This window comes from Pleurodeles waltl, chromosome 1_1 (genome assembly GCF_031143425.1).
Source record: "Pleurodeles waltl isolate 20211129_DDA chromosome 1_1, aPleWal1.hap1.20221129, whole genome shotgun sequence".
Classification (NCBI taxonomy): Eukaryota; Metazoa; Chordata; class Amphibia; order Caudata; family Salamandridae; genus Pleurodeles; species Pleurodeles waltl.
Window position 1 is genome coordinate 251,980,121 of NC_090436.1, and position 72,089 is coordinate 252,052,209.

Sequence of the window (72,089 nt, forward strand, 5' to 3'; positions counted from 1 at the left end):
TAATTGCGTCCAGGAGAGCTAATTGTGCTATTCTGCAAGAGTTATTGAACCAAGGAGCATTGTATTTTTTTTTGAAGTTGTTGGCAGTCTCTTTTATAAAAAGTTGTTTTAAAGATTGGAACAGATCAGTATGGGCTGTGAGAAGGCTGACGTCCTCCTCAGACTCGTCTAACCGGGTCATACACTCCATATGCTTTGCAAGCAAGCTATAAATAGATGCCAGATGATTAGGGGAGGAGATAACAGATTCCCATTTAAGATTGCATCTATTATTAGTTAGGGCTAGATGGGAAGCATTAGACCTAGGGTGAGGTACTATGAGTGAAGGAAAAAGACCTCTGGTTGATAGAATCAGAGGATCGTGGTCGCTCACGGGCTGCTCCTCTACCCTCATATCTACCATGTATCGCCAAAGGCGGATATCAAGAAATATGTAGTCAATGCGACTGCTATATTCTCCGCGCCTAAAAGTGGGTCGCAAAATAGTATCCGAATGTGAGCGGCCATTACAGGCTCGGAGGCCATGGGCTAGTGCAATGTCAGCCAAAAAGCGCGCAGATTTGTTCAATCTTGGTTTTTTGTTGGAGACTAGTTGGGGGATGCCCCAATGGGCATCCTCTTCTTTACAAATTCCTTGGACTAAAGGATTGGGTTCAAAAGTAACATTAAAATCTCCTCCAATTAAGACAAAAAAGGAGGGATTGCTTTTAAGAAGATAGTCCAAATTCGACAGAACGTCAGGCTCAGAGTGGGGGCTCGCATTCCTGTTATAGATATTTATTAACAGGAGGGGTTTTTCTTCAGAAATCATTAACAATAAAGCTTGCAGGTCCGGGCAACCTGTATCTAATTCTTCTATCTTACATCTGAGAGAAGTGTTTAGCCACACAAGCAACCCTCCCGAAGGTCTCCCAGAGGATGACTTGCGGGCCGAAACCCAATAGCTTTTGAAACCGAGTCTATATTTGGGTTCTAATGCCCATGTTTCTTGAAAAAGACAGATCAAGTGATCATCAATAAGGTTACCCCAACCTGGGCTTTGTAATTTGCTTTCCAATCCAGCTATGTTCCAGCTGAGTACCTTATCGAGATCCTCTGAGCATGAGGACCCAACTTTATTCTGGGAATACAAAATACTAGGGGGGGGACTATTAAAGACCATGATGCTTCCCTCGGGTGGGTTAAGACCAAGAGATTTCTCGTTCTGTGTCTTTAGAACCACGCTAGATGTAACCCCAACACTGTTTGGATTTGGTGAAATGACCATACTGATGTGACCCAAGGTATAGGGAGCAATTGACAAATTAGAAATGCATTCCTCAGTTGCTTGACATGTTGAACTTGTGGGTGAACCCGGGACAACAAAATCTGCCAAGATGTTAAGGCCAATAGAGCAAATGGACTCAGCTTCACAGTTAGACAGTACCACATCCTGAAAGGCGTCTCCTAGTCAATCTGCCTCAGAGAGAGAAGATAGGGGACGTCTAGGACCAGTTACGGGGGTAGGCAGTGTATAAGTAACCGAACCAGCCCCGTATGATGGTGATGGTTGGGTGCTCCAGGACGACATGGAAGGTGGATAGAACACTTGTAACCTGCAAAGAGAAGTTTTGCCAGTTGTAGGATAAGGTCTGTTAGCAATTAAAGAAAGTCGTTGAACAAGATCGGGGGAATTAAAATTAATGACAATACAGTCCCCAGATCCAATCTTCGCTAGAGGACCTACCCACCCAACCCTTCTCACCATCAATATCGAAGGTGACATGGAAAAGGCAAACCCCGCATTCACATGCAACCAGTGAATAACCTTGTTTTTAAGTTCAAAAAAAGATTCAGAAAAATGAGGTTTGAGTTCGGGAACATTGGATATAATAAGAACATAAGGGCATGATTCAGGTGGTAAATGAAGCACTTTAGGTTCTTGAGAGTCCCTACTCTTATCCTTCTTCTGGTATGCTGGTTGTGAGAATTCCCTAATAGGGGTGCCGTCTCCCGACTTAGTTACTGGATTATTCCATGAGGCAGTTCCTTTTGGTAAGGGAGCTAAGGCCATGTGGGGCTTATTCGTCAGGATACTGGGAGTTTTAGCGGAACTAGGCCGGTCGTGAGTTAAAATAGGAGGAAAAATTTTGGGTATTTGGCCAGTGTGACTATTGGAAGCAAAAGAATCATGATTAGGTTGAATTTCTACAGGTAAAGAAATTATAGGTAGCTGCCTGCTCGTGAGACTTTCAAGTTTGTCCTCAATTATTTGAAGACGGTTAGAGATAGGAAGAAGTAATTTAGAGAGCTCATCTCTTATGAGATCCCTTATAGACTCATTTACATAGGGGTTAATGGTATTATGTAAGGAGATTGATGCCATATCATTAGTAGAAGGTTGGGCCAAGTTGGAGGGACTCAGGGTTCTGGAGCGTTTATTTTTGAGGACAGATTCCCTTCGCTTCCTTTTCCCTTTAGTATTGGATTCAGTTAAAGTAAGGGAACCTTCTGTTGAGGGACACTGGGCCAACAAGGTTGGTGCGACACCAATGGCAGGTGCATTTGGAGTTACATCTTGGATCTCTTGAGGAGTTTTAGACGGAGGAGGGGAAGGGATAAACGGTACCGACTGGAGCTCTAGTCGCGGGTGGAGCTGTGAAACTGGGCTATCATGGGCTAGACTTATGGATGCGGAAGGAGGGGCGGTAAGGCGTCGTTGCACTAATTCTATTTCTCTTTCAAGTTCCCCAACGGCCTTTTGTAAAAAGCCGTCCAGGGTTTTGTTAGAGTGCAGTTTCCCATCCAATCCCCCCCCACGTCGTCGGCCCATTTTGCCAAAAAACCAAGGGCCTTTAATGAGCTCCTGAATAATAGTGATGGTTGGGCCTTTTGGAACCCAACTTCTGCCCCAAGCAAGCGTTAAGTGGACTTCTCAAGTCCTGCTATTTGCGGATCTCAGGGACGAAACTACGGTCAAAGGCCCAGGTACATATATGTGTGTGTAGTTTGGCCCAATCCACTTTTCGTGAGCAGGCAGGCACAGGGCGGAAAATGAATGGAGAGTTCCAACCCCTGCGCCACGTTCCACCTACCAAAAAGACAAATTTACGGTTGGAAAATATATGGGGATTAGTGGGAGATTCAAGTAGGAGCACAACGGGGCGAACAAAGGCGGGTTTATATTGGTAATTAACCACGAGCTAGGTAGAGGCCTAGAGCTTTGAAGGAAAACTACCCCAACACTGTGTGAATAGGCTTGAGTATGTCCTTCAGGCAGTCAAATACAGAGTGGTTATCTGGGACCACAGTTAAAAATAAGTGTCAGAGGGGTGGCCCTGCCCTGCCTCTTCCTGGCAATGACGGGCAAGGACGGGCCCGCCCTTGGCCCGGGCTTCGCCCGGGCGCCGCCCGCGCTCGTTCCGCGGAGCGGGAGCGCACACGCAGTTTTAAAGGGCTCCTGCCCTGATCAAAAGGCAGCTCACAGCTGCTGCCCGTCACCTCCTCCGGCCCCTGCAAGTTTCGGCATTTCCCGCGGAGCGGGAGCGCACACGCAGTTTTAAAGGGCTCCTGCCCTGATCAAAAGGCAGCTCACAGCTGCTGCCCATCACCTCCTCCGGCCCCTGCAAGTTTCGGCGTTTCCCGCGGAGCGGGAGCGCACACGCAGTTTTAAAGGGCTCCTGCCCTGATCAAAAGGCAGCTCACAGCTGCTGCCCGTCACCTCCTCCGGCCCCTGCAAGTTTCGGCGTTTCCCGCGGAGCGGGAGCGCACACGCAGTTTTAAAGGGCTCCTGCCCTGATCAAAAGGCAGCTCACAGCTGCTGCCCGTCACCTCCTCCGGCCCCTGCAAGTTTCGGCGTTTCCCCAAATGGTTCACAGCTTTTGAGAGGGCTTGTGCAACCATCAAAGTAAACAGATCTCACTGGAGAGCTCTCCTTTTGGAAATGTTCACTGGAAAGTGTAGAGATAGACTCCTCACACTCTCTGGTAAAGATGCAGAATCCTATGACCTCATGAGGGCTACCCTGATTGAGGGCTTTGGATTCTCAACTGAGGAGTACAGGCTTAGGTTCAGGGAGGCTCAAAAATCCTCGAGCCAGACCTGGGTTGATTTTGTTGACTTCTCAGTCAAAACACTAGATATTTGGATAACTGTCAGTGGTGTAAATGATTATGATGGGCTGTATAACTTGTTTATGAAAGAACATCTGTTAAGTAATTGTTTCAATGACAAACTGCATCAACTTCTGGTAGACCTAGGTCCAATTTCTCCCCAAGAATTGGGAAACCAGGCAGACCATTGGGTCAAGACTAGGGTGACCAAGACTTCCACAGGGGGTGACCCAAAAAAAAGGGGTCACAAAGCCTCCCCAGGGGAAGAGTGGTGAGACATCCAAGGGAAAAAGTAAAGAGTCTTCTACAGGGCCCCAAAAACCTGCTCAGGAGAGTGGGCCCAGATCCTCTTCACAGTCCTCAAATGGGTATAAGGGTAAAAACCTTGATCCCAAGAAGGGCTGGTGTCGATCTGTACTCAGCATGGACATCAAACTGTAGACAACGCCTGTCCCAAGAAAAGTCTGACAACAAGTACTACTCCAGTTAGCACTGGAATAGCCAGACTTCAGGTGGGATTAACAGTGTGCCCAGAGGAAATCAGGGTTCACACTGAAGCTACATTAGTCTCTGAGGGTGGGGTGGACTTAGCCACACTTTCTGCCTGGCTGCCTAACATGCAAAAACACAGGCAGCAGTTCTTAATCAATGGGACTAGAGTAGAAGCCCTGATGGATACAGGTGCCAGTATCACAATGGTGACAGACAAACTGGTTTCCCCAGGACAGTACCTGGCTGGACAGACATATCAGTCACTAATGCTGACAATCAAGCTAAAGTCCATCCCATGGAAATGGTAACTTTACAATGGGGATGGGTCACTGGCCTGAAACAGGAGGTAGTCTCCTCTGCAATTCCAGTAGAATATCTGCTAGGAAATGATCTGGAACCCTCAGCATGGGCTGAGGTAGAGCTCAAGACCCATGCAGCCATGGTGGGTATCCCTGAACTGGTGTGTGTCAAGACAAGGACACAGTGCAGGGCTCAGTGTGAAAAAGAAGTGTTGGAGTCTAGGATTAATGGCCCAACCTTCCAAGAGAAAAGGAAAGAAGACTGGGGAACCAGCTTCCACACAGCAAAAGAAACCGAACCTCTCTTCCCAGGAAGATGTTCTATTCCCTGAGGGAACTGAGTCCATGGAGCTGGAGCCTTTCCAGGTTGAGCTCTTGGGCCCAGGGGGACCCTCAGGGGAACAGCTGTGTAAGGGGCAAGAAACGTGTCCCTCTCTTGAAGGCCTAAGACAGCAAACAGCTGAGCAAGAAAAAGGTAATGTCAGTGGAACCCACAGGGTTTATCGGGAAGATGAACACCTTTACACTGAGGCAAAGGATCCCAAACCTGGTGCCACTAGGAGAGTGATAGTGCCTCAGGAGTTTAAGGAGTTCATTCTGACCTTAGCCCATGACATTCCCCTTGGTGGGCATTTGGGACAACCCAAGACATGGGAGAGATTAGTCAACCATTTCTACTGGCCCAGTATGTCCCAGAAGGTAAAGGAGTTTTGCACCTTCTGTGTCACCTGTCAAGCCAGTGGTAAGACAGGTGGCCATCCAAAGGCCCCCCTCATTCCACTTCCAGTGGTGAGAGTCCCCTTTGAAAAGGTGGGAGTGGACATAGTGGGTCCACTGGAACCTCCCACAGCATCAGGGAACCAGTATATCCTAGTAGTAGTGGATCATGCTACTAGCTACCCTGAAGCAATTCCCCATAGGTCCACTACTGCCCCTGCAGTAGCCAAAGCACTCATTGGTATCTTTACCAGAGCGGCATTTCCTAGGGAGGTGGTTTCTGACAGAGGTACCAACTTCATGTCAGCTTACCTAAAACACATGAGGAATGAGTGTGGGGTGACTTATAAATTCACCACACCATACCATCCACAAACCAATGGTCTTGTTGAGAGGTTTAACAATACATTGAAGTGTATGATCATGGGGCTCCCTGAAAAACTCAAAAGGAGATGGGATGCCCTCTTGCCATGCCTGCTTCTGATGGATACAAACTACCTGTGGATTCCTCACCTTATCATTCCTCACCTTATGAATTCGTCCTTGCGCCAGCTTCTGACGGAAAGTCTTCTTCCCAGCTCTCCACGTCGATGAGGACGTCAAAATTGCACGGCTCTACGCAACTCCGTCTGACGTCGGCGTGCCAATAAGAGGTCCTCGCCGGCGTGCTGACGTCAGTTTACTTTTTTCCGTGCCTTCGACTCTAACGTTTTTTTTTCCTGGCTCATTGGATAGAGTTGCAGCTTTAGGAGTTACAATGTCTCCCCCAAGACAATCAGGTTTCAAGCCTTGTAATGAATGTGGCGGTCGGATGTCGGTCCCTGATCCTCACGGGGACTGCCTTTGGTGTCTTAGCTCTGAGCACAATGTCGAGGGGTGTAGATCGTGCCAGAGCATGAACCCTAAGGCACTAAAAGAAAGAGAGGCCAAGCTTTTCTTAGCGAAGGCTAAGAAAAAGGGCCATAAGAGGGCTTCATCTCATGCTTCGTCCAAGAGGCACAAGAATCAGTGTCAACATGACTCACAGTGACCTCATGACTCATGGCGCCGTTCGACACGGAGCCGATCGAGGTCTCCATCTGCTAGGCGTCAAAGCAATTGTGAGGTGAGCCCTACTGTGACTCCGCAGCCCCAGAGTCCAGAAATATCTCCGACGCTGTCAGTCTATGAGGTGGCTCCTCATAGCCCTCAGTTTTCACCGGCGCCCCAAGAGCCTGATGTGCAGCAGCAGGATCAAGACCAGAGATTTCCTGCCTTCCCGGCTCCGGGAGCGTATCCGGCTGCATTTCTAAATGCTATGTATGCTGTTTTCCACTCTATGGCCCCTGCTGGTGCACCGGGGTCATTAGCATTTTCACTGGGCTCCCCGGCTCCATATAAGATGAGGCCGTTTATGCCGTTTTGCCCGGTTGAGGCACCGATGACGTCTCCACGAGGTATGGTGTCACCATCTAGATCCGTGGTGCCGTTGTCATCACTGCGTCAGCCGACGCCGATGCTATCCCCTGGCCAGCCGGTTCCATTACCTGCGTGCCAGCCGACTCCGAAGAAGGCGCCGTTGGAGTTCGTGTTGGCACCGGGTCCGAGTGACTCTCAGATCCATCCATCCTCTGCTGTGCCCGGTCGGGATTCGGAAGCAGTGTCTTTGGCGTCGGTGGATTCGATGTCGGCGCCGAGGCTAGAATCCCGCTTGAGATCTCGAAGGAAGGCCTTGCGTCTCCTGGAAGAGGAAGAATACCGGCAGTTGGAAGAGGGTGAGCTTGTAGAGCCTTCGGATGAACACCAAGGATTGGGGTCAGCCAGTGGGCTGGATACTTCCCCGGAATGGGACATTTCATCTCCAGGGGAGTTTACAGAGGAGGCAGCGACATTTCATTCGGTCTTTAGAAAGGCAGCGGACTTTTTAGACCTGCCTTTATCTGCAGCAGAGGTGAAGACAAATCTGCTAACTGAGGTGCTGCATCCCTCTTTGTACTCGGTTGATCCTTTGCTGCCTTTCAACGAGGCATTGTTGGAGCCTATTATGGACTTGTGGAGGAAACCAGTTTCATCTCCGGCTGTGAATAGAGCTGTAGCAAGGAGGCATAGGGGAGCACCTGGGTTCCTTTCTCGTCATCCAACCGTGGAGAGTTTAGTGGTTCAAGCGTCTTGCTCCACAAAGTCTGCTCCTGGTTCATTCCCTTTAGTCCCGTCTGATAGAGAGTCCAATCAAATGGAACAGTCTTCAAAAAATATATTTTCGTCTTGCAGCAATGCGCTGAAGGCTGCAAACGCTACCTGTTTGTTGGGCAGGTATGTCCACGCCCTTATGGACTCAGCCAAGGCTATGGTCGGGGATCTGCCACAGGACGCACAGATGCCTTTTGGAACACTCTTTTCGGACGCACAGGCTGCGGCGCAGCAGATTATACAATCTGGCCTTAATACAACAGACTCAGTTGCCAGGGCAATAGGGACATCTGTTGCTTCAAGGAGGCACGCTTGGCTGAGGTCCTCCAAATTCTCCTCGGATGTACAGACCACCTTACTAGGCTTGCCCTTTGACTGTGAAAAGCTTTTTGGGGAGAAAGCAGACTCTGCCCTTGAACATTTTAAGGAGAGCCGGGCTACAGCAAATTCCTTAGGCTTACAGGTTACCCCTGCTGGCCCTTATAGGGCTTTTCACAGGTTCAGAGGGTTTGGTCGTGGGGCAGTTTTATGGAGGCCCCAGTACTCGGCTTAACAACCTGCCAATCCATCCTATCGATCCTTTAGAGGGCGAGAGAGGGTTGGAGCTAGAGTGGCAGCCCAGCAGCACCATTCATCTTCATCCTCTTCCTCTGGTGGACAACAGCAGGGGAAGCAGCCCTAGTTTTCCCCACTTTATCGACCATGCCTCTCCTGTAGGGGGAAGGCTTAGTCTTTTTCTCCGCGAGTGGGAGAACAACAGACTCTTGGGTGTTGAATATTGTGGAAAAAGGAGTTTTGAAACTCTTATTGGCACGGTGAAGACAGACGGAGTCACGTGGAACCGTGCAATTGTGAAGTCCTCGTCGACGTGGAGAGCTGGGAAGAAGACTTTCCGTCGGAAGCTGGCGCAAGGACAAATTCATAAGGTGAGGAGTGACAAGGTGAGGAATCCACAGGTAGCTATTGTATCCACCAGAAAAAGCGTTAGCGAAGGTAAGTAACTTGTTCTTTTCGCCTACAGAGAGGTGCCACAGAAGGGAGTAGTGTTTTCCCCCTTTGAGCTTCTGTTTGGCCATCCTGTTAGGGGACCACTAGCACTTGTAAAAGAAGGCTGGGAGAGACCTCTCCATGAGTCTAAACAAGATGTGGTGGACTATGTACTAGGCCTACGTTCAAGGATGGCAGAGTACATGGAAAAGGCAAGCAAAAACCTTGAGGCCAGCCAATAACTCCAGAAGTTTTGGTATGACCCAAAGGCTGCTATGGATGAGTTTCAGCCAGGGCAGAAAGTCTGGGTTCTGGAGCCTGTGGCTTCCAGGGCACTTCAGGACAGATGGAGTGGCCCTTACCCAGTGCTTGAGCAAAAGAGTCACTAGCAGGACCCCTAAGAGGGTGATCCATGTGAACCGCCTCAAACTCTTTCATGACAGGGCAGATGTAAACATGTTAGTGGTTACAGATGAGGACCAGGAAGCAGAGAGTGAACCTCTCCCTGATCTCCTATCCACTGACTCTAAAGATGGCTCAGTAGATGGAGTGATCTATTCAAACACCGTCTCCGGCCAACAGCAGGCTCACTGCAGGCAAGTCCTCCAGCAGTTTGCTGAGCTCTTTTCTTTGACCCCTGGTCAGACACACCTGTGTACCTGTGATGTGGACACAGGGGACAGTATGCCTGTTAAGAATAAAATATTCAGACAGTCTGACCAAGTTAAGGAAAGCATCAAAGTGGAAGTCCACAAGATGCTGGAGTTGGGAGTGGTTGAGCACTCTGACAGTCCCTGGGCTAGCCCAGTGGTCTTGGTCCCCAAACCTCACACAAAAGATGGCAAGAGAGAGATGAGGTTTTGTGTGGACTACAGAGGGCTCAACCCTGTCACCAAGACAGATGCTCACCCCATCCCAAGGGTATATGAGCTCACAGATAAATTAGCTGCTGCCAAATACTTAAGTACCTTTGACGTGACAGCAGGGTACTGGCAAATAAAAATGGCACCTGGAGCAAAAGAGAAAACTTCATTCTCTACATCTGATGGGCACTACCAGTTTACTGTGATGCCTTTTGACTTAAAGAATGCCCCTGCCACCTTCCAAATGTTGGTGAATCAAGTCCTTGGTGGCTTGGAGTCCTTAAGTGCAGCTTATCTTGATGATATTTCTGTCTTTAGCTCCAACTGGCAGGATCACCTGGTCCATCTAAAGAAGGTTTTGCAGGCCCTGCAAGCAGCAGGCCTCTCTATCAAGGCATCTAAATGTCAGATAGGGCAGGGTACTGTGGTTTACTTGGGTCACCTTGTAGGTGGAGGCCAAGTTCAGCCACTCCAACCCAAGATCCAGACTATTCTGGACTGTGTAGCTCCAAAAACCCAGACTCAAGTCAGGGCATTCCTTGGATTGACTGGGTACTATAGGAGGTTTGAGAAGGGATATGGATCAATAGTGACACCCCTCACAGAACTGACCTCCAAGAAAATGCCCAAGAAAGTGAACTGGACCGTGGAGCAAGCAATGTGTACAGCACCAGTTTTGAAATCTCCAGATTACTCTAAACAGTTAATTGTGCAGACAGATGCCTCAGAGCATGGGATAGGAGCAGTCCTGTCCCAAACAAATGATGATGGCCTTGACCAGCCTGTTGCTTTTATTAGCAGGAGGTTACTCCCCAGGGAGCAGCGTTGGAGTGCCATTGAGAGGGATGCCTTTGCTGTGGTTTGGTCCCTGAAGAAGTTGAGACCATACCTTTTTGGTACTCACTTCACAGTTCAAACTGACCACAGACCTCTCAGATGGCTGATGCAAATGAAAGGAGAAAACCGTAAACTGTTGAGGTGTTCCATATCCCTACAGGGAATGGACTTTGTAGTGGAACACAGACCTGGGACTGCCCATGCCATTGCTGATGGCCTTTCCAGGTTCTTCCACTTAGAAAATGACGACTCTCTTGGGAAAGGTTAGTCTCATCCTCTTTCGTTTGGTGTGGGGAAGTGGGGTTGTGTAAGGAAATGCCTCCTTGGCATGGTTACCCCCTGACCTTTTGCCTTTTTTTGATGCCAGTTATGATTGAAACTGTGCTGGGACCCTGCTAACCAGGCCCCAGCACCAGTGTTCTTTCCCTAAACTGTACTTTTGTTCCCACTATTGGCACAGCCCTGGCCCCCAGATAAGTCCCTTGTAAATGGTACCCCTGGTAACAAGGGCCCTGATGCCAGGGAAGGTCTCTAAGGGCTGCAGCATGTCTTATGCATGTCTTATACAACCCTGGGGACCCCTCACTCAGCACATGCACACTGCCTCACAGCTTGTGTATGCTGGTTGGGAGAAAATGACTAAGTCGACTTGGCACTCCCCCCAGAGTGCCATGCCCACCTCACACTGCCTGTGGCATAGGTAAGTCACCCCTCTACCAGGCCTCACAGCCCTAAGGCAGGGTGCACTATACCACAGGTGACGGCATTTGTGCATGAGCACTATGCCCCTACAGTGTCTAAGCAAAACCTTAGACATTGTAAGTGCAGGGTAGCCATAAAGAGTATATGGTCTGGGAGTTTGTCAAACACGAACTCCACAGTTCCATAATGGCTACACTGAAATCTGGGAAGTTTGGTATCACACTTCTCAGCACAATAAATGCACACTGATGCCAGTGTGGGATTTATTGTAAAATACACCATGAGGGCATTTTAGAGATACCCCCTGAATACCAGTCCGACTCCTAGTGCTAGGCTGACCAGTTTCTGCCAGCCTACCACAACCAGACAAGTTTCTGGCCACGTGGGGAGGGTGCCTTTGTTACTCTGTGGCCAGGAACAAAGCCTGTACTGGGTGGAGGTGCTTCTCAACTCGCACCTGCAGGAACTGTAACACCTAGCGGTGAGCCTCAAAGGCTCATGCCGTTTGTTACAGCACCCCAGGGCATCCCAGCTAGTGGAGATGCCCAACCCTCCAGCCACTGCCCCCACTTTTGGTGGCAAGGCTGGAGGAGATAATAAGAAAAACAAGGAGGAGTCACCCACCAGTCAGGACAGCCCCTAAGGTGTCCTGAGCTGAGGTGACCCCTGCCTTTAGGAATCCTCCATCTTGAGTTTGGAGGATTCCCCCACTAGGATTAGGGATGTGCCTCACTCCCCTCAGGGAGTAGGCACAAAGAGGGTGTAGCCACCCTCCAAGACAGTAGCCATTGGCTACTGCCCTCCTGACCTAAACACCCCCCCGAATTTAGTATTTAGGGGTGACCGAGAACCCAGGAAATCAGATTCCTGCAACCTACACAAAGAAGAAGGACTGCTGACCTGAAAGCCCTGCAGAGATGACTGAGACGACAACTGACTTGGCCCCAGCCCTGCCGGCCTATTTCCAGACTCAAAGACACAGCGACGCATCCAACAGGGACCAGCGACCTCAGAGGACTGCCCTGAACCCGAAGGATGAAAAAACTCCAGATAACAGCGGCACTGTTCAAAAGCAACAACAACTTTGCTACTTTTTCACAACTTCCAAATAACTCACTCTTCCCGCCGGAAGCGTGAGACTTCACACTCTGCACCTGACGCCCCTGGCTCGAGCTCCAGAGAACCAACACTGCAGAGAGGATTCCCAGGCAACTGCAACCTTGTGAGCCCCCTACACCCCCACAGCGATGCATGCAGAGAGGATCCAGAGGCTCCCCCTGACCGCGACTGCCTGGAACAAAGAACCCGACGCCTGGAACATGCACTGCACCCGCAGCCCCCAGGATCAAAAGGAACGGAACTCCAATCCAGGAGTGACCATCAGGCGACCCTCTGCCTAGCCCAGTCGGTGGCTGGTCCAAGAAGCACCCTGTGCCCTGCCTAAACCGCTATAGTGACCCCCGGGTCCCTCCATTGATTTCTACAGAAAACCCAACGGCTGCTAAGCACACTGCATCCGGACGCCCCGGTGCCGCTGAGGGTGTGTTTTGTGGGCCTGTTGGTGTCCTCCCCAGTGCTCTACAAAAACCCCCCTGGTCTGCCCTCCGTAGACGCAGGTACTTGGTAGACTGGAACCGGAGTACCCCTGTTCTCCATAGGCGCCTATGTGTTTTGGGCCCTCCTATGACCTCTGTACCTGACCGGCCCTGTGTTGCTGGTGAGGTGACTTTGGGGTCGCCTTGAACCCCCAACAGTGGGCTGCCTATGCCCAGGAAACTGAAAATTGTAAGTGCCTTACCTGAAAAACTAACCAATACTTACCTCCCCCAGGAACTGTGGATTTTTGCACTGTGTCCACTTGTAAAACAGCTTATTGCCATTTTAACCTATACAATGTATGTTACTGCTCTAATTCAAAGTTCCTTACTTACCTGTGTGGAGCACCTTGCATTTTATGTATTTACTTCAAATCTTGAATCTTGTGGTTCTAAAATAAATTAAGAAAATATATTTTTCTATATAAAAACTATTGGCTTGGAGTTAAGTCTCTGAGTGTGTGTTCCTCATTTATTGCTTGTGTGATTGTGTGTGTACAACAAATGCTACCCTCTGATAAGCCTACTGCTCGACCACAATACCACAAAATAGAGCATTAGAAAAATCTAATTTTGCCACTATCACCCTCTAAGGGGAACCCTTGGACTCTGTGCACACAATCTCTCACTTTGAGCTAGTGTATACAGAGCCAACTTCCTACACTAGTATTTAAAGCTTGATTTGTGTGCCATAAATCAGCATCAGCAGTTGCTAACCTTCAGACTTCTGGCTTCCGGGGAACCTGGCTTCAGCAATTTCTATGATTCGAAACTTAAAACAATACACAAAATACAGAAACAAGTATACATTAAACAAATGCAAAAATTATTAAATATTTTATTATATACACTGCAAGATAGCCGTTGGCTGATATCAGCGGACTTCCCTCCTCCCCCCGAAAGGTTACTAGGCTCAAGTGGCACCCAAAGCTTAGTGCCCACATTGCGCGATGCAAACGCACCAACAGAGGTCCTGCAGAGCAGATTAAATTGCAGGAGCAGAGCTACTGAGCGTCTGCCGAGGTTCACAAGATGACAGGGGATGCATAACGTCAGAGAGCCCCGAGCCTGTTTCCCGCATAGAATTGTGGGACTTAGACTCCACGCAAGGCTGCTCCACCTTTGGGGGAGAGCATCAGGGTTGAGAGGATAGCAGAATAGCAGGTCCGGGCCAGATCCAGGTCCTGCTTGGCAGCACCTGAGAACAGCAGAGGCCTGCTGGCCCCTGAGAGGTACAAACATGGCACCGTCGAGGGAGGCGTTCTGTGGGGGATGTGGGAGTGGGGCCCTCAAGCACCCTGAAGACTGAGCAAGGGATGCATTTTGCAGCTATGGAGGGCCAGGGGCCTGGATGGTGTGACCTCTCCGGAGCAGCCCTGGTGGACTGGCCCTCTCCAGCGCCTCCCTCCCTCATATCCTGGCAGGCGACTAAGACCATGTGGGCCTAACTAAGCTGTTGGGGCCAGGAGAGAGTGGAGCTGGGCCATGCTTGAAGGATGACCCTGCAGTGTCTACAGTTTGGTAAGAAATTGTTTTCTTCCTCCAGTCTCGCGTTTGGTCTGTGAACACCGCATGCCTTTTGGGCTGCTATACCCACTCTTTGTGGGAAAAGGTTGCGCAAGTCCTGCCGCAGATAGCGGAGGAGCCCCATGCTATCTTCTCCCAAGCTGAGAATGATGGGAGACATGTGGCAAAGTTCACAATCCGTTGTGGGCTGGACACAACCGACTCTCTGGGCAGATCGGTTGCTTCAGACGCCACATCTGGTTTCTTACTTCTGGTTTTTCTGGGGAAGTCCAACAGTCACTCATGGCCCCCGTCTCTTTGGAGACAAAGTGGACTCGGCCTTGGAGAGATTCAAGGATTCCCGGGCTACAGCTTGGTCTCTTGGTCTTTTCTCTGCCCCTCGTCCCCCACAGTCCACTTTTCGCCCCTTTCGTGGCCATTGAAGTGGCTCCCTGTTGCGTCTTCCACCCAGCCACCGTTCCATCCATTCTGTCCAGCCTCTGCGTGGCCGGGGACGTGGAATTCCACGTGGGCATGGGACAGAGAACCAGAGGTCTACCCAGTCCACCTCTGCCCCTGCTGTAGCCTCCAAACTCTCCTAGTCCGTCCCCTCACGCACATCCAGTTGGGGGCAGGATGCGCCATCACCTGCCCCACTGGGAATCCATCACTACGGAGAGGTGGGTTTTGCAGATCGTTCGAAAGGGCTACTCCCTCCCTTGGCAGCTCTCTTGGCCAAAGGAGCTATAGAAAAGTTCCCTGTGCCCGAAGTAGGTCGTGGTTGTTATTCCTGCTACTTTCTGGTGCTGAAAAAGGACAAGGGCTTACGTCCTATCCTAGACCTTCGGGACCTGAACTACTTCCTCAAGATGGAGAAATTCAAAATGCTCACCCGGGCTCAGGTTCTGTCTGCCTTGGACCCAGGAGACTGGATGGTAGCGTTGGAGTAGCAGGACGCTAATTTCCACATCCCCATTCTGCCTGCCCACAGACGTTACCTACGATTCGTGGTAGGTCACAAGCACTTTCAGTTTACCATGCTCCCCTTCGGCCTTACCAGCGCCCCTCGGGTGTTCACGAAAGCGATGGCGGTGGTTGCAGCTCATCTGCGCAGGTTAGGGGTGTCAGTCTTTCCCTAACTCGACGACTGGCTGTTGAAGGTGGACTCCCACCTTCAGACTATGTCGAACCTCCTGCACACACTGAGTTTCACAATAAACGTGACAAAGTCACACCTGACTCCCTCTCAGATGCTCCCCTTCATCAGAGCTGTTCTGGACACAGTGCAGTTTCGGGCTTATCCTCCTGAAAAGCGAGTCCAAGACATTCATGCTATGATTCCGATCCTACGGCCTCGGTCTTGGGTGTCGGTCTGACTAACTCTGAGGCTGCTGGGCCTCGTGGCATCCTGCATCCTGCTAGTAACACATGCCAGATGGCATATGCGGGCTCTGCAGTGGGACTTGAAGTTCCAGTGGGCACAGCATCAGGGGAATCTCTCCGACATGGTCCAGATCTCGGAGGGGACTGCAAAAGACCTACAGTGGTGGCTTTCGTATCCGCATTGGGTCCACGGCAGAGCCCTCTCTCCTTCCCTAACCAGATCTATCTATAGTGACAGATGCGTCACTTCTGGGTTGGGGCGGCCACATGGGAGAGGCGGAGATCAGAGGCCTCTGGTCTCCGGCGGAGTCTGGCCTCCATATCAATCTTCTGGAGCTGCAGGCGATCAGGTTTGCGTTGAAAGCATTTCTTCCCTCTCTCAAAGGGAAAGTAATGCAGGTGTTCAAGGACAATACTAGCGCCACATGGTACTGCAACAAACATGGCTGAGTAGGGTCCTGGACTCTTTGTCAGGAGGCACTACGCCTCTGGACATGGCTGGAACATCAGGGCATTACCCTGGTGGTTCAACATCTGGCGGGTTCTCTCAACGCCATAGCCGTTGATGCACAGCTGATCACAAATGGCATCTCCATCTGGCGCAAGGTCTCTTTCAGCAGTGGGGAGAGCCTCCGCAGAGAACGCGCAATGTCAGCTGTTTTGCGTGTTGGAGTTTCCAAGGGGGCACTCACTCTGAGATACTTTTCGTTTCGAGTGGAACTCCGACCTCCGTTACGCCTTTACGCCTATACCACTTCTGCCCAGAGTTCTCAAGAAGATCAGGAGCGACCGAGCCCAAGTCATCTTGTTGGCTCCAGACTGGGCACGGAGAGTGTGGTATCCAGAGCTATTAAGCATGTCAATCGATCCTCCATTCAGACTGCCTCTTCGGGCGGATCTGGTAGAGACATATTTTAGTTGCAGATTCCTTACCACCCACCCATCATCCCCGCTTGTGAACTGATTTCTAGGGACAGGGATTTCCCCCTTCAGGTCCTTAGCTCTGGTGCACGAATATCAGTGTTCTTTGTGGCTCTGCGCTTTGGCGTGGAAAGTCGTTAAAAGAAACCGACGTCACTGCGCGGAGGCGGCTTTGCTGCCTACCGACACCAAGGGTATTGGTCGAAAAAAAATCTCCGGATCCAGTCTTCTCCTGGGGGAAATTCAAAGGTAATGAATCTGCAACTAGAATATGTCTCTACTAGATATTTTGTTACCGAAAGTAAGTAACTTGTACATTAAGGTCTGTCTGTCCTGACGTTCCTCCATGAGCGAGGTGTCTCTTTTACCTGTGGGGACACCCATTTCAGATAATTTTCAGATGGTATGAGACTTGACACCAACTCCGATCCCTCAAGGCTACCTCTGATCTGCTGGGGGTTGAGCAAGACTCTTTGGATGGCCGCCTGACCCTGAGAACCAGAGGGCCAAGAAAAGGTCCAACTGGCAGAGGAGCCCAAATTCCCCCAGAGACTTCCAACTGGACCCAGACACTATGGCCCAGGAGAGAAAAGATTGAACAGGGACTCAGGCAACTGATCTTTAGAGGGTCACCTCTGAGCCGCTGCAAAAGCTAATTTTGGTGCTGGCGGGGGTGGGGTGGTAGGGGGGTGGGCCCAGATCAAGGAGAAGATGATGGCAATGGGAAAGATCTTGGCTGAGGTCCTCGTCACTCATGACACCACTAGGAAGCTTGCAGCTCCTTCGGGAGCTCTGGACCTACTAGGGACATTTAAGTTTTTTGTTATTGTTAATTTGGGGAGTAAATTGGGGGTGGTATTCAAATGTAAGGTAGCCACATTTTCTTAGGCTCAGACTGAACCTTGCTTGTACTCTTAGTATTAGGGTTGGCCTACAAAGTGATGAGTTACCCTTCTGCCCATTAGATGTCATACACTCTATCAGATAAACTACGCTTACTTTATTTGAATGTAAAGGGGCTGAATAATCCCATCAAGAGACAGGCCAGACTTTCATACCTAGATAAGTCCGGAACTGACAAGCGTCTCCTCCAGGAGACCCATTTGGTGTCAAGTGACTGGCACCATCTGTAGTGATATTTGTGTTTTGACTACTGACTTCGTGTCACACCACTTTGCACTTGGCTTAGCTGTCCACCATCATATTAGTGGTCACCAGTTACAGACTCCATTTTCTATTCAGCTTAGCCTTAGCTTCACTGCCACATTAAAGGTGCAAGTAGTTTTTTGTACAAAACTTGTTATGCAATGTGTTTTCTATTCTGCATGTTCTTTTCTCACCAACAAGGGGCTAGGAAATAACGTGGAGGAGTCAGTCAGCAAGATAAGGATGTACTAGAATGATGTTTATGGTACAGCAGGTACCCAAGGTGGTTTGGGGAAAGACACCTTGGGATTTTGGCCAAGTTCCAACGTGTTTCTTTCAAAGCTTACCTAAAATAGCCAGCATTTTTTATTACTTCTTGCGCAGCGGGAGGGTTTTTTCCAGAAAGCTCCTTCCTTGTTTGTTTAAGGTGTATAAGAGACCCAGGTCGACTGGGTGCTTCAGAGACCTCAATCAGGATTTCAATGTTGAATGCCTGATATATTTCCCCGAAGGGTAGAAATCTCTATTTCTCGTTGCGGTTGAACTGGGGTCATCGACTTGCTGGAAGGAGAAAGATGAAGCACCAGACAGGCCCAACGGTGATGCATTTTTATTGAGTATTTGCTTTGCATTCTGTATGAATATATATACATATATCAATATAGGTGTTTGTATCCTTTCATGTATGTATTTGCTGTTTATAGATGGAAGATTCTTTGTACATGGTCTTACCACGTTGTTGCACATTTTAAAAGTACACTTTTGGCTATACAGGCCTTCCTTCACGAGCCTTGCAAAAAGATATAATAAATGTCTTCTTCAGATTAAGGGGTGCATTCCAGAGAATCTTTTCGACTCCTCTCAGTGTGTGTATTTTGGCTCGGTCAGCAGTATAGCAAAACACCATCTTAAATCTAGATCCTTCCCACAACAGTATTTTAGTTCTGCAACCACAAAAACAGTGGGGTAGCCATTTTGTTCTCTTGCACGTTCCAAGGGAAAATTGGGGCCAAGGTAGCGAAAATTTCGCTATGCCTACTAGCCTATTGAGTACAGGTAGAAGATCATATGTTTGTACTGGGCACTATATATATTCCTCCAATGACGGCTAGGAACGCTTCCTCTGCAGATCCTCAGCAGACTGCACAAAATAAGTCAGTGCTGCCGGGGGTGACTTTAGCATAGCTTTCAGCAATATCTTAGATCTTTCAGCTCACAGACTGGGGGGCTCAGAGGAGCTATCCACCAAGACCAGGCAGTGGCTACAGGAGATGGAGCTGATGGACCTATGGAGAGGCTGTCATCCTAACACCAGTGATTATACATTTTACTCACACACACACAAACATACGCACTACTCAATCAATTTTAGGAAGCAAGGTGGCACGAGATCTAATTGCATCACTTGACATCGATTCACCATCACTCTCCACCATGCAGCGGTGATAGCAGATATAGCACTTGCCCGATAAAACGCACATACCACCCTTGCGATCTCGCACAACCCTTGTGCACAAAAGCAAAGTGATTCAGAAGATCAAGTTGGCTCTGCGTAACTTTTTAGATACAAATGATATAATTGATAATCACATTTCATTACTATGGGACACTTTGAAGGCAGTGATCAGGTTAGAATTCATCACCATATTGTCGGCAGACAACAAGGCACGCAGGGACCAATGGACGAAGTTGCAGTCAGGTCAGTGAATTGGAACGTATCCACCACCGCACCAGGGCCCCAAGGGTATGGAGACAGCTGGAAGCAGCTAAATGTGGCTGGCTTCTGGTCAGTAGGCTGCAAGCCCAACAGCAGGTAGCAAAAGTGGAGTCACTACTTGAGGAGAATGGGGAGGAGATTACAACTGACTGTGAATTAGCAGACTGTTTCCGACAATTCAATGCAGTCTTATATGCGTCCCAATCCCTTCTGCTAGATAACTCTGAACAATACCTTAGGGATGCAACACTCACACAGCTCACAGCAGACCAAGCATGTGAGATAGATACACCCATTTGGATGGAAGAGGTCATAGCTCCCATTGTGAGGCAGAAGCTACACAGGTCCCCGGGTCCAAACAGGTACCCAGCTTCATTTTGTAAGACCTTTTTATGATCCCGACCCCAATCGTGACTAGACTCTTCAACTCCTTTACAGACCTGGCTCCCATGCCACCTTCAATGTTGGAGGCATCTATCATTGTTATTCCTAAACCTGGGAAAGATATGAAGCAAAGTGGGTCCTCTTGTCCTATTGCCCTTCTTAATGCTGACACCAGTCTGTTTACGAACATACTAACCGCTCACCTGAACCCGCTTATGCTGGGCCTGGTGGCACCCTGACCAGGCAGGTTTTGTCCCACACAGGCAATGCAGTGATAATACTAAAAGACTTATCCACTTAATCAACAAAGCACACCTCTCTAAAAGGCAAAGAATGCTCCTATCAATGGAAAGTGAAAAAGCCTTCAACCGTGTACATTGGCCTTACTTGCCGGTGAAGCTGGCTTGATTTAGCTTAGGGGAGTGCTTCCGCTCCTGAATTCTGTGCAATTACAGACACCCAAGGGTGACGGCCCACATTAATGGAATGATGTCATCACCATTTTCCCTCAATAGAGGGACAAGGCAGGGCCGCCCCATGACGCTCTTCCTATTTGCGCTGCATATGGATCTCTTCGCACTAAGAGTGCAGGATAATTCTGCCATCACAGGGGTCCGCTTTGGAGGGGAGGAGCATACAATTAGCCTATATGGGGACAACATGATAGTGGCCCTTGACAACTCCCTTTCAGCCCTTCCGGCATTCCTGACAGAGGTTGACACCTTCAGAGCAGCAGCAGGTTTCCGTATAAATGCCCATAAGTCTCAAGCCCTAAACCTCATGGTCCCACCCGTAGTAGAGGTGTTTTCCATATAATGGGAGATGGACTCTATAGCGTATCGGGATATCCTGCTAATCACGTCAGCAGCGAACACTGCGGCTCTCAACTATGGGAAGCTATTACAATGGGTTACAAAAGACTTGGCTTGCAGGCGACTCTGACACCTTTTCTGGCTAGGCAGTGTGGCTGCTATAAAAATGGCATCCCTCCTGAGAATACTCTTTCTCTTCCAGACCCTTCCGATCGACCCACCCACTGGCATACTACACTTCTTACAGAGAACCTTACTCCATTTTGTAAGGGATGAAAAATGCACCCAAATGAACAGGGATAGGACCTACTGCCCGCCAGCCGAGGGGGGATTGGGAATCCTGCACTTTCAAAGCTACTAGCACGCTACACAGATCCACTACCTGGTGGAGTGGTCCCATACAGAGTTAGAGAAACATAGGCTGTTTATGGAGCACGCCATAGTGGGCACTGATCTGTGGAAGATCCTATTCTTAAGATGACCACAGCGATCTCAGTCATGAGATTGATGCTCAGGGTATGGGATTCTGTAGCCATGTGCAAGGGTCTGACGACGTTCCCTTCACCCCTGACACCCATTGTCCGAAACTCAGACTTTACCACAGGACTTGATCAACCTGCGTTTCGCCTCTGACAAAAGATGGCTTGTCGAATTATTGGTCATTTGATGGATGAGAATGGCCCTATCCCCTTTGACCAGTTGTAATACCAGTATGTGCTCCTAGAGTCAGAATGTCTGCACTACCTGCAGGTTAGACACTGGGTTAGGCACCACTCTGTCCGAGTAGGAGCGGGTCGCCTCCTGACAGCATTTGAGAAATGGCTCCTTATGAAAACAGACAACAAACAGTTGATCACTGATTTGTACAGCTGGCTCCTTCAGATTCCACCTCTCTGCAAAGCTCCCAGTCACAAGTGCTGGGAACTGGACTTGGACAGACAGCTTTCTACAAAGGTATGGAGCAAGGTATATTACAGGGCTCGTCACATGTCCTGTAACACAGTCGGCCTAGAGATGGCTGATACAATCGTAAGATACTGGTATCTCACATCCCCAAGACTACATACGGGCAACCCTACCCACTGCTCAAGTTGCTGTGACATTGTGGTACGCCAGGGACCTTACTTTACATTCTCTTGGACTGCCCAAAATCAACACTCTTCTGAGACGCTGTTCTAACAGTTATAGATGAATGCTTAGATATGGAACTCCCTTGATTCCCAAATTATCTGCTTCAAGGTCTTCCCAACACCTTCACTTACCCACTTAAGACTCGTAAATGCCACTAAATTGGCATAGCATTGGGGGCAGCACACCAGGCAATTCTCTCAAACTGGGGACTGATAAAAATCCCAACACACCTAGCCTGGCTACATCGACTATGGCTTGTCCTAGGGATGGAGAAGCTCACTTTAGTGCTGGATGAGCAAGGGGACACTTACAGAGAACTATGGCAACCGTTTATTGCTTTTTTTAATTAAAGGATTCAGAGAACTGACCTGTCCCAAATATTTGCGTGGACTCCGTCTTTCGGAGACGCCCCTGCAGGATGGTGAAATGACTGTTAGCAATACATAAGGAACATGTGCAATCTTGTGGCACTTTCTTGGAATTCCATACAGAGTACCCGGGGGGGTGGTGTAGGGAGGAGATGGAGGAGGGGTTGAGTTGAGGGCTACTGTTTTTCGTTATTTGATATCTGGATCTTACCACTGGCCTTTATAGCACCCTGCCGGCCTCTGGATATAGGCGGGTGCATGTGTACTTCTCTTAAAATACAGTAAAAAGAATTAAACCATAAAACCAAAGTGATATGCTATAATGTAGCATATCACTTTCCCCTTTTTGCTCCAAAATCATGCTCTATTTTTTTCAGGCCTACCAGTGCTTTAAATGAGACCTCCAACTATCCATTCTTAATTCTTTTTGTTGAACCCGTGCTGTTTTCGTGAATCAAGCTAAAGATACCATTTTCATTTTTAGCTTCCAGTTTCATATTTCTTTAATTTTACAGACCATTGTAACATTTTAATTTTTACATATATATTTGTTACATGTATATTGCTCTATTAATCTGCTAAAATTATTTAATTATTTAATTTTCTAAACATTCACAAACCTGCTGAATAATTACAGATCCCCAGGAGAAATAAACGTTATTCTGGCTTCAACTAAAGACAAAGGGCTGATTTTGAGTTAAGCAGACAGGTAACTTCATCACAAATGTGACGGATAGCTCGTCGCCATATTACGATATCCATAGGAAATAATAGAATCGATATGTAACAGAGTAACCCCATCCGCCAAACTCTAAATCAGGCCAATAGTAATTAGTTAATAGAGCAATTAATGTTTAGCTGATGGATCTAAATGTAAAAACACATACAAAATACCTGAAAGAGTGTTCCGGTTCTGAGAATGTCAAGATGAGATGCAAAGAAAAAAAGGTCTAAATTGGGAAGCAATGCCACAGAGTATACTCCTATGCTAAATATATGACCAACATGTGAGCAAGCAAGGCTCTGACCTTAAATTAAGTGCTATTATTAGTATCTCAGATATTTCCCTCAGTAGTGTGTCAGTGATACTGAATCATCAACAAGCTGTTTTTCCTCTCTTAACAAAGGATCTTTTTTGAGAGAAAATCAAAAGGATCTAAAAATTGCATAGAAACAGTTACCTAGCTCAAAAACAGTAAAAGGATAACACAAGATGAATCAAAGAGAAGGTTCCAAGAAATGCAAAAGAAGAATGAAGAAACAAAGAGAGAATGGGACCAATATCACAGAACCGTCAATATGTGGCAAAAATTGAAATTAGTATATAATCTATCTAATAGAGTATTATCCAAACTTATAATGGTGGTCTAAATAAAGATCCTAGTTCTGTGCATCTGAGCATGTTGATGTCTTCAATGTGAAAATTGATATACTAAAATTGATTAGTTCTCTCAAACTCAATAAAATCTTTGAGATTGCACCAAAGCATAACCAGTCTACATCCCTTAGAACAATTCTCCCAAACTATTCAGGATTTAATAGATGTTCAAACAATAATGTTGCTTGACAATGAGGATCCAATCATATTTCAAGACCTAGCAAGAGACCTGAATGTTGACGCTGGCTACACTGTAGGCAACTGACTAAAAATGAAATGTGTGTTTTTTCCAAATGAGGATGGTATTGATATCTTTCAGTGAGTGTTTTGTTCTAGGAGGTCTCATCCAATTAGGTTTAAACACAGTACCATAAAACCTGAATGAGGACCAAAAAGTGCTCATAAGTTACTAAGGGGTCATTATGAACACAGTGGTGTTTACCGCCGTGTTCATGCTGGCAGTCTTTCCAAAGACCGCCAGCCCCCTTGAGACCCAGCCGGCCGCATAAAGAACATTCTGCTGGGCCGGCAGGTGGAAAAATTGTTTCTGCCTGCCGGCCCAGCAGAATGTAGGGCCGGTACATTGCCGATGGCTCCACATGGAGCCGTCATCAGTGCCTCAGTGCGGCGGTTGCAGCAGCACCCGTCGCGCACAAGTGACCTGCGCAATGGGACACTGTACGGGGGCCCCTGCTCTGCCCGTGCCAAGTGAATGTGCATTGTAGGACCCCCAGAAGGGACTCGGAGCACCCCTTCTGCCAACCTTTCCCTGGCGGGGAAATCCACCAGGGAAAGGCTGGGGGATACGGGGTACATTATCCGGAGCCTGTCAGATAATGTCATCCGCCGTTGTCAGGCTGCCTGTCGGTGGTAGCCTGGTGGTTGCGGAGGGCTGCCACAGGCGGCCCTCCCTGTGTGTATTATATGGCGGTTCAGACCCTCATGCCTGTGGCAGTCTTTACTGCCGCCGCCGGCATGGTGGTCTGAACCGCCAGGGTTCATAGTGACCCCGTAAATCTGGATAGCAGTATGGTTATAAGAGCCACTGGTAAGGGAGGTAGCATTGTTGTTTGAAACTATGAGGACTACAGTACAGAAGCTCTCTAACAGCTCAAAGACATAAAGGGGGATTATGATCCTGGCAGTAAGTGATAATGTGGAGGTAGTAACGCCAACAGGCTGGCGGCGCATACCGCCACATTATGACATTGGCGGGTTGGCTGCAGCTAACCTGCCAATTTACCATTCCCACCCAGCCGGGCCGGAGATAACAATCTTCAGCCTGGCAGCCACTATAGGACCGCCGGCGGAAGTTTGAGCCAGCCTACCACCATGGTTTTCGTGGCATTAGCAATGCCACAAAAACCATGGTGGTAGGCCCTACCAGTGACAGGGGGCTCACCCACCCCCCAAACACTCCTCAAATGCCCCCCCTCCATCAATACTTCCCCCCTTCCAATTCCCCGCCCCCCCCATACATGCACACACTCGCAGACACGCATACACCCACTCACTCACACTGGCATACACGCATTTATTCAGGCATACATCCATTCATGCTTGCACACATCCGTACACACATTCACACTGATATGCAGACACACATTCACATTTCCATTCTTAGATGCATTCACACACATGCATACACCCACGCAAACAACACTACACACACAGACGCATACACGCACACACTCACACATTCATGCACACAACCCCTGTCGGAAGCCCAACTGACCTGCATCCAGGTGGTCTTCGGTCAGGGAACGGGACGGTGCGCTGCTACCGCCAGCAGCGCCTGCCAGCAGAACACCGCCAGGCGGTATCATGTGTCATGATAAGGCTGGTGGTAGCAGCGCCACCTTACCATTATCAGCCATTATGGCCACGGCCGGACTTCCGCCATTCTTCTGGCGGAAATCCAGCTGTGGTCATAATATGGTGGACGGATGGTAGCCGCGGTGACAGTCTTTTGGCGGCCGTCACTGCGGCGGCAGGCAGTTTATACCGCCATTGTCATAATGTGGGCCTAAGTGTTATGAACGAGCATCAAGATCTGACAAGAATCTGAAAAATAGCCTTACTAAGTGGAGAGATTCAGATGTATTCAATGATGATCAATTCCAATACCTTAACATCTTCTCTGTTAAAATACCTGTAATGGCCTTTTTGCTCAAAAATCAAAAAAACTTTAAATCCTATAGCCTAGAGAAATGACTCCCTTACTGAGAGAGTTTTAAAAGCAATTGATGCTTACCTTACGCCAGTATTAAGGCCCCTTCCATCCGACATGAAAGACAACTGATTTTCTAAAATGTATTTAGTGTGTCCTATGGAAGAAGAACATATTACTTTTGGCTATGGATTTAGAATTCCTTGATATATGTATTAGACATGTAGATGGTCTGCATTGTGTGAGACAATTTCTAAACACCAGACCGATTCCTCACTATCTAATGAAATGATGATCGACTTGCCTGAAATTGTTTTGGTAAATATTTTTCTTTTCCATCACATCCGCAGAACTACAGTGAGGTCCTACTTATTTCAGACTTATGCCTTCCTATTTATGGGGTGATTTGAAAGTGATTGAGGCCAGGGAATTTCGAGGACAATATATTACCTTAGTTGTGATTTATAGATGCTAACTTCAAAATGTTGAAAGTGGAGAAGCAGAATCTTATTGAATTTCAAAAGAAATTAAATCTCAGTGATATCAACATAGAACTTAAACTAGAGTTAAGCACTGTATTTGTTTCCTAGATTGTGAAATGTATATGTCGAACAATAAAATACAAAGGAAATTGTACAAGAAACGCACATCAGTAAACAGTGTCCCATCCAAGGCATCAGATCAATAAAATATCCCTTTAAGGAATTCTCAAGAGCCAAGAGACTGCTGGTCAACCTCTGCTTATGTAAAAGTCACGTTCTAGCAAGAGGTGACAAAAATGTCATAGAGAGGGCTTCAGCAAGAGCATTATCAGTATGCAGGAATGATTTGCTTTACAAAAAAAAACAAGCAGAAACGTAAATCCTTTGCGATTCATAAAGTGAGATTCATCACAAACTATAGTTGAAAGATATTTCAGTGTACACTTTTTTTAACAGACATTGGTACCTCTTAATTTTCTACACCAGTGGTAATTATATTTAACCTTTTCTCACGTGTAACAATGGCATTTTTGGACTTCTTCTATGGACAAAGAATGGTTGTCTTGGGATGTAAAATGAGAAAAAGAATATTTGATAAATTAATTTCTACATTGTAGTTCATCATTTTGCATGTACATGATCATTTGTCCTTGTGCCAAAATATATTTGGAATCCACAACAAGACCTGTCTAAGATAGGTGAAAAGAACACCTGAGGACTTTAAAAACTCACTTGATACTATGGCCCTCATTCTGACCCTGGCGGTCGGTGATAAAGCGGCGGCCAAGCCGCCAACAGGCCGGCGGTCTAAAATATGCAATTCTGACCCTGGCGGGAACCGCCAACACAGCCCGCCAACTTAACACTCCGACCGCCACAGCGGTACAAACAAACAGCGCGGCGGTTCCCGCCAACAGCCCGGCGGCAGACAAAGTACCGCCCACCCTATTACGACCCACCAATCTGCCACCTTTTCCGGGGCGGGAGCACCGCCGATAAGAACACGGCGGAAACAGACTACGAACGGGAAAACGCTCACCTCTACGCACTCCACGCGAGATTCCGGCAGTATGGAGCCAGAGTTACAGGTCATCCCCGCACTCCTATTCCTCCTCATATACCAGGAGCACGCCCGGCGGCGCGGAAGACATCGGTGAGTACTGCACCTACGACACAGGGGAGGGAAAAGATTACCGGCACACACCCACCCACCCACACCCACTACAACACACACATCAATGCATTCCCACAGATCACTGTCACAACCCACAAACCACCCCCCTCCGAAATAATGCAAAGACCAAAAGAAGAGATCATAAACGGGCAGATATATTGAAATATGTACGCCATTAATCCCAAAAAATAAATAAACTATGTACAAAATATATACAGCTACTAAATGTAGTCCAACCACTGTCCGTGGATCACAGGGGTCCTGTGCAAAGGGGCAAGGCCCAGTCCCACGACAAGAACTCCACGGAGAGAACACTGCAGGGGCATCAGAAAGAAAATAGGACAGGCACCTCAGGGGGAAGGGAAGGGGGGGCACCTCAGCCACTTGAGTACACGACGCCAGATCCACGAGGGGACTCCATGACCACTGGGCCATCCTGGGGAGAGCAAAGCCACAGTCCATACAGTCCATACAGTGGGTGGCCTGCCCACTGGGCCATCCTGGGGAGAGCAAAGCCACAGTCCATACAGTCCATACAGTGGGTGGCCTGCCCACTGGGCCATCCTGGGGAGAGCAAAGCCACAGTCCATACAGTCCATACAGTGGGTGGCCTGCCCACTGGGCCATCCTGGGGAGAGCAAAGCCACAGTCCAAACAGTCCATACAGTGGGTGGCCTGCCCACTGGGCCATCCTGGGGAGAGCAAAGCCACAGTCCATACAGTCCATACAGTGGGTGGCCTGCCCACTGGGCCATCCTGGGGAGAGCAAAGCCACAGTCCATACAGTCCATACAGTGGGTGGCCTGCCCACTGGGCCATCCTGGGGAGAGCAAAGCCACAGTCCAAACAGTCCATACAGTGGGTGGCCTGCCCACTGGGCCATCCTGGGGAGAGCAAAGCCACAGTCCATACAGTCCATAACAGACCCCACTGCCACTGGAGGAGGCAAGTTGGCCAGAGGACATCCTGCAGCCCTGCCCGAGATAGATCCTGCCCTGCCACGTCTGCCAAAGGGCCAGCGGTTCTTGCCCTGAAGGGCCCAGTTCAACGGTTCTTGAGACGGCGGGGCCCAGTTCAGCGGTTCTTGAGACGGCGGGGCCCAGTTCAGCGGTTCTTGCCTTGAAGGGCCCAGTTCAGCGGTTCTTGCCTTGAAGGGCCCAGTTCAGCGGTTCTTGAGACGGCGGGGCCCAGTTCAGCGGTTCTTGAGACGGCGGGGCCCAGTTCAGCGGTTCTTGCCTTGAAGGGCCCAGTTCAGCGGTTCTTGCCTTGAAGGGCCCAGTTCAGCGGTTCTTGAGACGGCGGGGCCCAGTTCAGCGGTTCTTGCCTTGAAGGGCCCAGTTCAGCGGTTCTTGCCTTGAAGGGCCCAGTTCAGCGGTTCTTGAGACGGCGGGGCCCAGTTCAGCGGTTCTTGCCTTGAAGGGCCCAGTTCAGCGGTTCTTGCCTTGAAGGGCCCAGTTCAGCGGTTCTTGAGACGGCGGGGCCCAGTTCAGCGGTTCTTGCCTTGAAGGGCCCAGTTCAGCGGTTCTTGCCTTGAAGGGCCCAGTTCAGCGGTTCTTGAGACGGCGGGGCCCAGTTCAGCGGTTCTTGAGACGGCGGGGCCCAGTTCAGCGGTTCTTGCCTTGAAGGGCCCAGTTCAGCGGTTCTTGAGACGGCGGGGCCCAGTTCAGCGGTTCTTGCCTTGAAGGGCCCAGTTCAGCGGTTCTTGCCTTGAAGGGCCCAGTTCAGCGGTTCTTGAGACGGCGGGGCCCAGTTCAGCGGTTCTTGCCTTGAAGGGCCCAGTTCAGCGGTTCTTGCCTTGAAGGGCCCAGTTCAGCGGTTCTTGAGACGGCGGACGGTCTATGGCCAACTGCTAAATGCCTGGTGGTGCCCTCCTGGGCAGCGGGGATGGTGCTCCTTCACTGCCCACCTGGGCTGTGGGTGGTGGGGCCCTCCTGGCCAGCTGGGCTGGGTCCTCCCTGGGCAGCGGCTATGGGGCTGGTGGGCTCTCCCGGGGCAGCTGTGCCGGTTCCTCCCGGGGCAGCGGCTATGGGGGTTGTGGGCTCCTCCTGGGCAGCAGGCCTGCTGCCTGACCTCTCCAACTTGCTGCCCTTGCCCTCCTTAGTCGTCGGCCTGTGGCCCTTTCCTCCCTTTGGAGCTGTGGCTGGTGACTGTCTCTGGGTGGTGTCCGGGGGGGATGTAGAAGGCGGGCTCCTGCGGCGCCCCTTCCGCCTTCTGCTCCTCTTCCCAGGGGGTGGGCTGGCTCTCCCCTTGCTGCTGGGCGAAGATCCAGACATGCGGGCTGGCGGGCTCCAATACCCCTGCACCCTTGTCAAGGGGGCTGCAGGGCTGGTGGTGGCTGAGGTGCTCTTCTTACCCCGACGAGAAGGAGGGGGGGGCTCAGGGTCAGGAAAGAAATTAGTAGTGGCGAGGAAGAGCTTCTTGGGACAATGGAGAGTGGTAGGTACAGTGGGAATGGGAGTGGAGGGAGAGGATGTGGTTGTAGGTGAGTCACGTTTGCTGTCTTTGGGTGCAGGTGCAGGAGGGATAGGCTGTCGTGAGGTGGATGGCTGTTGGGTGGGTGGGTGGCTGCGTTTGTGTGGTGTGGAAGAGGGGGTGACAGACACAGTGGGAGAGGACACAGGGGACGTGTAAATGGCAGTGGGGGTGGTGACTGCACGTGTGCGGACTGGAGTGGAGGGTGTGCTGGTGATGGAAACACTGGCTGATGGTGAGGTGAATGGAGGTGTGAGTGTAGACGTCACAGGGAGGGAGGAGGGAGACGAGGAGGTGGGGGTCACAGAGGTGGTAGTGACTGTTGGCATGTCTGCATCGGAATGTTGCGTGTGTGAATGTCTGCGTGATCTGTGGTGCTTATGTTTGGATGAGCTTCTCTTGGGTGTTGAGGTGTGTGCAGGCTGGTCTGATGGTGTGGGTGGGACAGGCAGAGGAACAGGAGACTGGGAGGAGGGAGTTAGTAGAGGCAGGCAGGAGACAGGGACAATGGCTGCCGTCAGTGCTGAGGCCAGAGCCTGGAACGATCGCTGATGGGCAGCCTGACCCGAATGAATGCCCTCCAGGTACGCATTGCTGCGATGAACCTCCCTCTCCACCCCCTGGATGGCATTCAAAAGGGTAGTCTGCCCAACAATGAGCGTTCGGAGGAGGTCAATGACCTCCTCACTGAGGGCAGCGGGGGTAACAGGGGCAGGGCCTGAGGTGCCTGGGGCGAAGGAGATGCCCGGCTTCCTGGCAGAGCGGGCACGGGGCGAACGCTGAGGGGCTGCTGGGAGGGCGGAGATGGTGCGCTGGGTGGCGGCTGTACCTGTAATGGCGGGGGGCACGGATGGTGCCACCCCCGCAAGGGAGCCCCCTTCCGAGGACGTGTCCGTGTCGCTGCAGGGTCCAGTCGTCCCCGTCGTGGAGCTCCCCTCGCCCTCCGTCTCACTGGTCCAGTCTGACTCTGTGGCATGGCCCTCCTGGGCCATGTGAGATGCATCTCCCTCCTGCCCCGATGCCACTTCTCCTCCGCCTGATGATGCTGATGCACACAAGCACAGAAAGACAAACAAAAAGGGGGGGGGAGAGAGAAATAAAGGGATATTGATTACATGGATCTCCGGTACAGTTAGCGGACATGACAGACACAGATGCCCCCTGCACTAAGTTGCGCACTTGGGGTCCGCTACGCATTCCGTGGAACATGCCCTACACGCCTAGAGTTGACAACTGCACCCATGGATGACACGGCCCAGGGATGGCTGTACTGACAAACTACTGAGGGTGGTGGCTGGGGACACAGGGGCTTACGGGGGTGCCCAGCCTACAGATATCGCCCTGGCCTAGGGGGACCCACAGCCCTCCTCCCCCACACAGACACCTCCACTGCGCGACAACAGAGTAGATAATGCTTGGACTCACCCCCTTGTGTCTGCTGTGCTGCCCTCACGCGCCCATCCAAATCAGGGTAGGCCACCGCCAGGATCCGGAACATCAGGGGGCTCAGTTGACGGCAGGCACCCCGCCTACGTTGGGAGGCCATCCCCAGCAGAGACTCGGCGGTCTTCTTGGTCCCGCAGCGGATGTCCTCCCACCTCTTGCGGCAGTGGGTGCCCCGTCGATGGTGGACCCCCAGGGCCCGGACTTCCTTGGCGATGGCACGCCAAATCCCGATCTTCTCATGGGCGCGGACCTATGTGACACGTACAGGGAGGGAGAAATACCACGTTCAAGTTACTCAGCATTTTCCTTTCCAGTGGCCCAACGCCCCCCATCCCCGCCAGGCCCCCCGCCAGGCCCCCCGCCATGCCCAACATGCCCCCCATCCCCGCCAGGCCCCCCGCCAGGCCCAACATGCCCCCCATCCCCGCCAGGCCCCCCGCCAGGCCCCCCGCCATGCCCAACATGCCCCCCATCCCCGCCAGGCCCCCCGCCAGCCCAACATGCCCCCCATCCCCGCCAGGCCCCCCGCCAGGCCCCCCGCCATGCCCAACATGCCCCCCATCCCCGCCAGGCCCCCCGCCAGGCCCAACATGCCCCCCATCCCCGCCAGGCCCCCCGCCAGGCCCCCCGCCAGCCCCAACATGCCCCCCATCCCCGCCAGGCCCCCAAGCCAGCCAGTGGCCCCAAATCCAGATTGAATTAAACTCACTTGTTGGTCTGGAGGACCGTAGAGTAGCGCATACTGGAGGAGGACCCCATCCACAAGTTTCTCCAACTCCTCTCCAGTGAAGGCAGGGGCCCTTTCCCCAGTCGCAGCAGCCATTGTCCCTTCCAGACCGAGGTCACAGCAACACTTGCAGTATAGGTCCTCTCCTGTGAAAGTTCAAGTCGCAAGTGGATAAGTAGATAGAAAATGGCGGTCACGTCCGCGGCGGTGCGTACCGCGGCGGTGCGTCCCGCCACCGCCGGCGCCCTTCGCCATTGGCTCCTGAAACCCATAGGCTTCAATGTTAACCAATGCGGCTTCGCGCCGCGGTCTTCGCCCGCCGCCCGCCGCGGTGTGCCACGCCAGCGCATTGACCTCACATCCCATTGTCACACTTCACAGGTCAGGCAGCCGCCATTTCCAGGGCCCACATGGCTCAATTTCAACTGCGTCACACAGGCCTAGGCCTTGCATAGCCACTCAGACACGCCATTCACTGCATAGAGAATCGTATACTGTGCTAGCTGTGAGTACGTACCTGTGGGTTGCCTGACTGTGTGCTCCATGTTGTCCTTCCTAGGCACCGTCCGCTGGGTTGGGCGAGGAGACGGATGAATCCTCCCGTGTACCGACCGCTGGTGGACCTGTCGACAATGGAAGAACGCCACATTATCCTGACCTACCGTCTTAACCGTGCCACTATCCATGAACTGTGTGCCCAGCTGGAGCCCGACCTGATGTCCCCCATCCGCCAACCCACAGGGATTCCCCCTCTGGTGCAGGTCATGTCAGTACTACATTTCTTGGCAAGTGGGTCATTTCAGACAACCGTGGGAATTGCTTCCGGGATGTCTCAGCCCATGTTTTCAAAGGTGTTATCCAGAGTGTTGTCTGCCCTGATGAAATCCGTGAGGAACTACATCATTTTCCCTGAGGTGGGCGAATTGGCTACAGTGAAGGGTGATTTCTACGCCCTTGGACATATTCCCAACGTAATTGGTGCCATTGATGGGACCCATGTGGCTTTGGTTCCCCCAAGAGACAGGGAGCAGGTGTACAGGAACAGAAAAAGTTACCATTCAATGAACATCCAGGTGGTGTGTTTGGCTGACCAGTACATCTCGCATGTAAATGCCAAATTCCCAGGGTCAGTGCATGACGCCTACATCCTGAGGAATAGCAGCATCCCTTACGTGATGGAACAGCTACAGAGACACCGTGTATGGCTAGTGGGGGACTCTGGGTACCCCAACCTGTCGTGGCTACTGACCCCAGTAAGGAATCCCCGGACCAGGGCAGAGGAACGGTACAATGAGGCCCATGGGCGTACTAGGAGGGTGATCGAACGCACCTTTGGCCTCCTAAAGGCCAGGTTTCGCTGCCTGCATATGACCGGTGGATCCCTAATGTACTCACCTAAGAAGGTGTGTCACATCATCGTGGCCTGCTGCATGCTTCACAACCTGGCTTTGCGCCGCCAGGTGCCTTTCCTGCAGGAGGATGGTCGAGACGGTGGTGTTGTGGCAGCGGTGGAACCTGAGGAGAGTGACGAGGAGGAAGACGACGGGGCTGAAACAGACAACAGGGACAGAATCATTGAACAGTACTTCCAATAGGACACAGGTAACATTTCAAAGATAATTTAGTAAATGTTAACTACTCTGCAGCATCTCTGCTGCCTGTCTATTTGCCCCAGTGTATGATGACTGAGTTTTGGCTTTTCCCTCCCTATTTCAGATCTGGGGTCCCCACTACGAGTCCTGTGCTTCGTTTCCCCATGGACTACAGCTTTGTGGCAGCTGTTTGTTGACTTCACCATGTACAAGGACATATTTGCACTGTCATGTCAATTACAATCTATTGAAATCACAGCCAGACTCCTGATATTTTGGTGCAAAATAGGTGTTTATTGAAGTGCTCAAAATGGGATGGGTGGTTTCAAGTGGGTGGGGGCTATGGTGAAGGAATGTCCATGGCAGAGTCCAGAGTAACAGTCACACAGGTGCATTGTCCAGAGGCCTGTGGAGAGATGGAGCATGGGCAGTTCGAGGATGGACAGGGTGACAATGTGGGACAGTGGGATGACATCAGGTGGTATCCATTGCTGGCGGGGGTCTTGACATCCTACTCTGTCTTGCGAGATCTCAGGGCCCTCTTGCGGGGTGGTTCTTCTCCTGCAGGAGGTGGGGGTCTGGTGGGCTGCTGCTGTGCGGGGGCCTCCTGTCCACTAGCGCCGGCGGAGGTGGATGGCTGTTCTTGGTCCAGGCTAGTGGCAGGGGCCCTTGGGTGTTGTTCAGTGTCCGCCCTGCTGTTTACGAGGTCCTGCAGCAGCCCTACCATGGTAACCAGGGTGGTGTTGATGGCTCTGATGTCCTCCCTGTACCCCCGATAGTGTTCCTCCTGCAGCACCTGGATCTCCTGGAACCGGGCCAGTACCGTCGCCATCGTCTCCTGGGAGCGGTTGTATGCTCCCATGATGGTGGTGAGGACCTCGTGGAGAGTGGGTTCCCTGGGCCTCTCCTCCCCCCCCTGTCGCACAGCTGCCCGCCGAGTTGCCCTGTTTCCCTGGGCCTCTGTCCCCTGGCCGGTGTGCCCACTACCACTGCCCCCAGGTCCCTGTTGTTGTTGGGGTGGTGGGTTATCCTGGGTGCCCTGTAGTGGTAGACACACCGCAGATTGACGCGCCCTGGAGACAGAGGCATGGGCCCGCTGGGTGGGAGCTGTGCTGGTGTTCCCAGAGGGGTTAGGGTCTATAGTGGCCTGTGCCTGTGTGAGGGGAACCGACTGTCCAGAGGTCCCCGATGGTCCGGGCTGGTCATCGGTGTCCAGATCGACAGAGCTGCTGTCATCGCTGACGGCCTCTTGGGTGGGGGGTGTGGATAATTCTGGCCCCTCCGCCGCGGTGTGTTGACGGTCGGGTCCTGCAGGGGTATAGAGGTATGGTTATAGTTTCAATGTGTGGCATATGGGTGTATCTGTGGGTTCCCGTGTCCCCAAGTGCTGGCATTCGTGTGTGGGGGCTTTGGTGAGGGTGGCTTGTGGGGGGGATGTGTATATGCATTGGGCATGCTTTGGTGATGGGTGTCCATGCTTAGTGGACGCATGCAGGCCTAGGTTTTGGGATGTGTGGGTTGTGATGGTGAGACATTGGCGGGGAATAGGTGTGCTGGGGGTGGGGGTGAGGATGGTGGTGGGGGTGAGGATGGTGGTGGGGGTGAGGGTGGGGGTGAGGATGGGGGTGGGGGTGAGGGTGGGGTTCGAGGATGGGGGTGAGGGTTGGGGTCTGATTTGGCATGCAGGTGGGGGGGAAGCAGTATTGAAGCTTCAACTTACCAGTATCCATTCCTCCGCCGACTCCTGCGAGGCCGTCAGGATGCAGGATGTTCAAGACTTCCTCCTCCCATGATGTGAATTGTGGGGGTTGAGGTGGGGGTCCTCCGGCAGTCTTCTGCACGGCGATGTTGTGCCTGGATACCATGGAACGCACCTTCCCCCGTAGGTCGTTCCATCGCTTCCTGATGTCTTCCCGATTTCTGGGGTGCTGTCCCACTGCGTTCACCCTGTCGACAATCCTCTGCCATAGCTCCGTCCTCCGGGCAATGCTGGTGTATTGTATCTGTGTGCCGAACAGCTGGGGCTCTACACGAACGATTTCCTCCACCATAACCCTGAGTTCTTCGTCTGTGAAGCGGGGTTGTCTTTGGGGTGCCATGGGGTGGTGTGTATGATGTGTGGGGTGGAGTATGTGTATTTAAGTGAGTTGAGTGTGGTGGTGTGTGTTGTTTTGTGTGTGGATAGTGTGTGGGTGATGGTGTTGAGTGGCTGTGGCTGTTATGTTTTGGATGCTGGTGTCTCGCTCTTGTCTTCTTTACGAATTTTTAAGCGTAGGGGTTTGTGGGTGATGTGGGTGGGTGTTTTATATTGTATTGTGTGTGTGGGAGTGGTGTGTGTATGTGTATCAGGTGTGTGGGATTCAAATCGTCCAATGTGGGTGAGTTTTGTTCGTTTGTGTGTATTCTGACCGCGCCGGTGTGTCCCGCCAATGGAATACCGCGTTTGAATGACCGCCGCGTGGATTCGTGGGTCGTAATGGCATGGGCGTATTTCTGTTGGCGTGGCGGTGGAGGTTTGGTCACCTCCACCTTTCCGCCGACCGCTGGTCTGGCGGTCTGTTGTGGCGGTCGGATTTTCGGAGGTTTGCCTTCTGCGGGTCAGAATGACCGTGGCGGGTTTCCGCGACCGAGGCGGGATTATGGAGGATTTCTGACCGGCGGTAGGCGCCTTTTACCGCCGAGGTCAGAATGACCACCTATATGTTTCATGTCCAATAATAAACATGAAACTGACTGCAAGTACAAAAACATAAAAAAGACATCAGATTCCTAGTGATTAGAAGCATTTAATTTAAAAGAATGGAAAGGAAAACTGTAGGAAGCTTGCCTTTTATGTGGTGTTTAAATGCCGTATAAAGGGTCAAGGGGTTCCCCAGTTAGTGGACAGGGCTTGCTGTGCAATCCCAAAGTGCTCTATTTAGGCCTTAGACTTAACAGAGAGGAGTGCACGACATCTACAAGTACACACAATAGTCAATATATGAGACATACGACTCAAGGAGATCCACGCCAATTTATGAAAATAGCAAGTAGGCATGAGAGGAAAATTGTTCAGGTAAGTACATTTTTAAATAGGAATTCCTTTTACTTTAAAGAGTGGACACAGTGACATTTTTGAGGACTGCAATGCTGTATTATGGAAGGTAAAACAAGTTCTGCAAACAGATAGAGTACAGCGACTTATAAGACCAATCTCCTGGGGTTAATGTGAGTAGTGGGCAAGATCCAAGGCAGCAACCACAGTACACCCTCAGTGGCACAGGGGCAGCCAGGTGTAGAGTGCAAAATATCATTGGGTGCCCAATGCTTTCCTATGAAGATAGGTCACTGCGGAAAGAGGCTGCAGGCTTTAGTCAGGAGGCCAGTTGGGCTGAACAAACGAACAGCGGGGCTCAGGCCTCACGTTGCTCAGACACAGGTAGGCACCTTTGGTCCTCTTTTCCACTGCTCAGGGGCGATGAGGTGTCCTTGGGTGTTTGATTTTTCTGACAGGAGCAGTCACGGTAGAGGAGGGCCGTGTGCAGAGGCTGCAGCTGTTGTCGAGGAGTCCAGGAAGGGTGAAAACACGGTGGACTCGGGCTTTGGAGGGCTGGGGAACCTTGTTCTCACCAGTGGTCCACTTCAACTCAGGTCAGAGACAGCATGTGCAGTGATGACTTCCTGTGTAGGAATTTGGTGATAACAGAGGCTTCAGAGTCCCTTCTTTTGGAGTTTGTTAGAGAACAGGTCCGCTGTTCAATGGAGGTCTTGAATCTTTTTCGAAGGCAGGCAGTCCTCCCAGGTTTCTGAAGTCACAGCTGCAGTCAAGTCGACTTTGGTGCTGATTTTCATTAAGGGATGCACACAGGCTGGCGGCGTTGGTACCAGGTTAGCTGCTTCTTTTCTCCTCTTCTGCTGTTGCGGCTCTTCGGTGTCCTTAGTCTTCTTAGGTCATCAGGATCTGCTTCTGTGGTACCAGGGTCTCCCCTAAATACTGAATTTAGGGGTGATAGAGTTGTGTAGGGTAGTAGCCAATGGACTACTAACCCTTGGGGTCACTACGCCCCTTATATGAGCACTTCCTGTGGGGAATGGGCATAACACTGTCCCAGAATTCCTAGGTATGCCACCTCAAAGATGGCTACCTCTGAAAAGTCATGTCCACCTTGCAGTAGCCGCCTGAGTGATTATACTAGCCTGGAGACTAGCTTATTTTCCTGCCTGTCCAGGTGCCAAATGGGCTCTGGACAGTGGGATGGTGGCTTCCTCTCCTGTGGGGGGAGCCAGATTTTACATTTCTAACATGGCAGTCCTTTGAGGCTTGCCGCCTTAGGCTTTTGTTCTGGGCATCCTGAGAGCTGAAGGTTCTCACCCTTTTGGTCCAGAACATTGTCTCCGGTGGCAGGCTGGTAGAAACCAGTCCATGAGCACACCAGAGGCTGGTTGAGTTTATGGAAGTACCTCTACGGTGCCCTCTGGGTGCAAGTATTGCTAACTTCAACACTGGCATCAGTGTGGGTTCACCAATACGAGATGTTTGCTACTAAACATCCCTATCTAACTCCAACACTGGCATCAGTGTGGGTTCCCCAATACGAGATGTTTGATACCAAAAATCCCTATCTTCAGTGAAGCCATCATGTAGCTGGGGAACTCGTATTGACCAGTGTCCAGCACATGCACTTAAAATGGCTTCCCTGGTCACTTACTATGTCTGAGAATTGTCCAAGACATAGCAGGGGCATATCTGCTTGTGCAGCTATGCCCTCACATGTAATATAATGCACTCTGCTTTAGGGATGTAAGGCTTGCTAAAGGGGTGATTTACATATATTGCACACGTGTTAGGGGACATGGCAGACATGCTATGTGCTATGTTGTGTTTTCGCTTTTGTCTGCACCCATACACGCAGCCTGCAATCACAGCTTGTCATGTGCTTGGTGAGGGGTCCATTAGGGTGGCACAATCCGTGCTGCAGTCCTTGTGGACCCTCTTTAGTATCCTGTGCCATAGGTACTAGAGGTACCATTTAACAGGGACTAACAGAGGATGCTAAAGGTTTTGCCCATTTGGGGAAATAACTGTGCTGTTTTGGAAAAGAGCTCTGGCACTGGGGACCTGGTTAGCAGGAACCCAGTGCATTTTCAGTCTAAATCACATTATGTACCGGGCAAAAAGTGGGGGAGTAACAGTGTCAAAAAGAGGCATTTTCCTACAAAAACCGAGTACAAATTTTGTGACAAAAGGAAAGTTTTAGATTTATAAATTAAAAACATATATAGGGAGTCATTACAACCCTGGCGGATGGCGGAGAACCGGCGTTAAGACCGCCAACAGGCTGGCGGTCTTACCGTGGGGAATTATGACCATGGCGGTTACCGCCATGCTCATCCGCCGGTTCTCCTTTCCGCCCGCCAGGGCAGCCGTCAGTATACCACTGGCGGTATTTGGACCCGGCTTACCACCGTGGATTTCCAGTGGTTTCAACCGCCATGAAATCCATGGCAGTAAGCACTATCAGTGCCAGGGAATTCCTTCCCTGGCACAGATAGGGGTCACCCCCACCCCGACTCCCTCCCCTACACCCCCCACCACCACACCCCTGCCACCCCCAAAGGTGGCAGGGCCCCCCTCCCCACCCTGACCCCCAACATAACATAACTCACACACACCCGACACGCATGCAGGCACCACCAACACACACACGCACACACCCCGACATACATGCCTACATCCACACACATAGTCAGACACGCACACCCACATTCAAACATACAAGCACACATCCATACAGACATACCCACAGCCATACACGCACTCATTCCCATACACACAACACCCCTGCAAGCATACACGCACTCACACACCCCCTCTACATACACACACGCGCAACCCCATGCACCCACACAACACACAACGCCCCCCCTCCCCTAACGGACGATCGATTTACCTGGTCCGTCGATCCTCCGGGAGGGGACGGGAGCCATGGGGGCAGCTCCGCCGACACCACACCGCCAACAGAACACTGCCACGGCGAATCACAGGATGTGATTCGCTGGCCGGTGTTCTGTTGGCGTGGCGATGGAGGTGGAGCAACCTCCACTTCCCCGCTGCCCGCAAGTATGGCTGTTGGCGGCTCTCCGTCGAAATAACGACAGAGAGCAGCCAACAGTCATAATACGCCGAGCGGTAAACCGCCTGCATAGGCGGTCTTCCGCACGGCGGTCCCTCAGCGGTCTTGCAAAAAGACCGCCAGGGTCGTAATGACCCCCATAGATTCTTGATGAAAAACCACATATCTTCCTAAGGTTATTGTTTTTATAAAACAAGTTTATTGAGTTTAGTAAGAAAACATTACACCACATACGGCAAATTCATTTGAACAGTTTTCTCAATGTCCACTGCTTTGTCCACAGTACATGTATTAGGATAAAACAGAACATTCCCACCATTCCTCCATATCTTTACATGGTTCCGGGAGCAGTCCTAGGTTCCTCAGATTTTGCACAGCAGTCAATAGCATGCTCCCACTGTTGATAGTGGGTGACTGTCTCGAATTCTAGTGTTTGGCAATGCCCCTTTTGGCAAGTAGGGTACCCATTTCCACTAAAGTACTGTCATCCCTGGTGCCCCCGGCCCCCCAAGTTCATCCAGAAGTCCCAACAAAGTAATGCGTGGTGAGAAGTCAACGAGTTGCTGGAGTACCCGCGAGCCTACAACCCGTATCCACTGATAACTAAACACTCCCATACCATGTGAAAGAAACTCCCCTTCAGTTCAATACAGCGGAAGCATTCTAACGTGGGAGGTTGCATGCATGCCAGAGCCTTTGGGGTGTCGTGTAGGTGGTATGTAAGACGTTGAGGTGGATCAGGGAGAGGCAGGAGTAAATGGCCAGTTCCCAAGGGGCTATTGGATCCTCACTCCAGTCATCATCGTCTAGTGGGCCCATCCTTGCACTCCATTTCTCTCTAAGTTGCACAAAGGTGGATGGAGAGTGTGACACCATTGGTTAGTAGATCCATGATATCCACCCCTTTGTCATTGGTCCCAGGAGAATTCTGGCTTCGAGGAAGCTAAACTTGGGCATGTCCTCCACTGTGTCTTGATGCTGGGCTATTGCATGTCTTAGTTCTAAATATTTATAAAACTGGTTCTGGTGCAGTTTGTATTCCAGCTACACATCGACAAAAGACTTTGAGCCAAATTTACAAGGTCCTGTCGCCACCGGAGTGTCACTTTTAGTGATGCTTCGGTAGAACTTTTCACTTTTGTGGCATAACGCCACTTTGTAAATACAGCCCCTTCACGTGCAGCACTTTACGTGGAAGGGGCGTGCAGTGGATGTTGCTGTGACTGTGGCACAGCAACACCCATTGCATTTTGCCACTGCCCCAGATTTATGAGTTTTTGTAAACCTGAGGCAGCGCCAAAATGTAACGTCGTCATTTCTCCACGTTTTTTGCTCTTTCTATGTGTGCTGCATTTTGCAGCACACATAGAAAGAGCAAAGGACCGTTGAAGATTGTTTTTTTGCAGGAAGGTGACCCTTCCTACACAAAAACAATCTCCCTCACAGCACAGCCATCCTTGCACCATGGCGCAAGGGTGGCTACGTTGGTGCTCAAAAAGCAGTTTTAGTGCTGGGGTAACACACGGTGTGCTGTATTCTATTAAATACAGTGCATCCCTGCGTTTTGAAAATGACAGAGCGCAATGCTGCCATAATTTGGCACAGCTTCGCACTCTGTCATTTTCCCGTAAATCTGGGCCTTTGTTCCTTGCCCGATGCCTTGCGTGATGCCAATTAGGTCCCAGTTATAGAATCCCTACATCTGTGCACAGTGGTGCAATCATCATCCATGCCACAAGGGTGTTTCCAGTGTTATAATTTTCTCCCATCCGTCCACTTCAGTGCAGCCCGCCCTGCCAGCAGAGCCACTTTAGAGGCTTCTGGGGAAGATCAGTGCAACATAGACCATTGCCTAGGATCTTGTCCCTGTCCATCAGGGTTATTTCTAGGTGAAAGACAGGGTCCGACCACCCTTTGCACAGGGGTAGTTGTTCTAGTGTGCGGATGTGGGTTTCTGGTTTAGCAATTTAAGCATGTTTACCTTTGTCCCATCTTTTCAAATAGGATTGTGTGCTTTTTCGCAGAGTGGCCTTTCCAGCTGCCCCATTACACCAGGTGAGTTTACAGAGTCTTTATTGATACTCAGATAACACGTCAGCTCGCCCACCATGAAATGGATGAGTTGTTTGTCCAGTAGGTGCCATGCGTTAAGCTGCCGGATCAGGCAGTGGGGTCAGAATTGTGTACTACTACATGGTCAGAAATGCCTTGCTGTAGCATATACACAGCTGGTGTTTGCGCAACATCAACTGCCTGCAGCAAATCTGTTTGGGACATGATTTTGTGACCTACTTATAGGTGTGTATTGACACATGATCTTGAATTCCATATTTCCAGGCGTCGCCTAGGCCATCTGCTCAGTTCATCAAGATCCTCCGATTGTCCTGGTCCCCAAATCCCAGTTGAGTCAATATTTAGTTGGTTTAACATTGTTGAAGTCTCCCCTATTAATCGTTGCCTCAAGATCAAGGATAATCGTTTGTAGGTGTTCAGTGTGGATTTGGCCAGAAGCTGGGAAACATACACAGAGGCCAAATTGATGTGCCAGCCTTCAAATGATCTGTTAGACCTGACAACCTTAGGGTAGTCTTCCCCCCAAATGTTTGCCTGCTTGCCTCCAATTTTTCTGTATTTATTTTTGTTGGCCTTAGGACTCGGTGCACTTTACTACTGCTAACCAATGCTAAAGTGCTTATGCTTTCTCCCTAAGACACAGTTTGATTGGTATATACCTGAGTAGCATATTTCATTTAATTAAATGTCCCTAGTAAAGTGAATTTTATGTGCCCAGGGCCTGTAAATTAAGTACTGCTAGCGGATCTGCAGCACTGCTTGTATATCTCAATTAAGTATTAAAATGTGTACCAGGCCTACCATTGCAGCCTGATTTCTTATGCTTTTATTTATATAGGTTTATTGATTTTTCATAATAAACTTAACATGGCATGGGTCATAAGAGCATCTTAAAGAGCTTCAATTGACATGACTGATTTTTTCTAACCAGAAATAGCTAGGATGTTAGACCCAGTGACAAGTAAGATACACTGAACAAAGACAGAGAGAAAGAGAAAAGTAACATTACATAGATTGTAGTACAATTTCTGACAAAATTAAACATAGCCATCGGTGGCACGCCTGTTATCCTAACAGGTAGAATATTATGAGAGCAATTAATTACATCCTTAATTATAGTCCAGTGAGGTAGTCTAGTATCCATCGCGTTGTCGCAGACTGTTGTAGTTGTACCAAGTATCCCAAGGCACTTCTGAGCCTTACTGTAAGTATGTATCCGTCAATGAAACATTAAGTCTACACTCCCCAAGAACCGGATTTGGGGGAGGGGGGAGTTCATCGTTCTTGGCCTCCACTTTCAGCACAAAAGTATCCCAACAGTCCCATCCCTTAACTAGTATACCTTGCAGTTTCATTTCCAAATAGCCATTGCAGCCTGATTGTAGTGGTACAATGCCAAATTGACTTGGCATTTAAACCCTTCCCCTGTCCACCATTAAAATTCTCTTTTATTACATATATCACCACTAGGATAGACCCTAGGTAGCCCATAGGGCAGGGTGCTTTGTAATTGAAAGGCAGGACATATACTTTTAAGTGTTACTTGTCCTGGGGCGTGGCCTGCCAGCAAGATGGCCGTCACGGAGTGAGGCTCTGCTGGGCTTAGGGCCTATTTACTTCAATTCTCCTTCCTTTGCAGCAGTTTCCTGGATTCCACGCCTCGGGTGCAACCCCAAGATCGCTGTGCGTCTTCTGGCCCCGGGGTCTGGATTCCAGAGGCCATAGGCGTTGAGTTACCACCTGCCAGGATGGGCCTGGCTGGCGGACTGCGGCCCTCAGCGCTTGTTGGTGCGGCCCCTGGGACTCCTCCTGTTGCGCGGGGTGCGCTGCGGGCACGCAAGTCTTCCTTTTTGTGAACCGGGGGCCGGGAGGGGAGCGGTTGCTTTCTTCCCGGGGGGGGCGACCGGCGGTTGGGTCGGACCTCGGACTCTTTGCCCCTGGGCTCGAGGGGCCTGCTCGGTCATGGTTGCGGCTGTCGACTGAGGCGGGCGGGGGAGGGGCGCTTGGGCCTGCCTCTCCTGCGGGTTGCCTCCCCTTGGGGGCGCTTTGCGGCCGCCGGGACCCCTGGCTGAGGCCCCTGACGGGCGCTGCTGGTGGCTTGCTGGCTGAGTAAGGAGGTGAGGGGCCGACGGCGCAAATTGTTCCTCCTGTACGCGGCTGGTGGTGCGCATTGGAGTTCTGGGGTTCCCGGGGCCGCTCTGGGTGGCTGGTCCCTTCGCCGGTCTGTTCGGGCCGAGGGACGGCTGCTGCATTCCCGGGGCAGTGGGGAGCCCCATTGGTTGCTGTTGTCGGGCTGGCCCGGTGGCAGCCCTCACGTTGGAGCTGTGTAGGAGTCTGCTTACTGTTGGATTGGGGCCTTGTTTGGCCTAGCTGGAGTAGACACAGTGCTTTCTGTGAGGACTGGAGTGCTTTCCCTTTCTGGGCCAGGCTGTACCCCTTGGTTCCCCCAGCTGCCTGTCTCTGCTCTCATTATAGGGTCTTGGGAGGCAGCGGCTCTGGTGTGACTGTTAGGAGTTCTTCTGTCGACACTCTTGCGGCTGTGAGAATGGACAAGGCGGAGCAGAGGCAGGCAAAATTATCCTTTGATGGTGGGAAGAAGCAGGGAGGTGATTCTGCCTCTCAGGTGGCGGATGCTCTGGCGGAGGGCGGGAGCCCGGACGCCTCGGTCAAAGCCATGTTCTTGGACCTTAAGAGCGGCCTCGCTGGAATAGATGCCAAGCTTGATCATCTGACTGCGCAGCTAGACAGAATAAAGACCAGGATGGATGATCACGACTCCCGACATGATCAGCTGGAACTGCGCACTTCGGAGGTGGAGGATCGATGGATGGAGGAGCGGGACCAATTGCTGCGCATGGAGCGCGTGCTGAAGGTCATATGTGCTAAAAATTAGGATTTGGAGGCACGGTCTTGGCGCAATAACATCAGACTCATTGGGCTTCCGGAGTCCACGGACATGGGCAGGATGGAGGACTTTGTCGAGCACATGCTTTCTGAGCTCTTCCCCGGTGAGCTGTCCCGGATGTTGGTGGTGGAGAGAGCTCATAGATCTCTGGGACCCCGGCCCCTGCCTGGTACTGCGCCGCACTCCATCATTGTCCGGCTGCTGAATTATCGCAATAGAGATACTGTTCTCCGGTTGGCTAGAGAGAGGCGTCCAGTATCTTATAAGAACACTGAACTGAACTTTTTCCCGGATTATACCCCTGGAGTGCAGGCGGCCGTAAGGCCTTTCTGCCGATTAAACGGGTACTTACTCAGACGGATGCACGTTTCTCCCTCATTTATCCCGCAAAACTGAGAGAGGCGCCCAGTATCTTATAAGAACACTGAACTGAACTTTTTCCTGGACTATACCCCTGGAGTGCAGGTGGCCCGTAAGGCCTTTCTGCCGATTAAACGGTTACTTACTCAGACGGATGCACGTTTCTCCCTCATTTCTCCCGCAAAACTGAGAGTGCAGCATGGCGACAAGCTGCATTTCTTTACCGATCCGAAACTGGCAGCTAAATTTGTCAAGGCTATCCCCAGGAGGTCTGCTGCTGCTGACTCTGGGTCCCCGGTTGCTGACCGGGCGGCATTAAGCGATACTGATTGACTTGCCCGGGGTGTCGTTGGGCTGAGTTGCTTCTACACACGCGGCTGGATGCTCCATTAATGCGTTACCTCTACATGTGGCCGCTCTGAAGTTTACTTGCAATGTGGCCCTTAGCCCTTTCCTCCCCTGTCCCATCAGGGTGGTGGGTTGGATGGCCTGGCATTCGCCCCTTGGATGTGTCCTACTCTCATTCTGTTTGATACAGGGGGGGTTATCTTGGTTTTGGTGGGTGGGGTTCTTGCTTTGACTCGTTTGGGGGGGCAGCGTGGAATGGGGGTGAGTTTATTCTTGTTCTGGCCTGATCCTCTCCCTTTTTTTTTTCCAATTTTTCTGCTTGAATGCGGGCAATGGGCTTGGTGGGATGCTGTGGTTGTGCGGTGCCTTGGCTTGGATGATTAGCTGGTGCTGGGGGGGATGACATTGGTTCGGTGTCTTACCTGGAACGTACGTGGCTTGAATGATGGGCGAAAGATGCAGCTTATGTCTCCTTATGCAAAGCGCCAGGAAATTGATATCTGCATACTTCAGGAAACTCACTGGGTTGCAGCTACTTTGCACAGGTTGAAAGCTGGTTGGATTGGCGAGGCACATGGGTCGGTGTTCTCGAGCTACGCTAGAGAGGTGGTGATTTTGCTGCGCAAGGGGCTGCTCTGGTGCACTCATAAGACGATAATAGATCCGAATGGTAGATATGTCCTGTTGGGTGGTACACTCTTAGATATACCTTGTAGACTTGTCTCTGTTTATGGCCCCAATAATGATGACCCTGAATTCTTTTGTGAAGTGTGGCGCTTGGTTGAGTCTTTGGGAGGCGGAGCAGTGATAGGGGGCGGTGATTTCAATGTGATTCTGTACCCGGTGGCGGACCGTGAGAGTATGGCCAGGATGCAGAACATTGCTGCGGCGAGGGCTCTGTCGACTGTGATGGCTGAGGGCGCTCTAGTAGATCTATGGAGGATGAAGCATGGACCTACAAGAGAGTGCACCTGTGTTAACTAGGTACACAACAGTTGGTCTCGCATTGACCGTTGGCTGGGTACTTGGGATGTGGAGCTTTGGACTCAGTCAGTGGAACGCATGGCCCGCACACTGTCAAACCACTCGCCGGTCAAGCTGGTGCTGGCTGTTCCTGGTGGTCCTGGACATGTGTTTATGTGGCGCCTGCCTCACGGGGCGCTTCGAGATGAGGCATTTCGCGGGGAGGTTCGTGAGGCCATTTCCAACTACTTCGCTGAAAATAGCGGGTCTGTGAGTTCGGCTGGAACGTTGTGGGAGGCATTTAAAGCGGTCATTCGCGGGGTGTGTCTTTTGAAACAGCATGGTGTCTTACGAATGCTGCGGCGAGAGCTGGCGGATTTAGAGGCTCAGATAGCGGATCTGAAGAGGAGTCTGCTGTTGGATTGGTCCGGCGCTACGCTTGCCGCTCTTCGTAGTGATGTTTCTCAATATGAGGAGGCCTCCCAGAGAGAGATTTGCTTCCTGGGGAGGTTTGCTAGGGCACGCCGATATGTGGAAGGTGAGAGGGCTGGACGCATGCTGGCAAATTTGTTGCGCAAACCTTAGGCCAGTAACTATATTACTGAAATTGACTGCTCAGAGGTAGAGCGGGTGACGGGGACTGATGGTGTCATGCAGGTTTTTACTGAATTTTTTGCAGACTTATATGCGGAGCCTTCCGAGATGGACGACAAGGTGATTCGGGCTTACTTCTCAGAGATCAGCTTACTCTGGTTTGATGATGCTCACCGTGCTTATTTTGATGTTCTCTTCTCGGTTGAAGAGGTCAAATCAGCGATTCGTAGCCTGCCGGGAGAGAAGTCCCCAGGCTTGGATGGGCTGACGCCTGAATTTTCCAAGGAATACTCTGATATTCTTGCTCCTCAGCTTTTGGAGTTATATGCGGAGGCTATGGATACTGGAATCCTGCCTGCCTCCCTGCGCAAGGCCTTGATTGTTACGGTTCTCAAGCCTGGTAAGGACCCCCATTGCTGTGATTCGTATCACCCTCTTTCAATGATTAATATAGACAACAAAATACTGGCCAAGATGATCACCGCGCGATTGCAGCCTTTGTTGCCGAAGTTGGTGCTCCTGTATCAGTGTGGGTTTGTACCGGGCCGTTCTACCTCTCATAATCTGCGTACATACTTTGCGGTAGCGGGCTCGCTTGGACCTGAGGAGGATGCGGTTGCGGTGTTCCTTGATGCTACTAAAGCTTTTGATTCGCTGGCATGGAAGTATATGTTTGCGCTACTCGCGAGGGTTGGCTTGATCCCGCATTTTGTGCAATTAATACGTCTGTTATATACCGAACCCATAGCTAGACTGAGACTCAATGGTAGCATTTCGAGCCCTTTTCTAGTGGCACGTGGGACTCGTCAGGGATGTCCTTAATCTCTGTTGCTTTTTGCAATTGCGATGGAGCCGCTGTCGACGTATCTGAGACAACACCATAACCTCCGTTGACTGCTGTTCCGACAGCAGACCATTTTGATTTCCATGTATGCAGATGACATTGCACTGTATTTACGCGAGCTGCTAAAATCTTGATGTCTTACTTGATGAGGTTGTGCGCTTCGGCGCTTTTTCTGGCATTGTTATTAACTGGTCCAAGTCAGTTGTGATGCCTCTCGCTGATGGCTCTGGGAGGTTCCCCTCTTGGTACCCGATTGGGTGGGCAGACGGTCCGGTACGTTATTTATGTGTGTGGCTGAGTCGAGACGTGGAAACCCTCTTGAGGGCTAACTATGGAAGAGCTATTTTGTGGCTGGAAGACAGGGTCAAAGTGTGGCATTCGTTGCCGCTATCTCTTGTGGGACACACTGCTATTGCTAAGGTGGTAGTGCTGCCTAAATTCCTGTACCTGTTTGTGAACATTCCTCTTGTGCTAACTGCGAGCTTTCTGCAGCACCTGCACTCTGCCTTAATAAGATTGGTCTGGGCGGGCCGGCAACCTAGAATAGCCTGGGAGAAGTTAACATTACCCTTTGAGCTGAGTGGGCTTGCTGCTCCTGACTTGGAGCTTTATTACTATTGTGCCGGCCCACTGTGCGTACTATTGGCTTTGCCTGGTTCGTTATTTACCACATCTGGCACCAGACAGTGATGCGGTGTGGCCAGACAGTCTGTTGCATGTTCTCGGGGGCCTTGTTGGCCCAAGCCACGGGGTGTGAATACTGTGGCTTGCACTGCTAGAGCCTGGACTGTTCTCCTGCACTGGGATACTGCGCGTGAGCCCTTTGCCCCCTCGATGCCGGTGCTGGCTGTCACGGACGAGAGGATGCATTGTGATACTCGGCTGCCCGATTTCTTTCGTAGCTTGAATTTGACTATACTGGGTGATTGATTTGTGGAGGGAAGGTTGATTTCCCCGGAGGCAGCTCTGGGTGATAGCCGTGATGACCCACTGTGCTGGCTGTATGTGCAATGCTCTGTGCGTGTTTCTCCGGTCTCCCTGCGACTCCCTTGACCTGTCAGGTCCTGGAGGTTATATGTAGCGCGCAGTCGCAGTGCAAACTTATTACTAAGCTGTATACCTGCTTGCAGGATCAGCGGGGAGGTGTTGCGGTATCTGCAAAAACTAAATGGGAAGCTGACATTGGTGAGACTATTTCTGAAGAGGCGTGGACGAAATGCTGTCCGCATATGCCTGCTTTGTCCCCGAATTACAGGTTGAGGCTTATTCATTTCACATTTCTGCATCGGTTATATTACACCCCTCGAGGTTTACATGCCATGGGTCTGCATGCGGATTTGCACTGTGAAAGGTGTCGAGCTCCTGGTGCAGACTTTTTGCACCTTGCGTGGTATTGTGGAGAGGTCAACTCCTTTTGGGCGGAGGTAATGCATATGATCGAGGAAATGACGGGTCTGGTCCTGCCTTTTTCCCCAAAATTGGCGCTCCTTGGTCTGGTCGATGCCGTTCCGTCGGCTCATAGAAGACTAGTGGGCCTGTTGCTGCTGCTTGCGAAGCGCAGAGTTGCGATGTGCTGGGGACGTGGCAGGGCCCCCGTGGATCTGACTGGCTGCAAGACGTCTCTTTTTGTCAAGAACAATTAATGATTTTCTGGGAACTGGTCCCAGAGGGCTCCCGGCCCGAGACATCTGGGCTCCCCTGCGCCGCTTTTTAGAGTCCCTCTCTTGAGGCTTCGGCTACGATTTACCTCAGCCACTCAATTGGTAGTTCTGATTTTGGCTTTCCCCGCGCGCCATGGTTGAAATGTCTGACTGGATGGTTGCACCGCACCCACTGCGTCTCTCACTTGCCCGTCTTTCTCTGTTCTTACTCTGTTGGTCACTCATTCTCTTGGAGCCGGAATAGTGAATTATTCTTCAGCTGGTTTCCAGCCTTGTATTTATCCATGTTCCATGCTCCCAACGTTGAGGATACACTCAGATATGTCTTAATTGTGAAGGGACACTCCCTCTGGGATCACGAACGGTGGCTGTGATGCCTTGGAGTTGCATTCTGTACGAACCGGCTTTATATTCACTCTGTAATTCTGTTTATGGGGTTCTTGTTACTAAATACAAAATACATTTTAAAAAAACAAAAAAAAGTGTTACTTGTCCTGGTAGTGAAAAACTCTCAAATTCAGTTTTCACTACTGGAAGGCCTACCCCTGTCATAGAATAACGTTGGAGATTCCTTATTACATTTAATAATAAGCTATAATTCCTAATTGGAAAGGGGTAGATCTGTCATGTTTAGTACAGCTGGAATTGTAATGATAAATCCTTTTTATTGGTAAAGTCGGATTTATTGTTGCAATTTTGAAAATGCCACTTTTACAAAGTTGGCATCTTTCTGCTCTTAGCCCTGTGTGCTTGCAGCCTCTCTCCAATATACGTCTGATGTAAGTGACATTTCTGCCTTGTGCATTTCCTCTACACAGCCACACACAAAGGGAGCTTAGGTATGACTCAAGGGTCATCCACATCCTAATGGGTCACTCTGTGCAGGATGGGAGAGAGGAGCTGACCACAGCCCCACACATACACCTGAATAGGCTGTACTACCCCACCCCCCCCAGCACTCATGGCAGGAAAGGAGGACCTCTATGCACTTCAGAGTCCTTCTTTAAAGTCTCCCCCACTTCAAAGGTGCCACTGGGTATAAGAACAGGGCTACTGACCCTACCAACTCAGTACACTTCTGGACCTGTAGATACTCTGCCAGGTAGAAGGATTGCTGTGCTGCTGGAGAACTACCATTCAGTTGACTAGCTGCTCTGGAAGAACTGCTTTCTTGCTGTGCTGACCTTGCTGCCCTCAGTGGCTGGATGAGAAGGACTGGACCCAGGTCACTTGAACCCAACACCCAGAGTGACTCGAAAGAACAGCTGACTGGAATCCTGTTTTCTGAAGTCTCAGGGGCACAAAAGACTTCCAGCATGCCTGCTATAGCACCTGGACTCTGCCAGCTGTGAGCCTTGCCCGGCCAAGTGGTGCCAATCCAGTCTTGGAAGTGGGTATAAAGTGCTGCTCCAATCAAAACCAAAGCATCAAAATTTGCGCCACTCGGAACCGGTGCATCTCCATCGATGCCGATGAATTGCTGCTGCTGCAGGATTGAGGACATCTCATCACCGATGGTGCAGCTCATCGCCTCCATTTCTGACTCAACTCTGACTTTGCGCACCTCAAAGCTGGTGCATCCTAAGAATCGAGGACGATGTATCACCTCCCCTGCTCCCTGCACCTCCCTCGATGTTGACACAAACAAGGTACTTTTGCGGTGGGCCAAAACTGGCCCTTGTATTCGATCTGTCCTTGGTCTAAACGTTCAGATGTGACCTGGTCTAGTGTGACCATATAGCCCTGGTTGGCGCTTTATGGCTTTTAGCACTACAATTCAGTTTATTCTTTAAAAATTAATACCACTGGTTCTACGGATTGGATGCTTAGTGTTTAGATCTTGTTTTGTTAAAAAAATTAAGCCCTATTTAGGTATCTTTTTTTGTGTGGAGTGGTCACTGTTTTACTGTTTAAAGTGTTGCACAGATACTTTACACATTGCCTCCTAAGTTAAGCCTGACTGCTCTGTGCCAAGCTAACAGGGGATGCACACAAGTTAATTTAGGGGATGTTGTGACTTACCCTGACTAGGATTGTGGTGCCTGCATGGACAGGGTGCATACCTCTACCAACCAGAAACCCAGTTTCTTACAGGATCCTGCAACAATTTTATAGCTACCAGTGGGATCACATATTGACTGAGAGACCACCATGGGGATGGACTCTTGCAAACAGAATTGCCATGCCACTAAAGCCACTGGTGTGTCCTGCTTGGTATGTCCTGTAGTATCCAGATCTGGCCAGCATAGGACATTTGTCACCCAGTAAATGGGTTTCTTGAAGCGGTAGGGCTGCTAGGCCTTGTCGCTCCATGTAGCGGAGGACCACTCCATGTCTAATACAATAATTTAGTCCTTTGGCATTCCAATTTCTTAAACTTAAACTTGTACATTGGGGGCATGGATCCAAGTTAGTGAGGGTGCTGTCAGTCTGTAGAACGAGTGTACAGATACAACTTGTAATGTACATGGATTTTGTGGGCCTTCTAATGTGGGAGATTCATTCACTGTGTGGCCGGATATGTGACATAGAGAGGTGCACTGTGGAAAGAAACAGAAAAGGAAACACAACGATAGACTCAGAACCCCAACACCCCTGCAGCCCACACTTCCACTCCACAAGCATCTGCTGCCCTCCCTCAATTAGCAAGATGTAACTAGGTGTACACCCACTCCATCCCCTCCATCTCCACGTCCCTCCTGCAAGCAAAGATCATGTGTCTAGGATACTTTGTTGCTGGTTCTGTAGAAAAACAGAGAACATTATGTGTGGAGAGGGATCTTGTGCACCTGCCAGTCTGCTTTGCTCTTGTTGCTGCTCACCAGGTTTCTGCTCCAATACAGTGCCCTACCCAGAGTTCGGGCTGCGTCGAAGTGAAGGCTTGGGTCACCCCCTTTTGAACTGGATGAGTCTGGTGAGTTCCTTGGTGAGCCCCCTCTACTGCGTGCTTTTCCATGGCTGTGGGGTTTAGAGGACTGGCCTCTATGTGTGTTTTGGGTTCACCTTTAATTTTGGGGGCTAGAGAAGCATGTATTAAAAATTCATGCTTCTCAGCTTTTGCTTGATTACCCCGTAAGAGTGCTGTTGTTTCTGAAATCAAATAGTTGGGTTCGATCATGACACGTTGATTTGAATGGTAGATCCCCTGTCACTCCAGTGCTTCGAATGATAGTATCTCTGGGCCTGATTTAGAGTTTGGCAGACAGGTTACTCTGTCACAGTCATGACAGATAGCCCGTCTGCTGCATTATGATCCCATAATAGCATATGGAGATCGTAATACGGCGAATGGGCTATGCATCATGCTTGTGAAGAAGTAACCCGTCTGCCAAACTCTAAATCAGGCCGTCTGACTTCAAACTTTAGTATTTTAATTATCATGGGGGCAGAGAGTTGCCCGGTGGGTTTGGGAGCTAGTATGCAATGGGCCCGACCCAGCCAAGCACAGATTATTGCATCTTGCACTGTTTTGTATGTCTTTTACTCTGTCCATCAACATTTTGGATGTCTTGCTGTTGACTTTATTTTGTTAACTTTATCCTCAAGCTCAGATATGTGGACATCAGCCTCTGATACCCCTGCCACGTTGCAGAGATATTGGCGGAGCAAGGTGACCTCCATGCCAACTTTCCAATTCTGGATTCTAGAATGGACTGGGAAGTGTGGATAGCTTGCAGGATCGCCTCCGCATTGAAGGGTTCAGGATGTCAGTATGGATGCCCATCATCCCTCTCTTCTCGGACACAGGGGCCATGAGTTTGTCAATTTTTGACTGAGCTTGTGATGAGTTGAGTTTGCCCCTTGTGTACAAGTTTGGCATTGTGCTGCATTTTTTGCTAGGGCAATCCTCATGCAAGCCATTCTTGTTGCCTAGGACGTTGCCAAATTAACTATTCTGTGTAGTTTAGATACCACAGACTTCATAGGTAGAGTGACGGGCTCCATAGTGGCTCTTACGTACCATGCTTTTTGCTACTGTCAATGGGCTTTCCAGGGGATGTCTTATGGGCATGCCCTTTGATGGCTGTCACCTGTCCAGTGATAACGCGAATGCAACATTGGAGCACTTTAAAGGCAAGCATGGTCACAGCTCACTCCCTGTGGTTATTTGTCTCACCCATTTCAACTACATTACTTTAGCCCCATCCATAACTACAGGAGAGGGTTCCAGAGCTGACAGTACTGTCCATTCACACAAGTCCAGCAAGCTTCCCAGGCTTTACATGGTCAAGGTAGAAGTTCCCATAGAAAACAGTTAGTGGCTAAAGAATACAGTGTTACCAATAGACAGCAATGAAAACAGTGGCAGAAAAAGTGACTGTGCAAATAAACACTAACGTTAGTAATTAAAGAAAATTGGCAAAATATAGGCAAAAGAAAGAACAATCAGCTGAGGCGAGCAATACGCAGCAGCGAGGGGGAGCTGGCATGAGGACCACATGACATTTGTAGTCCTCTATTGGAATGGCCTCCTGCTGCATATATGATACATGAGGGTGTGTGGATTGAATAAATATTATTCCCTTAGCCACCATAGGTGGCTTTTTGTTTGACACTTTTAAGAGGCACATATAACGTTTGCATTCTTGGTAGTGTCGTTCGGTTTATCCTATTTTCTTTTTTTAGAATAATTTGCAGATTGACCTAATGAGTGAATCTCGAAATAAGAATTACTTCCACATACTGAGTAGGTTACTCTTTGGTTAAATGGGCCTCTTGTTGTTTTCTCTTTTTCTCTTTGGTGCTCACAATATTGGGATGACTTATCCTGATGAGGCACTATAAATGCCTTTAGGGTTGATCATCAACACAAAGATCCCTTGGTCGATAGCTGAGTTGATATATAGGGAATAACTGCTAATTGTAACAGGGTTTAAAAAGCTCGTTGTAAAGACCTACGATTGTAGAAAAAGTTGTTGTTTTACCTGTATGTAGTCACTTTTTGCAACTTGTACACACTGCACCATCTGCACTATTGTCACTAAGAAACAGTTTTGTGTTCTGCACCTATGTGATGGCATAAAATGAAAGTGTGAATACAGACAACTAATCCTCAATGAGGAAGGCCAATATTTAGTGTTAATTGTGTTCATTGAATTGTTTTATTGATTCAGGATACCACTGATACACAAATAATGGTCTCTGCATAAAAGAGTCCCATGGGACAGCTGTTTCACAAATATACAGACCCATGTCTTTGTTCTGAATTTACATAACTTCAGTTTGGGAACAGCTAGAACCAAGACTCAAGGACTCCTTTGAATAGTAGTTTCAAACCAACATAGTATTGCTGTTTTAACAATAACGCTTCTAGACAGTTGACATTCCTCTTCCTAAGCAAAATGTGCCTTTCTGCCTCTGTCACCTGACTGTTATTAGCTCTCCTGTCATGTTTTGTGTAGTGCTTGTAGACAGTGGACAAAAGGCTTAGAGGTGGAGAGATGCTTTCTTCCTTGGGCAGGAAGACCCGAGGATTGTCCTAGCCCTTTCTGGAGCTTCAGCGAATCCCTGTTCTGTCACTGGCAGATGTAGCTCAGACTTCGCCTGCCCCCCTTTGTCTTTCTAGTCAGCCTAGCTCAAAATCCGGTGGGAGGTTGGAGCTGCCCAAGAACTGGTTTTGAGTGCCAGCCCCCTTGAGACTCCACCGGCCTAATAAATAACATTCTGCTGGGCCGGGACATTGCCAACAGCTCCACATGGAGCCGTCGTCAGTGCAGCAGCACCCGTCGCACAGATCACTGCCCGTAAATCTGGGAGTGACCTGCGCAACAGGGCACTGCACTGGGGCCCCAGAGCTCCCCTTCCGCCAGCCTTTTTCTGGCGGGTGAACCCGCCAGGGAGTGGCTGGTGGTACAAGGGTTCTTTATCGGCGCTGCCCTGTTGGATGAAGTATGCCGCCATCGTCAGGCTGCCTGTTGGCAGTAGCCTGGCGGTGGTGGAAGGGCACCTGTGGCAGTCCCCATTGTCTCCATTATGTGGCGGTTGAGACCGCTATGCCAGTGGCGGAAATTTCCACTGCCACCGGCATGGCGGTCTCAACTGCCAAGTTCATAATGAGGGCCAAAGTGTTGCAAAGGTGGGTAGGGTAGCCTCTGGGAACTTTTACCCCATTGGATAGAGAGTTGTCAGGAGTTTCCTCCACCCATGGACTGGCACTGGGCATAAATGTGGCAGCCCCAGTACCCTCCTCTGATCACTTCTAAACCCATGGATGAACAGCCTGTTGTCTGTGACCTGAGAGAGCCTCGATGACTTGACCTACTCTCTCTCTCTTGTATACACGGCAAAAGTGAAGCCCAAGGATCAGGTCCTCCTGTTTGAGCTAGAGAGACACAATAAAGTCACAAGGCCTTCTCCCTGCATTCCCAGCTGACCAGTTCAACTGGACCTACTCAAGATCATGCAGATGGCCTCTGCCTGAGCGAGTCGTGACCCCCAAGGGCTCTCCTCAGGTTCCTGGATTTTTGGCTGCTGTCAAAGTGTTCTGAAGTTTCCTTGAACCTGGGACTTAGAAACATTTTGGCCTGAGAAACAACAGCGGACTGGGAAAAGTCTGCCAAAGCAGTCCCACAAAGGTGATTCATCACTGGGCAGTAAATCCAATTCAGCTGGACTTTGCAAAGAAAACGTCTGACCTTTTGGTGCTCTCTTTGGCTGCAGCCTGCAGCCTTGTCCCTCTAGTAAAATACAAACTCCCCATAAAGGTGCTAAATCCTAGGGTAGAACTCTAGGTGAAGGCTCAAAAAGTATCTGGTCGGAAAAGGACCTTCTCTGGGTGCGAAATTTAAAATTTCTTATGTTCTGAGCTTTCCTGCCAAATGTCAAGAGCTTCACTGAGACTTTGGCCAGTGGCTACCCAATGACACGGAACCCTCTTCGGTCAGAGGCTGCTGCCTAACCCTGCTGAGATGTTTTGACTTTTATTCCAGAGACCAAGTCCAAAGATAAAAATTATCACAGAGACAAACCTGGTCCCTCCACCTGACCCACAATTCATTGCAGATGGCCTGAACTTTTGACTTTGTCTGGGTCAAGGGCATCCAGATGATCACAGCTGGCATTTAATGCATTAAATCAAAATGAATAACTCCGGCTCTACTGACTGGATTTTTGCCATTTTGGTGTTATTTTTAAAATAATGTACTCAATTTTCCCAAATTTGTTTGGGATTTGAGCTGTGCTTTCACTTGATAACTGTTTGAGTATTGCATAAATACTTTACACATTGCCTGTAAGTTAAGATTGATTGCTTTGTGCCAAGCTAGCAGAGGGTTAAGCATTATTTAATTTGGTTAATTTTTTGGTTCATTCTGACAAGGACTGTACTTATTAATTGAGGTTGGTTCTCACCCTTCCCCCCAAATAATGCCTTAGTCTCTTACAAGGAGGATGCAAGTCCTAACCAAATAATAAGTCCCAAATCCTGCAAAGCCAAACACTGTTTCATTAATTGAAACCTGTGCTCAACAACTGGTAGCTATAGCACAGAGCAGACAGGCTTATCTTAAGAAACTGTGCAAAGTATTTAGCAACAAATAACGGGGTAAACAAAACTTAATGCAATAAAAATCTTGCAATCATTTTCTAAAAGTTGAGAACAATTTAATGGGAAACATTACACTAAAATACCTAAAATCTAAAACTTGAATGATTTTTTAAAATGATTAAGACAAAATCCACCAAGAAAATGTTAAGTGCCAATCAGAAATCACTGTCTGGGTTTGACTTTGACCTAGGCACGATTTCAGGCGATTTTATTTATTGGAGGTTGAAATTCTCCATCAGGGCATGGTTGCAGGGTGGGTCCAAATAAGTCAGCTTTAATCTGGAAAGTCGCAGGCCTCTGTCCCACCGAAGCTATTGGTCTTGGGAAAAACTTTAGGTGGGAAAATTCCGCTATCTGACGGAGACTATTAGCTGCAGATTCCTTACTTTGGAATATTCCCTAGGTGTCATACTGGATCCAGAGGTTTTTGAGCAATATTCCTGAGCACTGGTAGTTGGCAAACTTAGGCTCCATGTCAGCATCGTCCATGCCAGAAATGACGGGTGTAATACCTTTACAGGCACCACCCTTGCACGCTGACATCAGTACTTTCCCCAGATAGTGCTGATCCAGTCATACCTACCCTCAGTCGTTTTTTTGACTGGATTTTTTCTCGACTTTTGTCAAGCCCTTTTTTGAGAGACTGTCTATTGTGTTGTGACAGGATGTCCCCAAATAAACTGGCTGGTTTTAACCATGTGGTGCCAGTCACAGTCAGATGTCTGTGACAGACACACACTTGGGCGGTCATTACAAGATTGGCAGTAAAAGCCGCTTACCGCCGTGCAGAAGACCGCCAACATACCGCCGCGGCTGTGGAATTCCGCCACAGCTATTATGACCCACATATCGGAATCCGACAAAATTCAGACACCCACACAAATCCGCCACACCAAAGGTCAGTGATAAACTGGCGAAAACAAATCCTCCACCGTCATGCCAACAGAAATACGCCCACACTATCACGACCCTCGAATCCACGAGGCGGTCTTTCAACCGCGGTATTCCATTGGCGGTACACACCGCCGCGCTCAAAATACACACACACATACAAAACACTGCCACATTGGACAATTCGAAATACACACACCTGATACACATACACACACCACTCCCACACACCCAATACAATATAAAACACACACCCACATCACCCACAAACCCCCATGACAAAAATTCCGAAAGAAGGCCAGAGAGAGACACCACCATCCACAAACTAACAGCCACAGGCACTCAACACCATCACCCACACAACTTACACGCACAAAACAACACACACCACTACATATCACCACACTTATCACCACACACACCACCCCACACATCACCTACAACACCCCATAGCACGGCAAAGACACCCCAGGTTCTCGGAGGAGGAGCTCAGGGTCATGGTGGAGGAAATCGTCCGGGTAGAGCCACAGCTTTTTGGAGCACAGGTGCAGTACACCTCAGTTGCAAGGAAGATGGAGCTATGGAGAAGAATAGTCGACAGGGTCAACACAGTGGGACAACACCCAAGAAATCGGGACGACATCAGGAAGAGGTGGAACGACCTACGGGGGAAGGTGCGTTCCGTGGTCTCAAGACACCACCTGGCAGTTCAACGGACTGGCGGCGGACCCCCACCTCCTCCCCCACAACTAACAACATGGGAGGAGCAGGTCTTGGCGATTCTGCATCCTGAGGATGAGTCGGTGGAGGAATGGACTCTGGTAAGTCAAAGCTTTACTAATATATCCCCTACCCTTCCTGCATGCCATCACACACTCCTACCCGTACCCTCACCCTCAGCACTCCACCAACTCACATATACCCCACTATCACAAACCACCCATCCCAACACCAAGCCCTGCAAGCAACCCTAATGCTTGGACACCCATCACTAAAGCATGCCCACTGCACATATCCATACAACCCCCTAAACCATCATCACACAAGTCCCCACATAGGAATGCAAGCACTGGGGTACACCGGACACTCACCCATTGCCCACCATGACACACACAGATGCAATAATTAAGCTTTTACACCCCTGCAGGACCACTACCTAACGTCACCAGACAGGAGGGTCCAGACATCTCCACCCCACCCACAGAAGAGTTCCACAGTGATGACAGCAGCTCTGTCCAACTGGATCCAGATGACCAGCCTGGACCATCGTGGGCCTCGGGACAGTCAGTTCCCCTCGCACAGGCACAGGCCACCACAGACCTTCCACTCTCTGGTAACACCAGCACAGCACCCACCCAGCGGGCCCTTACCTCCGTCCCCAGGACACGTCAATCAGCTGTGTGTCCACCACTACAGGGAACCCAGGATAACCCACCACCCCAACTACAACAGGGACCTGGGGGCAGTGGCAGTGGGCACACGGTCCAGGGGACGGAGGCCCAGGAACACAGGGGAACTGGGAGGGCTGCAGTGCGACAGGGGGCGGACAGGCCAAGGGAGCCCACTCTCCACGAGGCCCTCTCTTCCATCATGGGAGCATACCACCACTCCCAGGAAACTATGGCAACGGTCCTGGCCAAGTTTCAGGAGACCCAGCGCATGCAGGAGGAACAGTATATGGGCTTCAGGGAGGAACTCAGAACCATCAGCTCCGACCTGGGCACCATCGTAGGGGTGCTGAAGGAAATACTAAACACCAGGAGGGACACTGTGGCACTCCAAGGGGCCCCTGACACTAGCATGGACGATGAACTGCCCACCACCTCCTGCCGGCGCTAGTGGACAGGAGGCAACGCCACAGGACCACAACACCAGCACCCACCCACTGCAGATGGAGAACCACCTCGCAAGTGGTCCCTGAGATCCAGGAACAAGACAGAGCACGATGCCAAGACCCCCGCCACGAAATGAGACCACCCTGATTGTCAACCCACTGTCCCACTTTGTCACCGTGTCCATATTGGAACTGCCCCAGCTCCACTTCCTATGCCCATATGGGCAATGCACCTATGAGACAAATAGACTGGACTCTGCCATGGACACTCCTCCGCCATCACCCCTCACCATTTAACTTCCCCCTCCAATATTTTGCTTTTAAATAAACACACCTAAAGCACCAAGATCTGGTGTCTGTCTGTGATTTTGAAATAATGTATTAGCAATTACAGTGACAAAATTTCCAGGAATTAGTAATGTCAACATACTTATGTCACACAGCTCTAGTCCATGAGGAATGTAAGCAGATGACACACGTTGGGACCCACACCTGTGAAACCGTAAGGGAACGTGACAACTCAGTGACCATACTCTGGGTGAAATCGACAGACAGGAGAGAGGTAGTAGTGTCAAAGTACATGTAGTAGGCAGGAATGTATTCTCACCTGTGTTTCACTGGAAATATTGCTGGATGACTGAGTCCCTGTTGTCAATGTCTTCTTCCTCTGCTTCCTCCTCATCACTGTCCACAGGCTCCACACCTGCCACAACACTGCCATCTGGACCATCCTCCTGCAGAAAAGGCACCTGTCGTCGCAAAGCCAAATTATGAAGCATACAGCAGGCCACGATGATCTGACACACCTTCTTTGGTGAGTAGAATAGGGATCCACCTGTCATATGGAGGCACCTGAACCTGGCCTTCAGGAGGCCGAAGGTGAGTTCGATCACCCTCCTAGTCTGCCCATGGGCCTCATTGTAGCGTTCCTCTGGCCTGGTCCTGGGATTCCTCACTGGGGTCAGTAGCCATGACAGGTTGGGGTAACCAGAGTCACCTAATAGCCACACCCGGTGCCTCTGTAGTAGACCCATCACATAAGGGATGCTGCTATTCCGCCGGATGTAGGCGTCATGCACTGAGCCAGGGAACATGGCATTCACATGGGAGATATACTGGTCTGCCAAACATACCATCTGTACATTCATGGAATGATAACTCTTCCGGTTTCTGTACACCTGTTCACTCCTGTGGGGGGGGACCAAAGCCACATGGGTCCCATCAATGGCACCTATGATGTTGGGGATATGTCCAAGGGCATAAAAGTCACCTTTCACTGTAGGCAAATCCTCCACCTGAGGGAAAACAATGTAGCTCCGCATATGTTTCAGAAGGGCAGACAACACTCTGGACAACACGTTGGAAAACATAGGCTGGGACATCCCTGATGCTATGACCACTGTTGTTTGAAAAGACCCACTTGCAAGGAAATGGAGCACTGATAGAACCTGCACTTGATGGGGGTTTCCTGTGGGATGGCGGATCGCTGACATCAGGTCTTGCTCCAACTGGCTACACAGTTCCTGGATTGTGGCACTGTCAAATCTGTAGGTGATGATCAAATGTCTTTCCTCCATTGTCGACAGGTCCACCAGCGGTCGGTACACCGGAGGATTCCGCCATCTCCTCACATGAGCCAGCGGACGGTGCCTATGAAGGACAACAGCGACCACAGAGTCAAACAACTCAGAGGTATGTACCCAGAGTCTACACAGAACACCAATCATACACAAAATGTGGCCTGTATATGTGTTGAGAATAGGCCTAGGTATGTGTGACGCAGTTGGTAACTAGGCCATGTGGGCCCCTGAAATGGCGGCTGTCTGACCTCTAAAGTGGTACAATGGGATGTGAGGTAACTGCGCTGGCGTTGTACACCGTCGCGGTAGGCGGTCGAAGACTGCGGCGCAATGCTACATTGGTTAACATCGGACCCTATGGGTCCCAGGAGCCAATGACGTTGTACGCCGGCGGTTATGGTACGCACCGCCGCGGACGTGACCGCCATTTTCTAACTGTTTAATCACTCAATACCTGATCTTCGACAGGAGAGGACCTACACTGCAAGTGCTGCTGTGACCTCGGTCTGGAAGAGACAATGGCTCGTGCATCTGGGGAAAGGGCCACTGCCTTCACTGCAGAGGAGTTGGAGAAGCTCGTCGAGGGGGTCCTCCCCCAGTACACGCTACTCTACGGTCCTCCAGACCAGCAGGTAAGTACACAGGGAGCATGTTGTATGGGCTATGCCTGCGTGGAGAGGGCTGGTTGTAAGAAGGAAGGGGGCAGAGTTCTGAGTGCATAAAAGACGGTGAATGCATGTGCCACATGGCAAGGGTAGGGATGGGGGCCACTCACTTTGACGGTGCAGTTGGTAATGACTTCTCTTCTTCCCCTGTGCATTTCATGTAGGTCAGCCCCCACCAGAAGAAGAATATTTGGTGTGCCATCGGCAAGGACTTCCGGACCCTGGGGGTCCACCACAGACGGAGCACCCACTGCCGGAAGAGATGGAAGGATATTCGCCGCTGGAGCAAGAAGACGGCAGAGGCTCAGCTGGGGATGGCCTCCCAATGTGGGAGGGGTGCCCGTCGAACCATGACCCCCCTGATGTTCTGGATCCTGGCAGTGGCCTACCCTGAGTTGGATGGGCGCTTGAGGGCAACACAGCAGTTACAAGCGGGTGAGTACACTATCATTCAGCTGACTTTGTGCGCAGTGAAGGTGTCTGGGTGGGGGGGGAGGGCTGTGGTTTCCCCTAGGCCAGGGCGAGTTCCGTAGGCTAGGCCAATTCATAAGGCATGGCCCTGTGGCCCCCCACCCCACCTCTGTAGAGTGCCAAGTACTGCTATTCATGCCCCAGGGTCATCTATGTGTGTAGATGTCGTCCGTAGCCTTGAAGACCATTTCGCAGGAATTGCACTGTAGAGGCCAACAGTGCGACACAGTGCAGGAGGCTGCTGTGTCTGTATTGTCCGCCAACGGTAGCGGTAAGCCATGCGCTCAACCTGTCTTTCTACTGCCCCCCCCCCCCTTTTTTTGCCGTCTCCCTGTTCTTGTGTGCATTAGCATCATCAGGCGGAGGTCGAGTGGCACTGGAGCACGAGGGAACTGCATCCCACATGGGCACAGAGGCCTACACTACGGACTCAGAATACACCAGTGGGATGGAGGGTGAGGGGAGCACCACGGCGGTCACAGGAACTGCAACCAGCGACACGGACTCGTCCTCTGATGGGAGCTCCCTTGTGGTGGCGACAACATCTGTGCCCCCCACTACTACAGGTACAGCCGCCACCCCCCCTACCAGCGCCGCCCTCACAGCAGCCCCTCAGCCTTCGCCCCGTACCCGCTCACCCAGGAGGGTGGGCATCACCTTCACCCCAGGCACCTCAAGCCCTGCCCCAGTCACCTCTGCTGTCCTCAGTGAAGAGGCCATTGACCTCCTCAGGTCCCTCACTGTTGGGCAGTCTACCATTTTGAATGCCATCCAGGGTGTAGAAAGGGAGTTGCAACACACAAATGCATTCCTGGAGGGCATTCATTCTGGTCAGGCTGCCCTTCATCGAACCCTTCAAACTGTGGCCTCAGCACTGATGGCAGCCATTGTCCCTGTATCTAGCCTCCCCCCTCCAACTTCCTCCACCCAGACCCAATCCCCTGTACCCCAGCCTATCCCAAGCACACCATCAGACCAGCCTGCACATACCTCACCACACAAGGGAAGCTCAGGCAAACATAACCACCACACATCCCACAGGCACTCACGCAAGCATCACACACATACAGACACACCAACATCCACTGCCTCCACTGTGTCCCCCTTCTCCTCGTCTCCCTCTTCCCTCCCTCCCTCCCTCCCAGTCACGACTACACACACACCTGCATGCACTACCACTACAGCCACTACGTCCCGCACCAGCACACCCACAACCACACCCCGCTCACGTGCACTCACCACCCCCACTACCATTTACACATCCCCTGTGTCCTCTCCCAGTGTGTCTGTGACGCCCCCTCCGAAGATACACAAATGCAGGCACACACCCACCCAACAGCCATCCACATCACGACAGCCTCCAGCGCATGCACCTGCACCCAAATCCACCAAACTTACACCTCCTACAACCACCACCTCTTCCTCCACTCCCAAACCCCCTCCAGCTACCCGTCCCAGTGTGTCCCAAAAACTTTTCCTGTCCAACTTTGACCTATTTCCCACCACCCCCCCCTCCAACTCATAGGTCCCGTACTAGCACCTCAGCCAAAAAATCTCCTGGACCAGTGTTGCCTTTTGTTACAGGTATGTGGAGTGCACCGGCCACCAGGCCAGCCAGTCTGTCACGGAGCCACAGCACAGCCAGTCCCCCCCCTGTGGAGCACCAGAAGTTGGACAGTGCCCGGCGGGAGAGGGGGAAGACTCCAGCCAGCCAAGCTGCTAACAGGGGTCCCGGGGGGAGTGTGGACTCAGCTGTGACTCCTCCCAAGGTGGGGAAGGGGCAGAGGAAACCTGCAAAGTCTGGGAGGGGCAGCACGGCGGAGAAGACCGCCATCATCCCCGCCGGCCAGCAGGCCATCTCCAGCCCCATCATTACTGCCCAGGAAGAGGCCACCGCCAGCCCCATCATCACTGCCCAGGAAGAGGCCACCGCCAGCCCCATCGTCACTGCCCAGGAAGAGGCCACCGCCAGCCCCATCGTCACTGCCTTGGAGGAGGCCACCGCCAGCCCCATCGTCACTGCCCAGGAGGAGGCCACCCCCAGCCCCATTGTCACTGCCCAGGAGGAGGCCACCGCCAGCCCCATCGTCACTGCCCAGGAGGAGGCCACCGCCAGCCTGATCGTGACTGCCCAGGAGGACCCCGCAAGCCACAGCCCAGCTGACCCATGAAGGACCGCCAGCCACAGGCCAGCTGGGCAATGATGGACCGCCATGGCAAGCACCGCTGAACGGGGCAAGGACCGCTGAACAGGGCAAAGACCGCCATGGAAAACACCGCTAGCCCATTTGCGGCAGGGGCAGTGACGCAACTGGGACCGTCACGAGGTGAGTGCCTCACTCTGGGCACCAGTCCCCCTCCAGAACCAGTGGAGACTGTTATCTACTCCGTCTGTCCTGCACAGGATGAAGCACTCTGGGCACCAGTCCCCCTCCAGAATCAGTGGAGACTGTCATCCACTTGAGAGACTGTGGCTTTGCACTCCCCAGGATGGTACAGTGGGCAAACCACCCACTGTAGAGACTTGAGAGACTGTGGCTTTGGACTCCCCAGGATGGTACAGTGGGCAAACCACCCACTGCAGAGACTTGAGAGACTGTGGCTTTGCACTTCCCAGGATGGTACAGTGGGCAACCCACCCACTGTAGAGACTTGAGAGACTGTGGCTTTGCACTCCCCAGGATGGTACAGTGGGCAACCCACCCACTGTAGAGACTTGAGAGACTTTGGCTTTGCACTCCCCATGATGGAACAGTGGGCAAACCACCCACTGTAGAGACTTGAGAGACTGTGGCTTTGCACTCCCCAGGATGGTACAGTGGGAAACCCACCCACTGTAGAGACTTGAGAGCCTGTGGCTTTGCACTCCCCAGGATGGTACAGTGGGCAAACCACCCACTGTAGAGACTTGAGAGACTGTGGCTTTGCACTCCCCAGGATTGATCAATGGGCATGGAGCCCCCTTGTGGATCTGGCGTCGTGCACTCATCCGGCTGAGGTGCCCCCCCTTCCCTTCCCCCTGAGGTGCCTGTTGTATTTCTATCTGATGCCCCAGCAGTGTTCTCTCCGTCATGTTCAGGTATCTTGTGTGGGCGTTGCCCATGCATTTTGGGCCCAGTGGTCCACGGACTTTGAATGATGCACAACCTGCACTAATAATCATGGTGTATATTTTATTTATAGTGTATATATATATATATACAGTATATATGTATATTTTTGCTTACTGATTTTGGATATATTACAATAGTTACACTAATTTCCTTTTGTGTTTGCATTCTTCCGGGGGGGTTAGGGGGTGTTACTGTAATGTATAGAAAAGCATTGGTGTGTGTGTTGTAGTGGTTGAGGGTGGGGGTTGGGGTGTTGCATGTGTGTGTCCCTGTTTTTTGCCTCCCCCCCTCCCCTATGTCGTAGGTGCAGTACTCACCGTGCTGTTCACCGCCGGCGTTGGTGATCCTCGTAGAAGAGCAGGAAGACTAGCACAGGAAGAATTTGAAGTTCCGGCTCCATGCTGTCCTCCTTCCTTGTGGAGTGTGTAGAGGTGAGTGTTTTTCATTCGAAATGCCTGTTTCCGCCGTGTTTTTATCCGCATTGTATCCGCCCCTTGAAAGGTGGCGGATTGGCCTGCCATAATAGTGTGGGCGGTACATTGTCTCCCGCCTGTCTGTTGGCGGTGACCGCCAAGCTGTTGGTCTGTACTGCCGTGGCGGTCGGAGTGTTAAAGTGGCTGTGTTTGTTGGCGGTTTCCGCCATGGTCGTAATTGCAAAATGTTTACCACCGGCCGGTCTTACCGCCACTTTAACACCGTCCGCCAGGATTGTAATGACCCCCTAGGTTTGTTAATGGTGTTAGGAGAGGGACCACGACTTCAAGACCTATGAGGATTGCTGTGCCATGCACCTGAAGGCGCTGAGGGAGTGATCCCCCTTCCTTAAAAAGAAATCCAGAATGCACACAGAAGTTCTGCTTGCCCTGCACCCGGGAGACTGGATGGTAGCGTTGGACTTGCCAGACTTGCAGATATTTCTGTATCCCTACCCTGCCTGTCAACAGACGTTAGCAGCATTTCACGGTGTAGCCAAGATCACTTTCAGTTTTCTGTGCTCCCCTTTGCTGTAGCAGCATCCCTTGGATGTTTGTGAAAATTATGGCAGTGGTTGCAGCTTATCTGCAGAGGTCAGGGGTTCCAGTCTTTTCATAGAAGGACAATTGGTTGTTGAAGGCAGGCTCGCCCTAGGCAGTCGTCTACCACCTCCAGACTACGGCAAACCTTCTGCGTTCACTGGGGTTAAATATAAATGTGCCAGAGTCACACTTGACTCCCTCTCAGATGCCCCCTTTAGTAAGAGCAGCTCTGGACACAGTGCAGTTTTGTGCCTATCCTCCCGAGCTGTGTGTCCAAGACATTTAAACTATAATGCAGATGATTCAGCCTCTATCGTAGATTTTGGTGCAAATTTCCCTGAGATTGTTGAATCTGATAGCCTCCTGCATCCTGCTTGTAACTCATGCCTTGTTGGCATATGTGGGCCCTGCAGTGGGACCTGAAGTCCCAGGGGGTGCGGCATCAGGGGAATTTCTCCGAATGATCTGTTGTGGTGGCTGATGAACCGCGATTGGATCAGTGGCAGACCTCTCTCTCTTCCCCAACCAGATCTGACTATCGTGACAGAAGTCTCACTTCTGGGATGAAGGGACCATCTGGAAAAGATGGGGATCAGAGGAATCTGATCTCCAGTGGAGCCTCCATATAAACCTGTGGTGCAGGTGTTCATGTACGACACAACCGTCATGTGCTACTGAAAAAGCAAAGCGGGTGGGGTTGTAGACCCTTTGTCAAGAGTCTCTGCATCTCTCAGTATGGCTAGAATGCCAGGGCATTTCCCTGGTGGTTTAACACCTGGCGGGCTCTCAGAACACCAGGACGGATGAACTCAGCTGAAGATGCCTTGCAAGTCACGAATGACATCTCCACCTGGAGGTGGTGCAAGGCCTCATTCAGCAGTGTGGATAGCCTTGGTTAGACCTATTCACCACTGACAAAAGCGTGCAATGCCTGCAGGTTTGTGCACTGGAGTTTCCAAGGTGACTCTTGCTCTGAAACCCTTTTAATCTTTAATGGAGCTCTGGGCTTCTGTACACCTTTCCGCCTATAACATTCCTGCCCAGGGTTCTCAAGAAGATTGTGAACAACCGGGCTCAAGTTATTCTTGCTTCTCCGGATTGGGGATGGAGAGTTTGGTATTCTGCAGCTGTTCAGCATGCCCATCGGTCTCCCGATCAGGCTGCCTCTTCAAGAGGATCTTCTGGAGCAGTAACAGGGGAGGTTCTGCACCCGAACCTGCACACCTTTCATCTTCATGCGTGGAGATTGAGCTGTGACAGTTGACAGCTTTCAACTTTCCTCATGTAGTCTGTGATAATTTTCTAGCAGCCAGACGCTCCTCCAACAAGTCGGCATACATCTGACATTGGGATTTGTTTGTGATATGGTGTGATTCTAACAACTTTGACCCTCTTTCTGCACCCCTCTCTAAGGTCCTCCTGTTTATTCTGTGTTGGCCCAACAGGGCTGTTCTCTGGGCACAGTCAAAGATTATCTATCAGCCACTGCAGCATGTTTGTGGTTGCCAGACCACCCTTCTTTATTTAAATCACCTGTTGTCTTTAGGTTTCTTAAAGGCTTGCAGCACATTTTTCCTCCCAGGCCATTCATCATGCCCCAGAGGGATCTAAATCTTGTTATAACCTTCTTGATGTGTGCACCCTCTGCAGAAATGCCTTCTTAGGCTAATGAACATGAAAACTGCCTTTCTAGTGGCCATAACATGGGCCATGAGGGTCAGAAAATTACAGGCACTCTTGGTGCACTCTCCCTACCCCATCTTCTGCCCAGACAAGCTGGTTCTCAGGACACGTCTCTTTCCTTCTGAAAGTTGTAACTCCCTTCCATGCAGGCCAGACCATCACCCTGCCTACGATCTTTGATCCACCTCCCCCCTTTAAAGAGGAGGAGAGACTCCACCATTTGGATCCAAAAATAGTGTGTCATTCTACCCTGGTCGCACAAAGGAGTTCAGGATGGACGATCAACTCTTAGTGGGACACAGGAGCTAAGAAAGAAAATACTCTGCAGAAAAGGGCCATCTGAAGATAGCTAGTGCTCTGCTTCAAGATCACCTATGCATTTGCCAAGAAGCAACCTCCTGAGGGCTTTCATGCTCATTCCACCAGAGCTAAGGCTGCGACCACTGCGTTAGCCCGCAAACTCCTTGTTCTGGACATCTGTCAGGCAGCAACATGGGCAGCCCTTCACACGGTTACCAAACACTACTATCTGAACACTTATGTCCGTCGCAACCGGCACGTCCTCCGTTCGGTGCTGCAGGACTTTCAGGTTTTGCAGACCCACCTCAGGGGAGGCTTTGCTTGGGTATCTATTCTAAAGTAAAGGATCTGTGGCTTGAAATTTCTAGTTACTTACCTTTAGTAACTCCTTATCTGGAAGAGACTTTATTTAGATGCCAATTCCTTACTAGTCCTCCCATCCTCCCCACTCTCAGAGCCGATTGTAGTGTGTAGGAGGCTGGCCTGGTTTGAAGTGGGTACCAATGGTACTTACACCTTATACCAGGTCCAGTTATCCCTTATTAGTAGAGTGTAGTAGTGTTATAGCAGCTTAGGCTGATAGAGGTAGCTATAGCATAGCAGCCAAGCCTGAACTAGGAGACATGCAAAGCTAATGCAATACCACTTATTTCATATAGGTACTATATCATAGGAAAGACAATACTCACAGTTACTAAAAATAAAGGTACTTTATTTTAGTGACAATGTGCCAAAAATATCTCAGAGGATATACTCTCTTAGGAGGTAAGTAACATACACAGAATATACACAACTAACCACATCAGGTAAGTAAAACAGTCAGAAAGCAGTGCAAACACTGTAAAACACAATAGGATGCAATGGGCCTAGGGGCAACACAAACCATATACTAAGTAAGTGGAATGCGAACCACAAATGCACCCCTAGGCAAGTGTAGGCTGTAAAGGAGGCCCCACCCCAGGACCCAGGAAAGTAGGAATAAAGTACTACTATTTCCCCCAAAACACACTAAAGTCGTGATAAAGGATTTTGCAAGGACCACAACAGACTGCAAAGCACTGAAGACGGATTCCTGGACCTGAAGACCTGCAAAGAAAGGGGACCAAGTACAAGAGTCACTAAAGTGTCCAGGGGGGGAAGGAGACCACTTAACCCCGGATGAAGGTGCAAAATGGCTGCCTACGGTTGGGAGAAGATGCTGATTTTGAACCAGCGAAAGGAGGTAGGAAGTTCTTTTTCGGACAGAAGATGTCCCACAGCGTGGTAGAAGATGCAGAGTTGTTTCTTTGGCAAAATACCACAAACAAGCCTTGCTACGTGCAAGAGTCACGGTTGAAGAAAAAGGGTGCTGCAAGGCCCAGGAAGGACCAGGATGTCGCCAGTTGGGAGAGGAGACAGAAGGGGCCCTCAGCAACGTAGAGAGCCCACTGAAAGGAAGGAAGCACCCGCAGAAGTCCTTGAACAGGGGTTCAAGACGACTGAACACAGCAGTCATCTCAACACTGCAAAGAGGGGTCCCACGTCACTAGAGGTCAACTCACGGAACTGAGCATCGCAGGACGGAGTGCTGGGGACCTAGGCTCAGCTGTGCATGCAGGATTTCTTGGAAATGTGCACAGAAGCCCTTGTGGCTGCAGATCACACACCGCACAGGACTACTGACTGGGGAGGGGAGGCAATGATTTACCTCCTCCAAATTCTGACATTGGGACCACTGGACATTCTGGGTCACTTGGGTCCACCACCTGTGTTCCAGGGACCACGATCCTCAGGATGAGAGGGGACCCAGAGTACCGGTGAAGCTGAAGTTTGGTGCCTGCTCCCCTCCAGCAGGGAGAAGATTCCGTCGACCCATGGGGACATTTTTTCATGGCTTCCAGTGCAGGGTGAAGACAGGCAGCCCCCAGAGCATGCACCACCAGGAAACAGTCGAGAAAGCCAGCAGGATTAGGCGCTACAATGTCCCTGGTAGTCTTCTGGCTACTTTGTTGCAGTGTTGCAGGCGTCCGGGAGAACGTAGCGGTCGATCCTTGGGAGAAGTCGAAGAGAGAAGTGCAGAGGAGCCCTAATGGATTCTTGGAAGTCGTAATCTGAGGAAAAGCCCACTGGAGAGACCCTAAATAGCCCTCAGAGGAGGATTGGCCACCTAGTCAGGTATGCACCTATCAGGAGGGGTCTCTGGCGTCACCTGCTGGCACTGGCCACTCAGAGGCCTCCAGAGTGCCCCTACACCTCTGAAAACAAGATGGCAGAGGTCTGAGACACACTGTAGGAGCTCTGGGCACCACCCCGGGGTGGTGATGGACAGGGGAGTGGTCACTCCCCTTTCCTTTGTCCATTTTCACACCAGAGCAGGGACTGGGGGTTCCCTAAACCGGTGTAGACTGGCTTATGCAAGGAGAGCTCCATCTGTGCCCTTCAAAGCATTTCCAGAGGCTGGGAGAGGCTACCCCTCCCCAGCCTTTAACACCTATTTCAAAAGGGAGAGGGTGTAACACCTTGTTCCCAAAGGAAATGCTTGTTCTGCCTTCCTAGGACTGGGCTGCCCGGACCCCAGAAGGGCAGAACCCTGTCTGTGGGGTGGCAACAACTGTAGCTGCAGAGAAAACTCCAGAGAGCTGGTTTGGCGGTACTGGGGGTCCATAGTGGAGCCCCCAGGATGCATGGAATTCGCTCTGAAATATCAGCTTTGGAATGGCGGGATAATTCCATGATCTTAGATATGTTACATGGCCATATTTGGAGTTACCATTGTGAAGCTAAATATAGGTATTGATCTATATGTAGTGCACGTGTGTAATGGTGTCGCCGCACTCACAAAATCCGGGGAAATGGCCCTGAACTATGTGGGGGCACCTTTGCTAGTGCAAGGGTGCCCTCCCACTTAGTAACTTTGCACCTAACCTTCAGCAAGTGATGGTTAGACATATAGGTGACTTATAAGTTACTTAAGTGCAGTGAAAATGGCTGTGAAATAACGTGTGTGTTATTTCACTCAGGCTGCAATGGCAGTCCTGTGTAAGGGTTTGTCTGAGCTCCCTAGGGGTGGCAAAAGAAATGCTGCAGCCCATATGGACCTCCTGGAACCCCAATGCCCTGGGTACCTAGGTACCATATACTAGGGACTTATAAGGGGGATCCAGTATGCCAATTGAAATTGGTAAATGTATTTACTAGCCTATAGTGACACATTTAAAGGCAGAGAGAGCATGAGCACTGAGGATCTGATTAGCAGAGCCTCAGTGACACAGTTAGGCACTACACAGGCATACACATTTAGGCCACAAACTATTAGCACTGGGGTCCTGGCTAGCAGGATCCCAGTGAGACAGGCAAAAACATACTGACATACACGTAAAATTGGGGGTAACATGCCAAGAAAGATGTTACTTTCCTACATAGTGTAAGGGACACCCCTCTCAGGGCCTTAGAATTTTACACTAGTGTTCAGTTCTCATTGTGGCTGCATGCTCCTGGCATGGAAAGTAATTAAAGTAACTGATGTCAGTGTGCCAGAATGGCCCTTGTTAGAAATGGGGTTTCTGGTTGGCTAGGGTATGCACCTAAG